Source organism: Pistacia vera, unplaced genomic scaffold (genome assembly GCF_008641045.1).
Source record: "Pistacia vera cultivar Batoury unplaced genomic scaffold, PisVer_v2 Contig189, whole genome shotgun sequence".
NCBI classification, from domain to species: domain Eukaryota; kingdom Viridiplantae; phylum Streptophyta; class Magnoliopsida; order Sapindales; family Anacardiaceae; genus Pistacia; species Pistacia vera.
Genome location: NW_022195989.1, coordinates 1023738 through 1095826, shown reverse-complemented (window position 1 = coordinate 1095826; position 72089 = coordinate 1023738). Strand labels below are relative to the sequence as shown.

At 36.5% G+C, this 72089-nt stretch overlaps 5 protein-coding genes and 1 long non-coding RNA gene across 6 annotated transcripts; 2 read left to right on the top strand and 4 right to left on the bottom strand.

Moving 5' to 3' along the window:
- The first annotated feature begins 954 nt into the window (after positions 1–954).
- Positions 955–7612, top strand: LOC116127139 (BAHD acyltransferase At3g29680-like). Its single transcript, XM_031412802.1, has 5 exons — positions 955–974; positions 2817–3145; positions 6335–6514; positions 6626–7021; positions 7140–7612. Exons 1-5 carry the CDS (start codon positions 955–957, stop codon positions 7610–7612), a joined length of 1398 nt encoding a protein of 465 aa, XP_031268662.1.
- Positions 7613–13777: 6165 nt separating this feature from the next.
- On the bottom strand, positions 13778–15033 carry LOC116127138 (UDP-glycosyltransferase 83A1-like). Its single transcript, XM_031412801.1, has 4 exons — positions 14953–15033; positions 14588–14718; positions 14134–14377; positions 13778–14041 (listed from the first exon to the last, which is right to left on the bottom strand). Exons 1-4 carry the CDS (start codon positions 15031–15033, stop codon positions 13778–13780), a joined length of 720 nt encoding a protein of 239 aa, XP_031268661.1.
- Positions 15034–37389: 22356 nt separating this feature from the next.
- Positions 37390–38163, bottom strand: LOC116127137 (UDP-glycosyltransferase 83A1-like). Its single transcript, XM_031412800.1, has one exon. The coding sequence runs from the start codon at positions 38161–38163 to the stop codon at positions 37390–37392; it is 774 nt and encodes a 257-aa protein (XP_031268660.1).
- A 977-nt stretch (positions 38164–39140) lies between these two features.
- On the bottom strand, positions 39141–40687 carry LOC116127060 (UDP-glycosyltransferase 83A1-like). Its single transcript, XM_031412727.1, has 2 exons — positions 40167–40687; positions 39141–40024 (listed from the first exon to the last, which is right to left on the bottom strand). Exons 1-2 carry the CDS (start codon positions 40645–40647, stop codon positions 39141–39143), a joined length of 1365 nt encoding a protein of 454 aa, XP_031268587.1. The 5' UTR covers positions 40648–40687.
- A 13613-nt stretch (positions 40688–54300) lies between these two features.
- LOC116127062 lies at positions 54301–56020 on the bottom strand. The gene is made up of 3 exons (XR_004127568.1): positions 55893–56020; positions 55754–55817; positions 54301–54413 (listed from the first exon to the last, which is right to left on the bottom strand). It is a non-coding gene; the product is annotated as an uncharacterized LOC116127062 (long non-coding RNA).
- An 8935-nt stretch (positions 56021–64955) lies between these two features.
- On the top strand, positions 64956–66353 carry LOC116127136 (phenolic glucoside malonyltransferase 1-like). The gene has a single exon (XM_031412799.1). The coding sequence runs from the start codon at positions 64956–64958 to the stop codon at positions 66351–66353; it is 1398 nt and encodes a 465-aa protein (XP_031268659.1).
- The last annotated feature ends 5736 nt before the right edge of the window (positions 66354–72089 follow it).

The following is a 72089-nucleotide window of genomic DNA, read 5'->3' as shown; positions in this document are numbered from 1 at the left end:
TTTCTGTTCAAGTAAAGACATTTCCCTTTCTACCCTTTTTTGGTTTATTTTTGAACAAATTTGTCATAAACTTGCTTAGGCCTTCAACAGAATCCCCCACCTTCTTTGATATTTAGTTGTTTGCATTGTTGTGGTGGAATTTGTTGAAATTGCTGCCAAAACACACAATAATGAAAGTAGAAAATAACAAAAAACAGTGATTTATCTTAATTCGTTCTCATAAAAAGTAATTACGTCTAACAATCAATATAGTAGTTTTAGTGAGCAAGAGCAAAATTAACTAAATAACCAGATTGAATAATATATAGTTAGTAACTTGAATTTTGTCTTAAATTGATAAAATCTATAACAATTAATACATGCTAACGTTACACTTGAATCTAATGGTTAATTATCAATTTATGTTGGAGGGCAACTAATCCTTGAAATAGGAAGAAGTGTTACATATTACGATTAGAAAATAAATTCTCAATATATATAGAGGAGAAGGATGTTACGTAAACGAATTTTCCTCCTTATCCTTCTTTTGGTATTTTATTCAAAATTGCTTAAATTTTCCAAGTTTTATGGAGTTGATTTCGGGTGGGGAAGACATAGAAAGTAGAATATTGTGGATTGATAAAACGAGCAACTCCTATGAGGGAGAGTGGATACTGAAATGGCGTTGAATTGGAGATTCTAAAAGCAAGTGTTTTCATGGAGAACATGGAGTTGCAAATTTGCAGAGAAAATCGTAACACGATAAGAGAATTGATGAGAAGGGACTTTTTGAAGGTGCAGAAGAGAGTTTAGAAAAGTTGATGGGTTTGGGGAAAAGGAGAAGAAAGGATTAGTATTGCTGGGTCACCGATTCAAGCTTTATGGATTGATTACGGGTGGGGAAGACCAAAGAAGAAAGAGATAATATCTATTGATAGAACTGGAGCAATTGCTATGTTGAGAGTGGAGATTGAAATGGCCTTGAAATTGGAATGGTATTGAGCAGCCATGAATGGAGATTTTCAAGTCTGTTTGTTTCTGGTTTACAGGATCTTTGAAGTATGCGATATCCATATAACATTGTACTATTTTTATTTGTCTTTTATGTAAATAATTTCTATAGGGTTATTATCCCTCACCTCCCTTGAGTTTTGGGATTACAAATAACACCCTACAGGTTTAATATAGCATACTCACCTGTCTTTACATTACAATAATTATCTATTCCTCCCCTCTTCACCGTTTATTAACATAATTCTTTATTATCTATATTAAGTACTAATTTATAGATAAATGCTGCGGCAATAAAAGAATTGTGCTATATCAATTAGCATACAAGATTTTGTATTAATAGTTTGCACATATACACCACTCATTTTATACGGTATATTCTTTACTAATTAGCTGAATTTTATAACATATTTGAGCATTATTATTCTATAGTAGTTTTTGTTCATACATTTTATACATTACTCTCTACCATTAGCGCACCGTTTAGCTATATTATTCAAAGATTTTTTTTTTTTGTTATTTAATCAAACAAGGTGATATTTCGTTAATCCAAAGTTAAATCGGAAAACATCACCTACAAAATTAAATTGTATGTGTAATCAATGCTCACTTCAAAAATCAATCATTAAATCACACTTTCTCTGTCGATTAAATATCAATCTCATGCCAAATTCAAAAAGAAATATGTTGAAGTCAGATCAACACCGATTGATACGCTCAGTCTACTGGTTTATAAGAGTGGTAATTCTCTCATTCACAAGAACTTATGGGTGAGGATTTAGGCTCACCTCAATTCTATCATAGTTCAGAGCCCAGATTCATTTGAGCTGAGTACTTGACTAGCTTGAGGAGTTAAAACTAATAACTACTCCATCAACCGACATGACCCAACATATGGGCTTGACCGTAAGAGGAGTGTTGGAGTCCCACCCCGCTGGTTTATAAATGGGATAATCCTCCCATTTAACAAGGACTTATTAGGTAGAGAGTCAGACTCACCTCAATTCTATCAAAATCATTGCTACCACTTACTTCTTCACTTTTAGTACATAAATTAGACAACACAAATCTTATCTAAAATATGCTGATTATTTTTTCGCAAGTGAACCCTCATCATCTTCAACTCCACCATCACCACCATCACTATTAATTCACCCCGCCATTAATTCATACTACGATTCCATAAACAAACTCATCATACCTTGCTTTTTCTTCTATCTTCTGAAGATGTCAAGTGGATAACTTGCAGAAGTCAATGAGACGAAGAGTTTAATTTTCTTTAAGGTTGTTCCCCTGTATTAAATGCGGATTATCTTCTAATTAAATAAATAATTAAGAATTGTTTTTAATTATAGTCTTTATTTATAGACTTTCAACTCAAAACAGAGATGATCAGGACATAATACATTGAGTTGGAAACTAGTTTTCTTTGACTCTCTTTCACCATGGCTTCACATTGTTGGAGTCCCACACCGACTAGGCACGTTCAAACTTACTAGTTTATAAGAGGTAATCCTCTCAGTCAACAAAACCTTATTAGGTGAGGAGTCAGGCCCACCTCAAATTCTATCATGGTATCAGAGCCCAAGTTTAGTTGAGCTGAGTGCTTGACCAACGGGTGAGGAGTTAGAGCCAACAACTACCTCCATCAACAAGCACGACCCAACATTTACACCGACTAGGCACGCTCAAGCCTATTGGTTTATAAGAGGTAATCCTCCCAATCCTCTCATTCAACAAGGCCTTATTGAGTAAGGAGTCAAACCCACCTCAAATTCTATCACACATAATTCAATTGTGAAGATACTTGAAACTTCTTGAGCTAGCCCGTTTATCAACTCACCCAACTCTCCCACCCACATCTCTCTTCCTCTCACTTTCTTTGATGCAGTCTGGCTCAAATTTCCTTCAATGGAGCCTCTGTTCTTTTATCAGCTCACTGACTCAACTCTTCTTCACTTCAACTCGGACATCCTTCCTAAACTCAAACATTCACTCTCTCTCACTCTTCTTCACTATCTCCCTCTCACTGGCAAAATCACATGGCCTCCACATGCCTGTATACCTACCATCTCCTACGCACCAGTCGACACCGTTTCTCTCCTCATCGTCAAATCTAGCCTAGACTCTAACCGTCTCTCCAGCGAAGAAATTTGTAAGTCTCCCGAGTCACGTCATTTAATACCATAGTTATTGTTATCTGACGAGAGCGCATCAAGCATGGCTGTACATAGAGGTGGGCATTTGGGACTGGGTCTAAAAACCCAGCCCAAAAACCCGATCTTAGGACTGGTCCTAGAAGGCTTGGTCCCAAAAGGGACCAAGCCTAAGGAGGAGGGCCCGGTCCCTCCACTGGGCCCTCCTCTGGTCCCAAGGTCGGGCTCAAATTTTTTTACATTTTTTCCTTTTAGTCTTTTGTACAATTATATAAAACCCTTTATAAATTTTGAAAAAAACATAAATTATAGGGGTTAAAATGATATTTTACAAAAGTTATTAAAAAAAAAAAATTTACTTTTTTTTTATAACCGTTGGCACTGGCAGCAGCCAACAGTTACAAGAATAAAAAAAATCCCCAATTACACTATAAATAATCCTAAAATCTTTCATTTTTTCCACACCACTCAATCTCTCAATCTCTCTACTCCAAATCTCCAATTAAATTCTCATTCAAATTATATTTATAATTTATTCATATTATTTATTTATATTATTCAATTTTTTCTATTTTTTTAATATCATCTCTTATTCATATTTTTATTTAATTTCTTTTCATTTTAATTATTTATTATTTTATCATAAATTCATAATGGATTCCCGAAATGATGCATTCGGAGGATCATCCCCAAATGAGTTTTACGTTCCATCCACCGAAGAAATGGAAGGGGTCAATCCATTTTCACCCTTTCCTCCAGAGGCAGCAGCTGCAATTCCACAACCACATTCGGTCGGGACGAGGTGTAGCCAAACACATGCGAGCTGCGAGTCAACGGGCATAGGCATAACCCAACCCCCCCGACCGTCAAAGAGGGTCGTGTCCAATGTATGGCGACAATTCACCAAATCAAAATGGCCAAAGACAAATGAGGAGGGGGAAGAATCGTGTGGGATATGTAATTTCTGTAGAACCATTATTGGCGTTGAGAAGGGGACTTCGATGATGCAATGACATGTAGAGAAGAAGCACCCCTAAATAATGCAGTTGCCCGATACATCTTCAAGCAGATCAGGTAGACAAATTCAAACTCAACTTAATTTTAATCCACAATCCTCAACTCTCTCAACATGGCAATACAATGTACATGTTGCATGAGAGGAAATAGCAAGATTCATAGTTGCTACGGACTCTCCCATTTGTTTATCTGAAAATCCTTATTTTATTCACATGATTAAAACTGCATTTTGTCCAGCATATACCCCTGTTAGTAGAAGTACAAGTAAAAGAGATATACTAAAACTTTATAAAAAATAAATAATAAACTTAAAAACGAATTTCAAAATTTTAGGAATATATCTGTTGCACTTACATCAGACATATGGGCTTGTAGATCAAAAACCGATTTTTTAACTGTCACAATACATTTCTTAGATCATAATTGGGGTTTACAACAAAAATTGATGGGTTTTAAACCATTATATGAAAAACATAGTGCTGAAACTATTTATTTTACAATTCTTGAAGTTTTGCAAGAATATTTATTAACTGATAGAGTTGTAGCGCTAATGCTTGATAATGCAGCTGCTAACACCGCGACAATCTCTTTATTTGAAAATAGATTGGATCCACGTGGTGAAGACAAATTTTTTCACCAAAGATGTGCTTGCCACATCATCAATTTGATAGTTAAAGCATGTTTAGATGCTATACATTCGAAGATGGAAAGGGTGCATACGGCTATCGGATTTATCGTCGGCAGTAGCAATAAAAGATGGTAGGAGTACGTCAAATATTGTAAGCAAGAGGATCCATCGGTTCGACCTTTGAAGTTATGTACATACATGCCTATCCGTTGGAATTCCACCTACTTGATGTTGGAAAAAGCTTTGCCAACATCAAAACAAATTACAGATTTCGTCAACCAGAAGCACTATCCAGAGGAAGTTGTCAACTATGATGATTGGGCGGTTTGTGAACTTTTTTATTCATTTCTTCAAAATTTTTATGATGCTACTATTACATTAAGTGGTATTTATTATCCGACCACTAATTTAGCGTTAGATATTTTACTTCAAATTGCTAAAACTTTTGCTAAATATAGATATAATAACGTTTTAAGGGAAATTCTTTTAAAGATGAAAGAAAAATATGAGAAATATTGGTTAGATATTTCATTCTTATATGGATTAGGCCTTGTTCTAGATCCTAGGTTTAAATTACACGTAGTTAACTGTATAATTACTGAGTTAAGCCAGCATTTAGGACATGATTATACGTCTTATTTGACTGACTTTAAACAAAAATTGGATAGTCTTTTTTCTTTATATGAGAACAGGTACAATGGAAGTGGAAGTAGAACATTCAGGAGAGAGGATTAGGACCTTGATGTAGCCCTCCATCAAGGATTGAGCAAGTGGACGTATGTGGAACATGGTGGAAGTAACAGCTCCAGCTCGTACATACATGGACCAAATGAGCTGAATCGCTACCTACAAGTAGACCTGTCCTTTATGATGATGAAGGAGCAACATGACATGGATATTCTTCAATGGTGGAACCAACATGAAAGTCGATTCCCCATTGTAGCCCAAATGGCACATGACATTTTATATGTGCCGGTTTCTACAATTACATTCGAGTCAACATTTTCCACGAGTGGTCGGATTGTTGAAGACAGAAGATGGTCTTTAACCGATGAGATGATTGAAGTGATAATGTGTTTACGGGATTGGACTCATGCAAAAAGAAGACTACAACAGCACCCTGAAGATCCCGAACTACTCAAACTCTTTAGGAATACAGATTTGAATGATGTAAATATTGTTGACGATGAAGATGAATAATTTAATAAAAAAAATATTTAATTGTTTATTTGTGAAGCGTGAATGTGTGAAATGTGAATATTACATTTATGTTAAAAATTAAAATTAACTATTAATTAATTTATTATTTTTTAAAATTAATTAAATTTTTAGAAGCTTACTAATCTACCCCTAAAAAATACTAAAAACCCCTTATAAAATTTTATTTCACCCCTAAAATATAAAAAAAAAATCAAGGGGGAAAAGAAATTATCCAGGCCCATAAGACCGGTCTTAGGACCGGTCTGGGTCCTAATATTGCTCATGGGCCTGGGATTGGTCCTGGGCCCAAGCCTGGGCCTGCTTGGGACTGGTCCTTGACCAGCTCTAACTGTACAAATAACCTTGTTTCCCAATCAAGGGTTTTGTATTGGCATGGCTACACACCATGCAGTTATGGATGGCGAGGCTGCAATCGCTTTTATGAAATCCAGGGCTTATCTGTGCGCACAACTGGACAAACCCTTCTTTGTCGCCAGAACTTACCCCATTCATTTATCAAACGGTTGTCAAAGATCCAACTAGACTTTACATGATGTACTTGAAGAATTGGTTTCATTTCAAGGGGGGTCCGATATTCTGGAACTCAACCAATGAAGTGTGAAGCTGTTGGAAGATTTTGGATTGAATCGTAACTCAGTTCGAGCCACGTTTAAGCTTAATCGTGACGAAATAAAGAAACTCAAAGAAAAGATATTGTCCAAAGTTGAAGAAATAAAATCGACAAAACAGCTTCATTTATTGACTTTTGTGGTTACGTATGCGTATATTTTGGTTTGTGTCGTGAAAGCAAGTGCGATAGAAGGTAATAGAAACGTTCACTTTTTGTTTCCAGTGGATTGTAGAAACTGTTTGGATCCTTCACTCCCTGAAAATTATTTAGGCAACTGTGTTTATTCTCGTGACGTGACTGTTAAAGCAAGTGTTTTCATGGAAGAAAAGGGGGTGGCAAATATCGTGAAGACAATCAGTAACATGATAAGAGAAATTGATGAGAATGGACTTCTTGAAGGTGCATGTAGAATATTTTTGTCAAATTTATGTTGCATGTGTGCACAACAATTGTGTGTGTGCATAGGTATGCCAAACTTACGTTTTTGGCTTGTTCATGTTGAGTGTGTGTATAACAGTTATGTACTCATACACTCACATCAGACATTCTCAACTTGGCACAAGTTGCATGTCACGACTGGGGGTTATCCTCTATCTTGCCATCTTTGGCTCAAGGGCTTTCCCCGCATGCTGGACACATCCAAGGTATTGTCCGCTATGGGTCCTTCTAGCCACGTCTCCTTCAGACCCTCACAGCTTTGCTTCGCTTCATGGTCTTTTTCCATCTTGCGAACACCTTCCCCATGACTTGAACCCTGGACTTATACGTTGGCCAAGTAACATGAGTACCATTGGGCTAATGCCTTTTTATTGTCATGATCGGGGGCTATCCTCTATCTTGCCACCTTCGGGCTCAAGAGCTTTCCTCACACGCCAGACACGTCCAAGGTATTGTCCGCTATGGGTTCTTCTAGTCATGCCTCCTTCAGACCCTCACGGCTTTGCTTCGCTTCGTGGTCTTTTTTCCACCTTGCGAACGCCTCCCCCATGACTTGAACCCAATGGTACTCATGTTAATTGGCCAAGGTATAAGTCAAACCATGGGGGAGGCATTCGCAAGGTGGGAAAAAGACCATGAAGCGTAGCAAAAAAGTAAGGGCCCGAAGGAGACGTGGCCAGAATGACCCATAGCAGACAATACCTTAGATGTGTCCAGCGCGTGGGGAAAGCCCTTGAGCCTGAAGGTGGCAAGATAGAGGATAGCCACCGATCGTGACAATAACTTAAAAACAGTGGACAGTAGTGCCATTTCTCTTCGCTTCTCGAGGTCCATCCGACATTTTCTCACCTATTTCCTACAAAAATATTTAGAAATAACGGGGTGAGCACTAGTTGCTCAGTAAGTAAACCCACTAATCTACTCCTCTCTTTCCGTTGTTCAGCTTCTGAATTTCTTTCCTTACATTACTCTTTTTCTTCTTCTCGATTCTTTCTTTTTCTTTCTCTATTCTTTCACAATTTCTAGTTCTCACTGTTCTTTCGTTCTAACTTTCTTTGTTCTTTCTTTATTCTAATTCTCTCTATTCTTTCTTTATCCTAATTTCTCACTACCCATGATAGAAATCATGGTATCATGCATAGGTATGATGCAAATGCACAAATGCATAGAGATGCATTTTCTTTCTACTCTTCTGTTTCTTATTCTGTTTTCTTTCTCTTTTCTATGTTTCTTTCTTTCTATTTCTCTTCTTTCTTTCTGTTCTATTCTTTCTATTCTTTCTTTCTTTTCTTTTATTTTATTTTCTTGCTTATTCTTTCTTATTCTTTGCCGATCAGACTCGGTTGATGCATAGATTCGGAACCTTGGCCGTGTGAGTGAGTACATTCCTCATCTACATGCACTCTTACGGACTATACAATTTCTTTTTCTTCTTAGGCCACTCATTAAAGGCGGCGTGCATGTAGGTATATTCTTCTGGGTATAGCCCTTATCCACATACACTCTTATGGGCCGTACAAATTCTTCTTCTTATTCTTAGGCAGCTCACTGAAGGCGACATGCATGTAGAAATATTCTTCTTCTTGTCACCCATGGGTTTCCCATCGCAACCTTTCTTTTCTTTTCTTTAGCACTTTTCTTTCTTTCTCTTTGTTCTTTAGTATGCTTGTATGCATGTATGCATGTAGATGGATTCTTATGATTATTCTTTTTCAATTCTTAATGAAATGCAAAGATGCAATATGGCATGTAAACATGTCATTTTCTACTTTCTCTACCATCTACACACTCATTACAAATTATTATACTATCATAACCATACATGCACTTCACTTTGGAATTTCATCAAACAAGTGGTATGCACAAATAAGCACTAGATTAGCTACACTTCTATCTCTTTTTCTAGCTACCAAAATTTGGAGCACAAGTATCTACAATTAACCTTAAACCTGTCCAGGAAATTCACACTTCAAAATTCTACTTCAACTTTTTCATAATTTCTTCAAACTTCCACCCATTCATCTCATACTAAACACTACTTCTCATGGTGGAGTTATAACCAACACTCAACTTCAAATTCATCATTAGTTCTCAATATTCAAGCATATACAAACAAGGAAATACTCTAATTAAGTATTGCTCAAATGAGGGGCTAAGGTTGGATTTACTTACCTTGAACTTGGGTAGTTTCACACTAGAATCTCTCTCTTTGGTAGACTTCCTCTTTCTCTAAAACCCTAAGCATATAAACTATAAGAATTCAACACTTTAACAATTAATCTCACATCTATTTACAAGAATTCTTACCTTAGGATGCTTAGGATTGAATCTCTACAAAAAATCCAACTAAAAGTCCTCTAAAATACCTTGAAAATTTGATGAAGGAATTGAGAGAATTGAAAATAAGAGTGGCGTGTGAGGGAGTAGAGAATGATAGGGTTTGTATTCTTGAATTCTTAATATCTCATATTAATATGCATACTTTCCCATTTTTCCCTTACACTTTCTTGGAAATTTTATCTTTGCCCTTTAGTCATTTACAAGAATGCCCTCACCTTCATTGCATTCTCCATGAAATTTTCTTACTTTTCACTCCCCACATTTACAACTAATTAGGGGTAGAATGGTCATTTTTCTCTTAAGGAAATTTTGTCTAGAATTTTCTCAAGATTTCCAATCAGTTCTTTGCCCCAACGAAACCTTTTCTTCACCTTGGCGAAGCATTCCAAAGCATACATCGCCGCGGCAAAATTCTTCTTCGCCATGGCGAAGCCTGCAAATTCTAGAACACGTTTTGGGCAAAGAGTTTGTTGCCGCGACTAAAAACTTCCTAGGCCGCGGCGAAGTCTGTACTTCCCAAATTTTCAATCTTCCATCTTAAAACAAAAAAAACTCAAGGAATTAAAGGCATAAAAACATAACTAACTTACCTCAATGTGGGTGTTACATTCTTGTAGCTAAACCTCTATTAAATTATAACCTCCTCATAATAATAAATTTAGTTAGTCCCAACATTATGATTATAGAGAGGTTCTATTGTATCTTCCTCTCACCTTCAAGTCCACCATCACCACACCATAGCTATTCACTCCACCACCATTCGTAGTTGATAGTAGGAACCCAAAAACAACAACCCTCCCAGGAAACTCATCTCAAACAATCCACATGAAGATTGCCCGCTGTGGAAAACTCATATTTGTCAAACTTATGAATTGTATATGTGCACATATGATCTGCATGCACACTGATTATTAGATTTGAGTCTTAACTTGTTTCGTTTAGAGTTTGTGTGCACAACAAATACTCTTGCTTAAGATATTTGCAACCCAGCACGAGTTGCATATCTGATAAAGTGAAAAAGATATTGTCTAACTTTGTCTCTCACTTTTTAGGACCTTTTTACATGTGTCATAACATCCTCAAATGGTCCTAGGGAATAAACCTCTTTTCTCGATTTGTTTTGTGGTCCAAACCAAAAGATGGAAAACTTTTCTTATTTAGACAAACATTGGTCAGTCCCTTGTTGGCTGACTTAGCACTATATTGTTGAGCAAGAAATCCTTCATTATATAATATCCTTTCTTGCGTGTATGAATCTAACCTTTTGACATTTTATTTCATTGTACTCTGATTCTCTTAGAGTATTTTTCTTTCTTAAGGTTCAAGGTTCATTTCCATGTTTTATGCCAAAACTTCACCATATCAAACACGTTATTGATGGCTCTTGGAACATGGTTCCTTTGCTGATGTTAGTGCGTTGTGTCGGTGCTTGAAGCTTACTGGTTTACAAGCTATTCACGTGTGTGTTCCCAATATGAAGAAGACCAAAAAGAGTTGCTACACGTTAAAGATTCAGAGTGTGGTGCTAAGTGTAAAGTTGAATAATGAGTTTTTTTTACTGTAACTTAGATCAACTTTAAATTATATCTTGTAATATGTTTTTAACTTAGTGGATTGGTTCGATATGGACAAAGTCTCATAGATGTAGGGTAAAAGTGGATTTAGCCGAATCATGTATATGGTTGTGTTCTTTATTTTCCGCACTTTTGTTTGATGTGTTTAACTTGAAAATGTTTAATCTACTTGGTAATTGTTCCGTTGCACTTAAAATGGGTAACCACACTCTAACGTGAGTTAAAACTTCAACTATCTCCCTAACACCCGCCAACACCTCATCATTATTTTTCTTCTTCTTCTTCTTCTTCTTTTTCTTCTTCTTCTTTTTTTTTTTTACTCCTATCTGCAGAAGATATATATCCTAACCTGGATGTTAATTTACAGCAAAATAGCAATGGTGGCTAGGGTTTGTCTTGCATGTTGCAGAAGATTAATGAAAAGACAAGCGGCAAATCTAAAACTAATTTAGAAACTAGGACCATTTATGGATATTAGAAGTTTCAAGTATATAATTATTACATAAAATAGCAGAAGCCAATGAGATCATGAAGAGGGTTCCCACATAATTAATGCTAATTATCTTCTAATTAAATTAATAATAAATTAAGAAATTTAGAGTATAGTCATTATTTATAGGCTTTCATCTTTAAAGAGACATCAAAACATAATACCATTCAAGTTTGAGGCTCGTTTTCTCTGATTCCTTCTCATCGGCCATGGCTTCACATAACCCAGTAGTGAAGATATTTGAGACTTCCCGAGTCAGCCCATTAATCGACTCACCCCAATCTCCCACCCACTTCTCTATTCCTCTCACTTTCTTTGACGCAATGTGGTTAAAATTTCCTCCAGTTGAGTCTCTATTCTTTTATCAACTCACTGATTCAACCCTGCTTCACTTCAACTCCGACATTCTTCCTAAACTCAAACATCCACTCTCTCTTTCTCTTCTTCACTATCTCCATCTTGCAGACAAACTCACATGGCCTCCACATGCTGACATACCCACCATCTTCCACCCGACGATGCCGTTTCTGTCCTCGTCACCGAGTCTAAACTAGACTTTAACTGTCTCTCCAGCGATGATATTCGTGAGTCTCCCGAGTCACGTCATTTAACACCGGAGTTGTTGTCATCCGACAAAAGTGCATCAAGCATGGCTCAACAAATAACCTTGTTTCCCAATCAAGGGTTTTGTATTGGCATAGCTACAAACGATGAAGTTATTGACGGCAATACTGCAATCGCTTTCATGAAATCCTAGGCTTATCTATGAACACAGCAAGCCAAACAACACCCTTCTTTGTTGCCAGAACTTACCCCATTCTTTGATCGGACGGTTGTCAAAGACCCAACTGGACTTTGCATTAAGTACTTGAAGAACTGGTTTGATTTCAAGGGGTCCGATATTTCGGAACTCAATCAACAAAGCTTGACGCTGTTGGAAGAATTCAGAGCAAATCGTAACTCAGTTCGAGCCACGTTTAAACTGGAAGAAGGAAAAGTAGCAAAAGAGTTTCATTTATCAAGTTCTGTCGTTACTTATGCGTATGTTTTAGCTTGTCTCGTGAAAGTAGAAGCTAACAAAGACGTTAACTTTTTGTTCCTAGTGGATTATAGAAACCTTTCGAATCCTCCACTCCCTGCAAATTATTTTGGCAACTGTGTTTTTACTCGTGATGCGATTGTAAAAGCAAGTGTTTTCATATATGAAAACGGGGTTGAAAATATTGTGGAGAAAATCAGTAACATAATAAGAATGAGCATCTTAAATAATTTGGAAAAGTAAAAGTCACAATGAATGAATCTTGAAATATTGAAAATTAAATGTTCAGAATTTTTAAAACATTTATGTTATTAGGGATTCATGAATTACATTATATTATCTATTAAATGATTGGTTATTGGTATTAAGGGAATATTTATTATTCGTTAGTTATTGTATCGATAACATAATCAAACCATGCTATTCCTTTTAGGTGAAAAATGTAACAAAGTTCTAATGCTAAATGCAGCTGAAGCAGTGCAAAAACATTTTTTTTTTGGGAGAATGACAATTCCCACCCAAAGTAAGGCGTAAATAAGTTTTCCCAGAACGTCTCAGAATTTTTTTTCCAGCCACCGTTAAAATTCAAACATGCAAAAAGGCATTTTAGGGTTATTCGTTTATACCCTAAAACAAACAATACAATTATCTTCATCACTAGAAATAGCATTTAACCCAGCGGGTACTGCTTGTCTCGTACTGATGAGGTCGTTTTGTCATTTTCTTCTCTTATGATCTGTTGATCTGAGCTATTCCAGCGAGTTTCGCTTGGGATTTTGCTACTCTTATATGAGTTATGGATAGAATCATGTATCATACATGTATGAAGTTAGAGACGATAATGGCCAGCGACTGAGTTGATTGTTAAAATTATCTTCGGTTTTATTGGTTTCTTAAACTTTATTTTGTCTATTGCTATAATTTACTTGTTTTAACCATAATATCTGTTGAACCTTTCTCTCAGATTCAGCTGTTATAAAATATATACGGAAAAGTTCGTCATCATCGGGAGGAGCACCAAACCAGTAACCAATGCATGCATCTGAGTAAAGAATGAATTATTCTGAAACGCGAGTCGCGACATGTGTGTGATGAAGTTGTTCGTGACCTGGTTGGCGTGTAGTTTGGGCTGTATTTTTGTCTTTATAACTGTGAGTTTAAACTTTCATTCCTGGGAAAAAAGGTCAGCTTAACGGAGGTGATATCAAAGATGAGCCCTGAGATCAGCATTAATACATAGACATAATACATTTATTTTAGAAACTGTCTATCATTCAGTTCATGCAACACAACAATGACAAGTTTATTTGTTCGAGGAGAAATGATCCATTAATACTAGTTATCTTATTCCAGTTCCTATGCTCTATCCATTCAATGAACTTCTTGAAAGTCTGGTTAGACAGACCACCTTCTTTGACACTTTTCAATGCAGATTCCTGGAGTTCCAAAGCTTTTGCTTTGAAATTTTCATCACCAGCACTTGATCCACCTTGTCTTAATTTCTTCTCGGTGATGATCCCACTTTCGTCATTGTTAAACTTCAATCCACCTTCCAAATATCAGCAATGTAGCCCTCATTAATAACTGGCAGCAAGTATGGCCAGCACAAGAAAGGAAGCCCATTGCTTACTCCTTCCATGGTGGAATTCCAACCACAATGGCTTATGAAACAGGCAATGGAAGGGTGACTCAGAACCTTCTGCTGAGGTGCCCAACCCACCATTTTCCCACGATTGGCTACCCTTTCGTAAAGCCTTGGGTAGGCTTCATTTGCATCATCAGTAATATCTGCCTCACAACCATAAGAATGGTCTGTTGGTAGTTCAAGTCCCAGCGCCAGCTCTTGGAATTGGATCTTGTCTAAAACTGTGAAGCTGCCAAATGCACAAAATGACTGAGTTAGGTTGCTGTTGATCCAGCCATTCAAGCAAGTTGAGTCTTCTGGCCAGAAGTATCCCTCTGAATTTCCTTGTCTGTTGCTTGCAAAAGAGGTCCAATGGAAGAACTTCGGAACCAAGTTGAATGCTTCAGGCTCAAGGTCATCGTCGTGTTGCAAATCAGGTAGTCAGCTTCCATTTGTATACCTTCTGGCCTTCTCAATAAGTAGGAAAATCTTCTCTGGGTGATTAAGTCGCCAACGTTCCAGATAAGATTTGCATTGCTGATTGTAGGAATGTTTCGCCCCAGCTGAATCATATGTCTCCCGTCGTAGTTCCTAAAATAAGTTAAAGGGAAATCATCATTCATCAAATGTTACAAATCTAGTCTTATCATGAAGGGAGAACACAAGAAAAAAGAAATGTTTATAAGTGTCTACCGTCTTTGTTAATGATTCCATCATCAATCAGCTTTGGAATATTGTAGTACAAGGCCAGAGACGCCACTGCCATCGGCATAAACGCAGCCCCTTTAATTTTCAGTTTCTTTGCCGTTTTCAGGGTCATTCAACATGCATATCAGCAATGACAAGTGATCTTTTTATCTTCCTCTTTGTTGTTGATCTTGTATGAGTCTTCAGCTTCCCAGGCATCACCCTTACAAGTGATTCACATAACTTGCCTAATCATTTCTATCTCCCAGGGTTCCAATCCATCTGGAATCGATACCAGGCGGATTTCTTCATCATCTCCTACATAGTTCTTTTCCTGCAAGGCGTTGATGACCCGCTTGTGAGTATGATCTGTGTTTGCAAACGTGACCTGAGGCCATGCTTCACTAAGCAATGTGAAAGCTCAAGTAAAGAAATTACATGACCTTGTGCTGGAAAGGTATTACAGAATGTGGACGAGTCATTTCAGTTTTCTCTCTCTTTCCCTTGATTTTGAAAGCATTGGCTTCTATATATCATGTTGATTACAAGTTTATAAATATGTGGAGGGTCCCCATGTAATCTCATTCTCAGCTATCTTTTCGCTGCTGTCTGATGCACCGGATGATGCTCATTATCAACCTCCGTGGGTTACTGTTGTCTCTTATTGAGGCATATGTGTAGCTTGGTCCTCCTTCTGTCTTTATCTTTTGACCTTTTTTCCTGAAAAAACAGAGATGATTAAGGGGGATGGATCTGTAGTTTGAATTCTTGATTTCTTTAAACCTATTTTGTAATAATGTAATTAGTTTGATGTTGCATAAGATTGAGATAATTGTCACAATTAAATATTTTGACGTGAAGTTTGTTGATGAAGCGGTTCAACAACTTTTTATTATTATTATTATTCAATGCCTTTTAGGTATATCTAAGTCAATGAGATCAGGTTGAAGCCTAATTTGTTGATCTTACTGATGATTAATTTGAACCCAGTTGGGACATGGATGAGCTTAATAATATCCTTTTTAATGAATTTCTCTGTTCTAATCTGTTTATAACCTTGGCCATGTGGGTATGGGCTGTAATTTTGTCTCTGTTCTTCTACAGAATTTTTTATTAGTTCACAGCCTGGAAACAGGTTTAATTGATGCGCATTTGAGTGAAATGTCAGGAAATTGGGTTAGAAAAGAGATATATGAACTAATTTATTTCATTCTCGTTTATCGAAATCATTGTTTTTTGATATTCCGAGATACGCGGAGCAATAGCTGATTTGATTTGAGATATCAAAAATGCCATTGCAGAGTGACATGTCAAGTAAAAACCGTAAAGGAATCCAGATTGATAATGAAATTTTATTTCGGCACAAAAAAGAGAAAAAAAAACAAAAAAAAAACAAATTGAATTGTTTCTCCTCTGAAATTGGCACAGATTAACCCCACGGGAATAGCAATAACTAATATAATGATCTATGATTTCAACCATAGAATGAAATTCAAAATTGTTGTGGAGCTCCCACCTTCTTTGATGCTACTCATGACCAATTCCTTGAGACCTAAAGCACTTGCCTATATTTTCCATTTCCCACCAGTTCCTCCACTTAGTTTTAATTTCTTCTGGTGTAATGACCCCTTTCATCTCTATTTAACCTTAATCCTACCTCCACGTATCGCAAATGTAGCTTTCGTTGTGGAACTGATCAACAATGTAAGGCCAGCACAAGAGAGGTACTGTTGGAGTTGTCGACTACTTCAGCATTAATGGGTAACGGAGACGCATCGGGGTCCGCTACCCCCGAGCCCGTAGGCGGTTTTGGGCTTTTCCATGTATAATCTGTAGGATTCCTTTAAGTTATTAATTCCTTTTTGGGTTGGGCTTAGGAATGGAATTCTTGTAAAACTAGGTTTAATCTCTTAAACCTAGTATATAAACATACTTTTCTCTTGTTATGTGTGTGAGAAACATCATTCATTGTAAACGAGAGAAGTGAGGCATATTGCAATAATAGACTCAGCTGGACGTAGCCTACATTGGGTGAACCAGGGTAAATCGCGCGTATTACATTCTTGTTTACTGTTTGTTTTGTTTAATTATTATTATTTTGTTCCTGTTGCTTCTCTATTTCGTTCAATTGGTATCAGAGCAAGGTTCTGTTAGATCGTGATATAGAGATGAGGGATCAAAGGTTGAGATTGAGAAGTTCGACGGCAAACGCTTCGAGCTCTGGAAACTGGTGGAGGATCTACTCGTTGATAGGGACCTGTGGGGTGCAATTGTGAATGATAGGCCAACAGTCGGGACTGCCGTTGTTACAACGAGTGAAACGTCTGGAATTGGGTGTCAAGTACACTGGGTCTAAACCTGCTGAAGGAGAATTATCAGCGACTGATCGTGCCGCACTTGCTGAATGGGACAAGATGGATCGGAAAGCAGGGGTTTGATTCGTATCTGTCTTGAGGACTCTGTTCTAACGAATGTGATGGATCAGGATACGGCTAAGGGTTTATGGCAGAAGCTGGAAAATATGTATCTGAGAAGTCTTTGGTGAACGTGCTGTTCCGTCGCAAGAAACTGTACAATCTTCGTATGCATGATGGGGATTCTCTGCTGCACATCTGGATGAGTTTAATACTCTGGTGAATCAACTGCTGGCTATGGATGTACAACTCACCGAATCTGAGAAAGTGGTAACACTGTTATGCTCGCTGCCTGATACGTGGATAATCTGATTGTTGCGATTGGTGGTGGAGGATTGACACAGATGTCGTGGGAATCTGTATGTTCTACATTGTTGGCAGAGGATATGCGGCGAAGAGGTTCAGAGGGTTCGTCCAGGGATGCTTAACTGCTAGGGGACGAACACTTGATAGGAATTCTAATAAGTCTGGCGACAGGGAAAGTGCGAGGTGATCTAAGAGCAAGGATAAAAGTAAGATTAAATGCTGGAGATGTCAGGAATTTGGGCATTTTAGAAAGACTGCAGAAACAAAACCAGTGAAGGGGAAGGAAGCTGAAACTTCGTACAAACGGGAATCAAATGGTGATATGTATGTGGCTGCTGCATGTATGGCTGGATCAGACCAATCGGTTTGGTATGTTGATACTGGTGCGTGTTCATATGACACCTCCCAAGGAATGGTTTGTGAGGATGAGACATACAATGGAGGAAACGTTCTGTTAGGAGATGATACTGCTGTGAAGATTATTGGCGCGGGAAAATCAGGCTAAGGTTGCATGATGGTTCAGTGAGGACGCTCCCTGAAGTGATGCACATCCCTGGTATGAGTAGAAATCTGCTCTCTGTTGGAACAATGGCTGACGCAGGTATAGTATTTAATTTTGACAGAACATCCTGTAAGATGACTCGGGGATCTATGGTTATTGCACGAGGAGTTCGACATGGTACACTATACAGGCTGCAAGATCAGTTGTAAGAAATTCCTCTTGGGTGGTTTGTTTCGGAAAAGGAGGCTGAAAAAGAAATTGATTCTGCAACTTGTGGCATCAGCGAATGGGACACATTGGAGAGTCGGCTTTGTCTACTTTGGTGACTCAGAATATGGTGAAGGTATTCAACTGTTCCATGAGTTTTGGGTTTTGCGAGGAATGTTTACAAGGCAAGCAGAATCGGGTTAGTTTTCAATCGACAGGCACGAGAGCAAAATATACTGGAGTTAATTCATAGTGACGTTTTTAGGCCCACTCCAGTGGAATCTGTTGGTAAATCCAGGTATTATGTATCTTTCATTGATGATTTTTCTAGATACTGTTGGGTTTATTTATGCGCAGCAAGTCTGAGGCCTTTGAGAAATTTCGGGAATTTAAAGCCTTAGTTGAGAATCAGTTTGACAGGAAGATAAAGCTTTGCGAACTGATAATGGCGGTGAGTTTGCTCTGGTAAGTTTGAGCAATTTTGTGCGACACATGGAATTGCAAGGCAGAAAACTACACCTTACACGCCTCAACAAAATGGAGTGGCTGAACGTCTCAATCGGTCACTGTTAGAGAAGGCTAGATGCATGCTGAATACGACAGATTGGGGTCTGAATTTTGGGCAGAAGCTACAGCGATGGCTTGTTATTTGAAGAATCGGTTCTCCCACTTCTTCTATTAAAGACATGACGCCATATGAAGCTTTGTATGGTAAGAAACCTAATATGTCTTTTATTCGAGTTTTGGTTGTGATGCGTATGTGCATGTACCAAGGAGAAGAGAAGCAAGCTTGACAGTAAATCTGAGAAGTGCAAGTTTGTGGGGTTCAAGGATGGCATCAAGGGATACAAGTTGTGGAATCCTGTGAGTAGAAGCATTATATACAGCAGAGATGTAATCTTTAGAGAGGTAAAACAACGTGTGGGAACTCTTGAGATCTTGAGCAGTCAAAGAAAATTCAGTTTGATGTGACACAGTAGAGCAAGAGGAGGAGATGACTCCAAATGTTTCTGCAGAGACTGAAATTTAGAGTCTGTAGAATCTGACCATGAGATAAACTTGATAGTGTGGCTAATGAGGGTTTTGTGGATGATTTTGAGGATGATTCTGATGATGAAGTTGTGGTGCCATCAACTTTGAGGAGATCTACAAGAGTTAGAAAGGCACCAGTTCGTTTCTCTCTAAGTGCATTGAGTGGATTACATGCTTTGAATGTGATTGGTGATGAACCTAGGAATGTAAATGAAGCAAGAGCCATGGAAGATGCAAACTGTGGGAGGTTGCGATGAATGATGAGATGCAGTCATGGACAAGAATAATACATGGATCCTATGTAAATTGCCTAAGGATAGAAAGGCAATTGGTTGCAAGTGGGTGTTCAAAAAAGTTGCAGGTAGATGGGACAATTGCAAAGTACAAGGCGAGACCGTTGCAAAGGGATTCTCGCAGATGAGGGTGTTGATTATGGTGAGATTTTCTCTCCTGTGGCCAAGTTAACATCAATCAGGTATGTTCTATCTATTGCTGCTGCGCTTGATCTTGAAATTGAACAATGATGTAAAGACGGCATTTCTACATGGAGATTTAGAGGAGGAAATTTACATGAGGCACCTGAGGGTTTGTATGTAAAGGGAAGGAAGACTTGGTGTGTAGGTTGAAGAAGTCTCTGTATGGGCTTAAACAATCACCAAGGATGTGGTACCAAAAGTTCGACTCCTATGTTCTTCAGCATGGTTTTAGCCGCAGCAACGTGGATCACTTGTGTATATAAAAAGGTTAGAAAATGTCTTTGTTATTTTAACCTTATAGTAGAGTGATTGTTGCTGATAGGGAATAGCAAGGAGTTGATAATTCTGTGAAGGGTTTGTTGGCTGCACAATTTGACATGAAGGATCTGGGGCTGCAAATTTTATTTGGGTATGCAAATTAAGAGATCGTCAGAGTTGTAATTGTGGTTAGGGCAGAGAAAGTACATCGAGGAGGTGTTGAAGAAATTTAACATGGTAGAATGCAAACCGTGAAGACTCCTATGACTTTGGAGTGAAATTGTCTACGATCAGTGTCCTAAGTCTGAGGAAGATGCGAAGAAATGACACATGTGCCATATGCGAGTGCTGTAGGTAGTTTGATGTATGCCATGGTATGCACACGTCCCGATATTGCACAGCAGTGGGAGTTTTGAGTCGCTTTATGTCAAATCCTGGTAAGGAGCATTGGAGTGCTGTAAGAGGGTTCTTAGATATCTTCGTGGGACCTCGGATTTATCATATGTTAGGAGCATGGCGACTGAGGATGAGTTAGATGTGATAGGTTTTGTGGATGCTGATTGGGAGGTGATCTCGATAGTAGGCGTTCACAAGTGGGTATGTATTCTCTTATTTGGTGCTGCTGTTTGTTGGATGAGTAAAAGCAAAGTACTGTGGCTTTGTCTCGACTGAGGCAGAATACAGGCATTGACACAGCTGGCAAGGAAGCTATGTGGTTCGAAGATGAGTTTAGAGCTTGGTTTCAAGCTTGATGCTGTGAGATTGGATGTGATAATCAAGGGGCTATTTACTTAGCCAAGAATCCTGCCTTCATTCGCGATCAAAACACATTGACATACAATACCATTTCATCAGGCAAAAGGTGGAGGAAAAATTGGTGTTGTAGAGAAGGTTGATACACTTGTTAATGCTGCAGATTTTCTTACCAAGGCTGTGAGCTTAGCAAAGTTTACATGGTGTGTTGACGAGGTAGGCCTTCATTGGTGAAGTATCGCCAAGTGGGAGAATGGGAGTTGTCGACTACTTCAGCATTAATGGGTAAGGAGACACACTCGGGGGTCCCGCTGCCCCCGAGCCCGTAGGCGGTTTTGGGTTTTCCATGTATAACGCGTGTAGGATTCCTTTTAAGTTATTAATTCCTTTTTGGGTTGGGCTTAGGAATAGGAATTCTTGTAAAACTAGGTTTAATCTCTTAAACCTAGTATAAACATACTTTTCTCTGTTAGTGTGGTGAGAAACTTATTCATTGTAAACGAGAGAAGTGAGGCATATTGCAATAATATTGACTCAGCGGACGTAGCACATGGGGTGAACCAGGGTAAATCGCGCGTATACATTCTTTGTTTACTGTTTGTTTTGTAATTATTTATTTTGTTCCTGTTGCTCTCTATTTGTTCAGGTACCCCACTGTTAAAGCTTCCATTGTTGAGTTCCAACCGCAATGAATTATAAAGCAAGCAACTGAAGGATGATCCAGGATCTTCCGCTGAGGTGCCAATCAACTATCTGCCACGACCACCGACTCTGTGTCGAAATCCTTTTGGTAGCATCATCTACTGCATAGTAATACCGGGGCGCACAACCCACAGGAAAGGTCTGTTGAGGAGTTCAAGCCCATGCTAATTCATGGAATTGGGTTTGTTCTAAAAAGGTGGAACTGCCAAATGCAACATATATGACTGATTGAGGTGGCTGCTGGTCGAGCCATTTCAAACAAGTAAAGTCCTCTGCCCAGAAATTTCCTGCTGAGTCTCCTGGTGGGTTGCCGGCAAAAATAGGGCTATCGGTAGTATCTCTGAGCCATGGTAAAGCTGCAGGTTCAAGATCATAAGCTGAGTTGCAAAGCAGCCAGTTTGTCAGTTTCATCGCTCTAGGTGTTTGTTATAGTATTTTTGAAAATAGTTTTCTGCAAGTTCATGTTTCCAGTACAAGTCCACATGAAGTCTGCTGTGTTCATGGCAGGCATGTTTGGTGATAACTAATATCTGCTTTTAGTCGGTGTTCCTGCAAAGCAAATGCAAAAGACTTAAAACTTCTTGTTTCAGTTTTTTTCAATATTTGCAGAGTTCTAAGTAAGCTTCATCTGATAAAAAAATTATGAAAAACTTATTGTGAACAAGCAAGAATTAGTGATTGAGGATATCACCATCTTTATCTATTATTCCGTCACCAATCAGCTTCGAATGCTCAACACCAAGACCATCAGTGTCGCTGCATTAGGCCGGAATGCAGCGCCTGATGCCCTCTTGTCAGCAATTCCAGGGCCCATCCAACATTGTAATCTGCTAGGACACAAGCGATCTCTTCGTCGTCAGATTCATTAACTTGATCAATGAGCTCCTCCACTTTCTGTGGCATAACCTGCATGATTGCTTTCATTACTTCTCTGGCTGTTTTCTCTCTTGAGGATTCGGCCATCTGAAACCAAACAAGACGAATTCATTCCCTGTACCATCCTTCATAGCCGATGCATTCATGAGCTGCTTGTGATTATACTGTATTTACAAAAGTAATCCTGCACCCTTGTTTCACTAAACATTGTGAAAGTTTCATCATAGGAATTACATGTCCTTGTGATGGATAAGGTATAACCAGAACAGTGGATTCCCATTTTAGTTCTTCCTTCTCTTGTGTGAAATTTGTTGTTTTGCACTGTTTCTTTAAATTCATGTCCACTTGGTTGCTAATTTAGTAGGAACAAGGCAATACTCAAAGAATCTCAAGAATTGTCTATGATGTTGACATTTATTGACTTTTGTCTAACTTTTTTGATTCACCGATTCTCTCCACTATTTTCTACAAGCATTTTTTATTATATAAATACTGACATTAGAGTTCAGATGCCAATGCCTCCTTTTTCCCTACGAAATATGCATACAAGAAAGAGTGATGATATTGGAAAATAATAGCCTAAATTGACAAGTTCTGCTGTTAATTTTAATTCTGTTCAAGTAAAGACATTTCCCTTTCTACCCTTTTTTGGTTTATTTTTGAACAAATTTGTCATAAACTTGCTTAGGCCTTCAACAATGGATCCCCACCTTCTTTGATATTTAGTTGTTGCATTGTTGTGGTGGAATTTGTTGAAATTGCTGCCAAAACACACAAAATGAAAGTAGAAAAGTAACAAAAAACAGTGATTTATCTTAATTCGTTCTCAATAAAGTAATTACGTCTAACAATCAAATATAGTAGTTTTAGTGGCAAGAGCAAAATATGAACTAAATCCAACAGAATTGAATAAAGTATATAGTTAGTAACTTGAATTTTGTCTAAATTGATAAAATCTATAACAATTATACAGTGCTAACGTTACTACTTGAATCTATGGTTAATTAATCAATTTATGTGGAGGGCAACTAATCCTGAGAATAAGGAAGAAGTGTTACATATTACGATTAAGAAAATAAAATTCTCAATATATAATAGAGGGAAGAATGATGTTACGTAAACGAATTTTCCTCCTATTCTTCTTTTGGTATTTATACAAAGAAATTGCTTAAGATTTCAAGTTTATGGAGTTGATTTCGGGTGGGGAAGACAATAGAAAGTAGGATATTGTGGATTGATAAAACATGAGCAACTCCTATGAGGGAGAGTGGATACTGAAATGGCGTTGAATTGGAGATCTAAAAGCAAGTGTTTTCATGGAGGAACATGGAGGTGCAAATATTGCAGAGAAAATCAGAACACGATAAGAGAATTGATGAGAAGGGACTTTTGAAGGTGCAGAAGAGAGTTAGAAAAGTTGATGGGTTTGGGGAAAAGGAGAAGAAAGGATTAGTATGTGGGTCGAACCGATTCAAGCTTTATGGAGTTGATTACGGGTGGGGAGACCAAAGAAAGAAGAGATAATATCTATTGATAGAACTGGAGCAATTGCTATGTGGAGAGTGGAGATTGAAATGGCCTTGAAATTGGAATGGTATTGAGCAGCCATGAAATGGAGATTTTCAAGTCTGTTTGTTTCTGGTTTACAGGATCTTTGAAGTATGCGATATCCAATATAACATTGTACTATTTTATGTTTATGTAAAAATAATTTCTTATGGGTTATTATCCCTCACCTCCCTTGAGTTTTGGGTTACAAATAACACCCTACAGGTTTAATATAGCATACTCACCTCTTTACATTACAATATTATCTATTCCTCCCCTCTTCACCGTATTAACATAATTCTTTATTATATAAGTACTAATTAATATAGATAAATGCTGCGGCAATAAAAGAATTGTGCTATATCAATTAGCATACAAGAATTTGTATTAATAGTTTGCACATATAACACCACTCTAATTTTATACGGTATTCTTTACTAATTAGCTGAATTTTAAACATATTGAGCATATTATTCTATAGTAGTTTTTGTTCATACATTATTATACATTACTCTCTACCATTAGCGCACCGTTTAAGCTTATATTATCAAAGATTTTTTTTTTTGTTATAATCAAACTAAGGTGATTATTTCGTTAATCCAAAGTTAAATCGGAAAAACATCACCTACAAAATTAAAATGTTATGTGATAATCAATGCTACTTCAAAAATCAATCATTAAATCACACTTTCCTGTCAGTTAAATATCAAATCTCATGCCAAATTCAAAAAGAAATAGTTGAAGTTCAGACACCGATTAGATACGCTCAGTCTACTGGTTTATAAGAGTGGTAATTCTTCATTCAACAAGAACTTATTGGGTGAGGATTTAGGCTACCTCAAATTCTATCATGTATCAGAGCCCAGATTCAGTTGAGCTGAGTACTTGACTAGCTGGTGAGGAGTTAAAACTAATAACTACCCCATCAACCGACATGACCAACATATGGGCTGACCGTAGAGGGAGTGTTGGAGTCCCACCCTGCTGGTTTATAAAATGGGATAATCCTCCCATTTAACAAGGACTTATTAGGTAGAGAGTCAGACTCACCTCAAATTCTATCAAAATCATTGCTACCTTACTTATCTTACACTTTATAGTACATAAATTAGACAACACAAATCTTATCTAAAATATGCTGATTATTTTTCTCAATTGAACCTCATCATTCTCAACTCCACCCAATTGAACTCATCATCTTCAACTCACCATCACCACCATCACTATTAATTCACCCCGCCATTAATTCATACTACGATTCCATAACAAACTCATCATACCTTGCTTTTTCTTCTATTTCTGAAGATGTCAAGTGGATAACTTGCAGAAGTCAATGAGACGAAGAGTTTAATTTTCTTTAGGTTGTTCCCCTGTATTAAATGCGGGTTATCTTCTAATAAATAAATAATTAAGAATGTTTTTAATTATAGTCTTTATTATAGACTTTCAACTCAAAACAGAGATGATCAGGACATAATACATTGAGTTGGAAACTAGTTTTCTTTGACTCTCTTCACCATGGCTTCACATTGTTGGAGTCCCACACCGACTAGGCACGTTCAAACTTACTAGTTATAAGAGGTAATCCTCTCAGTCAACACAATATTAGGTGAGGAGTCAGGCCCACCTCAAATTCTATCATGGTACAGAGCCCAAGTTTAGTTGAGCTGAGTGTTGACCAACGGGTGAGGAGTTAGAGCCAACAAACCTCCATCAACAAGCACGACCCAACATTTACACCGACTAGGCACGCTCAAGCCTATTGGTTTATAAGAGGTAATCCTCCCATCCTCTCATTCAACAAGGCCTTATTGAGTAGGAGTCAAACCCACCTCAAATTCTATCACACATAATTCAATTGTGAGATACTTGAAACTTCTGAGCTAGCCCGTTTATCAACTCACCCAACTTCCCACCACACATCTCTCTCCTCTCACTTTCTTTGATGCAGTCTGGCTCAAATTTCCTTCAATGGAGCCTCTGTTCTTTTATCAGCTCACTGACTCAACTCTTCTTCACTTAACTCGGACATCTCCTAAACTCAAACATTCACTCTCTCTCACTCTTCTTCACTATCTCCCTCTCACTGGCAAAATCACATGGCCTCCACATGCCTGTATACCTACCCTCTCCTACGCACCAGTCGACACCGTTTCTCCTCCTCACGTCAAATCTAGCCTAGACTCTAACCGTCCTCCAGCGAAGAAATTTGTAAGTCTCCGAGTCACGTCATTTAATACCATAGTTATTGTTACTGACGAGAGCGCATCAAGCATGGCTGTACATAGAGGTGGGCATTTGGGACTGGGTCTAAAACCCAGCCCAAAAACCCGATCTTAGGACTGGTCCTAGAAGGCTTGGTCCCAAAAGGGACCAAGCCTAAGGAGGAGGCCCGGTCCCTCCACTGGGCCCCTCTCTGGTCCAAGGTCGGGCTCAAATTTTTTTACATTTTTCCTTTTAGTCTTTTGTACAATTATATAAAACCCTTTATAAATTTTGAAAAAAACATAAATTATAGGGGTAAAATGATATTTTACAAAAGTTATTAAAAAAAAAAATTTACTTTTTTTTTATAAACCGTTGGCACTGGCAGCAGCCAACAGTTACAAGAATAAAAAAAATCCCCAATTCACTATAAATAATCCTAAAATCTTTCATTTTTTCCACACCACTCAATCTCTCAATCTCTCTACTCCAAATCTCCAATTAAATTATCAAATTATATTTATAATTTATTCATTTATTATTATTATTATCAATTTTTTCTATTTTTAATATCATCTTTATTCATATTTTTATTAATTTCTTTTCATTTTAATATTTATATTTTATCATAAATTCATAATGGATTCCCGAAATGATGCATCTGGAGGATCATCCCCAAATGAGTTTTACGTTCCATCCACCGAAGAAATGGAAGGGGTCAATCCATTTTCACCCTTTCCTCCAGAGGCAGCAGCTGCAATTCCACAACCACATTCGGTCGGGACGAGGTGTAGCAAACACATGCGAGCTGCGAGTCAAGGGCATAGGCATAACCCAACCCCCCCGACCGTCAAGAGGTGTTGTCCAAGTTGTGGCGACAATTCACCAAATCAAATGGCCAAAGACAAATGAGGAGGGGAAGAATCGTGTGGGATATGTAATTTCTGTAGAACCATTATTGGCGTTGAGAAGGGGACTTCGATGATGCAATGACATGTAGAGAAGAAGCACCCCTAAATAATGCAGTTGCCCGATACATCTTCAAGCAGATCAGGTAGACAAATTCAAACTCAACTTAATTTTAATCCACAATCCTCAACTCTCAACATGGCAATACAATGTACATGTTGCATGAGAGGAAATAGCAGAGTTCATAGTTGCTACGGACTCTCCCATTTGTTTATCTGAAAATCCTTATTTTATTCACATGATAAAACTGCTTTTGTCCAGCATATACCCTGTTAGTAGAAGTACAAGTAAAAGAGATATACTAAAACTTTATAAAAATAATAATAAACTTAAAAACGAATTTCAAAATTTTAGGAATATATCTGTTGCACTTACATCAGACATATGGGCTTGTAGATCAAAAACCGATTTTTAACTGTCACAATACATTTCTTAGATCATAATTGGGGTTTACAACAAAAATTGATGGGTTTAAACCATTATATGAAAAACATAGTGCTGAAACTATTTATTTTACAATTCTGAAGTTTTGCAAGAATATTTATTAACTGATAGATTGTAGCGACTAATGCTTGATAATGCAGCTGCTAACACCGCGACAATCTCTTTATTGAAAATAGATTGGATCCACGTGGGAAGACAAATTTTTTCACCAAGATGTGCTTGCCACATCATCAATTTGATAGTTAAAGCATGTTTAGATGCTATACATTCGAAGATGGAAGGGTGCATCAGGCTATCGGATTTATCGTCGGCGGCAGTAGCAAAAAGATGGTAGGGTACGTCAAATATTGTAAGCAAGAGGATCCATGGTTCGACCTTTGAAGTTATGTACATACATGCCTATCCGTGGAATTCCCCTACTTGATGTTGGAAAAAGCTTTGCCAACATCAAAACAAATTACAGATTTCGTCAACCAGAAGCACTATCCAGAGGAGTTGTCAACTATGATGATTGGGCGGTTTGTGAATTTTTTATTCATTCTTCAAAATTTTTATGATGCTACTATTACATAAGTGGTATTTATTATCCGACACTAATTTAGCGTTAGAATTTACTTCAAATTGCTAAAACTTTGCAAATATAGATATAATAACGTTTTAAGGGAAATTCTTTTAAAGATGAAAGAAAAATATGAGAAATATTGGTTAGATATTTCATTCTTATTGGATTAGGCCTTGTTCTAGATCCTAGGTTTAAATTACACGTAGTTAACTGTTAATTACTGAGTTAAGCCAGCATTTAGGACTGATTATACGTCTTATTTGACTGACTTTAAACAAAAATTGGATAGTCTTTTTTTTATATGAGAACAGGTACAATGGAAGTGGAAGTAGAACATTCAGGAGAGAGGATTAGGACCTTGATGTAGCCCTCCATCAAGGATTGAGCAAGTGGACGTATATGGAACATGGTGGAAGTAACAGCTCCAGCTCGTACATACATGGACCAAATGAGCTGAATCGCTACCTACAAGAGACCTGTCCTTTATGATGATGAAGGAGCAACATGACATGGATATTCTTCAATGGTGGAACACACATGAAAGTCGATTCCCCATGTGTAGCCCAAATGGCAATGACATTTTATATGCCGGTTTCTACAATTACATTCGAGTCAACATTTTCCACGAGTGTCGGATTGTTGAAGACAGAAGATGGTCTTTAACCGATGAGATGATTGAAGTGATAATGTGTTTACGGGATTGGACTCATGCAAAAGAAGACTACAACAGCACCCTGAAGATCCGAACTACTCAAACTCTTTAGGAATACAGATTTGAATGATGTAAATATGTTGACGATGAAGATGAATATTTAATAAAAAAATATTTAATTGTTTATTTGTGAAGCGTGAATGTGTGAAATGTGATATTATACTTTATGTTAAAAATTAAAATTAACTATAATTAATTTATTATTTTTTAAAATTAATTAAATTTTTAGAAGCTTACAATTACCCCTAAAAAATACTAAAAACCCTATTAAAATTTTATTTCACCCCTAAAAATAAAAAAAAAATAAGGGGAAAAGAAATTATCCAGGCCCATAAGACCGTCTTAGGACGGTCTGGGTCCTAATATTGCTCATGGGCCTGGGATTCGGCCCGAGCCTGGGCCTGCTTGGGACGGTCCTTGACCAGCTCTAATGTACAAAAACCTTGTTTTCAATCAAGGGTTTGTATTGGCATGGCTACACACCATGCAGTTATGGATGGCGAGGCTGCAATCGCTTTTATGAATCCAGGGCTTATGTGCGCACAACTGGACAAACCCTTCTTTGTCGCCAGAACTTACCCCATTCATTTATCAAACGGTTGTCAAAGATCCAACTAGACTTACATGATGTACTTGAAGAATTGGTTTCATTTCAAGGGGGGTCCGATATTCTGGAACTCAACCAATGAAGTGTGAAGCTGTTGGAAGATTTTGGATTGATCGTAACTCAGTTCGAGCCACGTTTAAGCTTAATGTGACGAAATAAAGAAACTCAAAGAAAGATATTGTCCAAAGTGAAGAAATAAAATCGACAAAACAGCATTTAGACTTTTGTGGTTACGTATGCGTATATTTTGGTTTGTGTCGTGAAAGCAAGTGCGATAGAAGTAATAGAAACGTTCACTTTTTGTTTCCAGTGGATGTAGAAACTGTTTGGATCCTTCACTCCCTGAAAATTATTTAGGCAACTGTGTTATTCTCGTGACGTGACTGTTAAAGCAAGTGTTTCATGGAAGAAAAGGGGGTGGCAATATCGTGAAGACAATCAGTAACATGATAAGAGAATTGATGAGAATGGACTTGAAGGTGCATGTAGAATTTTTTGTCAAATTTATGTTGCATGTGGCACAACAATGTGTGTGTGCATAGGTATGCCAAACTTACGTTTTTGGCTTGTTCATGTTGAGTGTGTGTATAACAGTTATGTACTCATACAACATCAGACATTCTACTTGGCACAAGTTGCATGTCAGACTGGGGGTTATCCTCTATCTTGCCATCTTTGGCTCAAGGGCTTTCCCCGCATGCTGGACACATCCAAGGTATTGTCCGCTATGGGTCCTTCTAGCCACGTCTCTTCAGACCCTCACAGCTTTGCTTCGCTTCATGGTTTTTTCCATCTTGCGAACACCTTCCCCATGACTTGAACCCGGATTATACGTTGGCCAAGTAACAGATACCATTGGGCTAATGCCTTTTTATTGTCATGATCGGGGGCTATCCTCTATCTTGCCACTTCGGGCTCAAGAGCTTTCTCACACGCCAGACACGTCCAAGGTATTGTCGCTATGGGTTCTTCTAGTCATGCCTCCTTCAGACCCTCACGGCTTTGCTTCGCTTCGTGGTCTTTTTTCCACCTTGCGAACGCCTCCCCCATGACTTGAACCCAATGGTACTCATGTAATTGGCCAAGGTATAAGTCAAACCATTGGGGAGGCATTCGCAAGGTGGGAAAAAGACCATGAAGCGTAGCAAAAAAGTAAGGGCCCGAAGGAGACGTGGCCAGAATGACCCATAGCAGACAATACCTTAGATGTGTCCAGCGCGTGGGGAAAGCCCTTGAGCCTGAAGGTGGCAAGATAGAGGATAGCCACCGATCGTGACAATAACTTAAAAACAGTGGACAGTAGTGCCATTTCTCTTCGCTTCTCGAGGTCCATCCGACATTTTCTCACCTATTTCCTACAAAAATATTTAGAAAATAACGGGGTGAGCACTAGTTGCTCAGTAAGTAAACCCACAATCTACTCTCTCTTTCCGTTGTTCAGCTTGAATTTTTCTACATTACTCTTTTTCTTCTCTCGATTCTTTTTTTTCTTTCTCTATTCTTTCACAATTTAGTTCTCACTTTCTTTCGTTCTAACTTTCTTGTTCTTTCTTTATTCTAATTCTCTCTTTCTTTCTTTATCCTAATTTTCACTACCATGATGAAATCATGGTATCATGCATAGGTATGATGCAAATGCACAAATGCATAGAGATGCATTTTCTTTCTACTCTTGTTTCTATTCTGTTTCTTTCTCTTTTCATGTTTCTTTCTTTCATTTCTCTTTCTTCTTTCTGTTCTATTCTTTCTATTCTTTCTTTTTTTCTTTTATTTTATTTTCTTGCTTATTCTTCTTATTCTTTGCCGATCAGACTCGGTTGATGCATAGATTCGGAACCTTGGCGTGTGAGTGAGTACATTCCTATCTACATGCACTCTTACGGACATACAAATTCTTTTCTTCTTAGGCCACTCATAAAGGCGGCGTGCATGTAGGATATTCTTCTGGGTATAGCCTTATCCACATACACTCTTATGGGCCGTAAAATTCTTCTTCTTATTCTTAGGCAGCTCACTGAAGGCGACATGCATGTAGAAATATTCTTCTCTTGTCACCATGGGTTTCCATCGCAACCTTTCTTTTCTTTTCTTTAGCACTTTTCTTTCTTTCTCTTTGTTCTTTAGTATGCTGTTATTCATGTATGCATGTAGAGGATTCTTATGTATTCTTTTTCAATTCTTAATGAAATGCAAAGATGCAATATGGCATGTAAACATGTCATTTTTACTTTCTCTACCATCTACACACTCATTACAAATTATTATACTATCATAACCATACATGCACTTCACTTTGGAATTTCATCAAACAAGTGGTATGCACAAATAAGCACTAGATTAGCTACACTTCTATCTCTTTTTTAGCTACCAAAATTTGGAGCACATATCTACCATTAACCTAAACCTGTCCAGGAAATCACACTTCAAAATCTACTTCAACTTTTTCATAATTCTTCAAACTTCCACCCATCATCTCATACTAAACACTACTTCTCATGGTGGAGTTATAACCAACACTCAATTCAAATTCATCATAGTTCTCAATATTCAAGCCTATAAAACAAGGAATACTCTAATTAAGTATTGCCAAATGAGGGGCTAAGGTTGGGTTACTTACTGAACTTGGGTATGTTCACAATAGAATCTCTCTCTTTGGGAGACTTCCTCTTTCTCTAAAACCCTAAGCATAAAACTATAAGAATCAACACTTTAACAATTAATCCACATCTATTTACAAGAATTCTTACCTTAGGATGCTTAGGATTGAATCTCTACAAAAAATCCAACTAAAAGTCCTCTAAAATACCTTGAAATTTGATGAAGGAATTGAGAGAATTGAAAATAAGAGTGGCGTGTGAGGGAGTAGAGAATGATAGGGTTTGTATTCTTGAATTCTTAATATCTCATATTAATAGCATACTTTCCCATTTTCCCTTACACTTCTTGGAAATTTTATCTTTGCCCTTTAGTCATTTACAAGAATGCCCTCACCTTCATTGCATTCTCCATGAAATTTTCTTACTTTTCACTCCCACATTTACAACTAATTAGGGGTAGAAGGTCATTTTTCTCTAAGGAAATTTGTCTAGAATTTTCAAGATTCAAAAAGTTCTTTGCCCAACGAAACCTTTCTTCACCTTGGCGAAGCATTCCAAAGCATACATCGCCGCGGCAAAATTCTTCTTCGCCATGGCGAAGCCTGCAAATTCTAGAACACGTTTGGGGAAAGAGTTTGTTGCCGCGACTAAAACTTCCTAGGCCGCGGCGAAGTCTGTACTTCCCAAATTTTCAATCTCCATCTAAAACAAAAAAACTAAGGAATTAAAGGCATAAAAACATAACTAACTTACCTAATGTGGGTGTACATTCTTGTAGCAAACTCTATTAATTATAACTCCTCATAATAATATAATTTTAGTTACCAACATTATGATTATAGAGAGGTTCATTGTATCTTCCTCTCACCTTCAAGTCCACCCTCACCACACCATAGCTATTCACCCACCACCATTCGTAGTTGATAGTAGGAACCCAAAAACAACAACCCTCCCAGGAAACTCATCTCAAACAATCCAGACGCTGCCAATACCAGATGGATTCCATCCCCAATGGAATTATTTTCTTGTAATGCATTGATGACCCGCTTGTGATTATAGTCTCTGTTAACAAACGTAATTCTGAAACCATGTTTAACGAAGCATACGAAAGCTCCAGTAAAGGAATTACATGGCCTTGTGCTGGAAAAGGAACTACCAGAATATGTGCAGCACTCATTTTACTTTTGTGTTTTGTATGTTCCTATGAGCAAACTTTGCTTTGTTTTATAAGGATAAATGCTTGTGCTTATTTTATTTTGTTTTTCCTAATATTATGATTTAATTGAACTTTCATAAAACAAAACGTTTATTTCAATTTAGAATAGAATATTCTTGATTAGTTATAGTGTGATAGATACATATGTAGCTCTCAGATTAAGCGGTTCATCCAAGTAGGAGGGGCAAACAATAGGTACAAATGTGCCTGCATTAAATTATTTCTTTGTCAACGAATTTGTCATTGTCAGGTTCGTCTACTATATTCATTGCTATGTGAACTAGTATTTATAACGCTCCATCTTCTTCATTATTTCTTTCATCCATGATTTTCACAGCTTTCAATTGCCACCTGGAAACAGATTAGCTTGGTGTAACTATCATTTGTGTGCACTCTGCACAAGAATATCATAAGCCTTTATTAATCATGATTACCTTTAATGAATCTTATGTTTAGTGTTAATCGATCACGATTAACTCGAAACATACGATTTAATTGTGGCCAAACATGCCTACACTTACAAGTGAACAGCTTTTGAGGACCATTCGCGACTTAACAAACTCAGAGTGAGACTAAGCTTTTGTGGACCTTCGCGACTTAACAACTCAGAGTGAGCTATTTGATAAATTATATGATTTGTCCGGATATTGTGACTGTCTTCTTATTTGTTCCCATATAAAATTTTATGACTTTAGGAAAAATATTTAATAAAGAATACAATTATAATAAAAATATAATTATAGGAGTCATATTAGAAATTAAAATATAAATTTTATTAAAAATAGAATATTCCATAATACAGGTTATGATATAATGTCTCATAATATAAGGATGAGAACCAAGTATGAGAACAATAATGATTTGCTTATAAATAAGTCATACAAATAGACAAAAATTACATAAAATCTATGTAAAATGACTACCCTGATCTTTGTTGTTTGTCTGTTTGTATGACTTAGTTATACAACTCAGTTGTAAGCATAGTATTGCTCTTATGAGAATATGAGAATATAAGGTATTTGATGTAAAAGTTATTAAACACCGTGATTGTTTTTGTTCAATTAATTGTGTATTGGGTTTATGGTATTGTGTATATTGTGTTCATGAAACTATAGTGAATTTCTCTCATCTGTGGATGTAGACGGGTTATGGCAAACAATGTAAATATCTTGTCTTTTTGTGTAGTGTGATTTTATTTTTATGTTATTAATCTCGAATGTATGTTTTCCATTGCTCAATCTCCTAACTTGGTTATACTAGGTTATTATGTGTTCCTTTGTGTTAGTATCATTGATTTTTTACTGTCACCTTCCGCACTAATTGATATTCCTTATGACCCTCCATTTAGGTAATTGTGGTTGTCTCTTATTGAACTTGAATAAAGTTTCAAAAGAAGAAGAAAAAAAAGATTTTAATTAAATAGTAGGGATGACCCCCACCATCGATTAGAAATTCCCCATGCCTTGATCTTGTTAGAAGTTGAATTTATCCCACATCGCCCCAATAGTGGGTTGTTATGGTGTATATAAGTGGTTGAGACCCCTCCTTCCTTGAGCTAGTTTTTAGGGAATGAGTTCTACCCAAACCTATTTTATCATGGTATCAGAGTCAAGTCTCTCCCCCTTTTTGGTTGGGGAGATAATAGGTTTGGAACCCGACCTTAAACACCGAGTGTAAAAGAAGGTGTTAGAAGTTAAATTTGTCAAAGATTGACCCAATAGTAAACTGTTATGGTGTATATAAGTTGTTGGACTCCATTCTCTCTTAAGCTAGTTTTTGAGCTTGAGTTCTATCCAAACCCACTTTATCATAACTAATATACTCTGCTTTTCCGTACATAGTTGTAAGTCGACCTCAGCTTAAATTTGTCTTGGTAATTGCAATGATACATTTCCTATTAATGACTCGCTTGCGTTAGCACCTCTTCACAAATGTGACTTTGAGGCCATATATCCTTAGCAAAGCATTGTGAAATCTCCATTACAGGATTTACATGAGCGTGTGCAGCATAAGGAATTACCAGGACCAGGACATATGGATTGCTCATTCCCGTTAGTTCAACTTATTCCTCTACTATTCAGCCGTTGCAAAAATTTTATTCAAGAAATTCATCTATGTGGCTGAGGCTAATGAACGAGGAGCTAATGCTCAAATTTTCTCTTCTGGTGCATCTTACTAATGAATTAGTTATTCTAAACCTAAGTTGGGACATATGCTTTGTTATCTTTGTTATATTTCAAATGCGTGGAAACATTTAGATTAATGAGTCATCTTAAATAATTTTGGAAAAGTAAAAGTCACAATGAATGAATCTTGAAATATTGAAAATTAAATGTTCAGAATTTTTTAAAACATTTCTAGTTATTAGGGATTCATGAATTACATTTATATTATCTATTAAATGATTGGTTATTTGGTATTAAGGGAATATTTATTTATTCGTTAGTTATTGTAATCGATAACATAATCAAACCATGCTATTCCTTTTAGGTGAAAAATGTAACAAAGTTCTAATGCTAAATGCAGCTGAAGCATGTGCAAAAACATTTTTTTTTTTGGGGAGAATGACAATTTCCCACCCAAAGACCAAAGCAAGGCGTAAATAAGTTTTCCCACCCAGAACGTCTCAGAAATTTTTTTTTCCAGCCACCGTTAAAATTCAAACATGCAAAAAGGCATTTTAGGGTTAATATCGTTTATACCCTAAATTACAAACACATAACAATTATCTTCATCAACTTAGAAATTAGCCATTTAAACCCCAGCTGGGTAACTGCTTGTCTCGTACTGAATGCAGGTCTTGTTTTGTCATTTTTCTTCTCTTATGATCTGTTGATCTGAGCTATTCCAGCGAGTTTCGCTTGGGATTTTGCTACTCTTATATGAGTTATGGATAGAATCATGTATCATGTATCATGTATGAAGTTAGAGACGATAATGGCCAGCGACTGAGTTGAATTGTTAAAATTATCTTCGGTTTTATTGGTTTCTTAAACTTTATATTTTGTCTATTGCTATAATTTACTTGTTTTAACCATAATATCTGTTGAACCTTTCTCTCAGATTCAGCTGTTATAAAATATTATATCGTAAAAGTTCGTCATCTCATCGGGAGGAGCACCAAACCAGTAACCAATGCATGCATCTGAGTAAAGAATGAATTATTCTGAAACGCGAGTCGCGACATGTGTGTGATGAAGTTGTTCGTGACCTGGTTGGCGTGTAGTTTGGGCTGTATTTTTGTCTTTATAACTGTGAGTTTAAACTTTCAGTTGCCTGGGAAACAGGTCAGCTTAACGGAGGTGAATATCAAAGATGAGCCCTGAGATCAGCATTAATGAACATAGACATAATACATTTATTTTAGAAACTGTCTATCATTCAGTTCATGCAACACAACAATGACAAGTTTATTTGTTCGAGGAGAAATGATCCATTAATACTTAGTTATCTTATTCCAGTTCCTATGCTCTTATCCATTCAATGAACTTCTTGAAATTCTGGTTAGACAGACCACCTTCTTTGACACTTTTCAATGCAGATTCCTGGAGTTCCAAAGCTTTTGCTTTGAAATTTTCATCACCAAGCACTTGATCCACCTTGCTCTTAATTTCTTCTCGTGTGATGATCCCACTTTCGTCANAAGCAGGAGAAGAATTGATTGGTATTGCTGGGTCGAACCGAACCAATTTTTATGGAGTTGATTTCGGGTGGGGAAAACCAAAGAAAGTAGAGATAATATCTATTGATCGAACAGAAGCAATTGCTATGTTGAAGAGTGGAGATGGAAATGGTGTTGAAATTGGAATGGTTTTGAGCAGGCATGAAATGGAGATTTTCAAGTATCTGTTTGTTTCTGGTTTACAGGATGTTTGAAGTCTGCAATATTCCGTATAATCAATATATAATAATATTAGGGGTGTTCGGTTCCGGTTACCTTACATTTTTTGAAGGAATCGGAATCGGAACTAGAACTGATGGTTCCTTGAAATTTGGAACTAGAACCGGAACCGATGGTTCCGATTCCTAGATACCCAGAACCTGTAACAACGGTTCCGGTTCTAGGTATCCTGTAAAATTACAATGACCCTCCAAAAGTTTTTAAAATGGCAAAAAAACCCTTAAAAACTTACAAATACCCCCCCACCTGACACTTGTTAACAAAAATAAAAAATTATAANAGCCCTTCTCAATAAGTAGGAAAATCTTCCTCTGGGTGATTAAGTCGCCAACGTTCCAGATAAGATTTGCATTGCTGATTGTAGGAATGTTTCGCCCCAGCTGAATCATATGTCTCCCAGTCGTAGTTCCTAAAATAAGTTAAAGGGAAATCAATTTCATCAAATGTTACAAATCTAGTCTTATCATGAAGGGAGAACACAAGAAAAAAGAAATGTTTATTAAGTGTCTTACCGTCTTTGTTAATGATTCCATCATCAATCAGCTTTGGAATATGGTAGTACAAGGCCAGAGACGCCACTGCCATCGGCATAAACGCAGCCCCTTTAATTTTCAGTTTCTTTGCCGTTTTCAGGGTCATTCCAACATGCATATCAGCAATGACACAAGTGATCTTTTCATCTTCCTCTTTGTTGTTGATCTCTTGTATGAGCTCTTCCAGCTTCCCAGGCATCACCATTACAAGTGATTCACATAACTTGCCTAAATCATTTCTATCCTCCCAGGGTTCCAATCCATCTGGAATCGATACCAGGCGGATTTCTTCATCATCTCCTACATAGTTTTTTTCCTGCAAGGCGTTGATGACCCGCTTGTGAGTATGATCTGTGTTTACAAACGTGACCCTGAGGCCATGCTTCACTAAGTAATGTGAAAGCTCAAGTAAAGAAATTACATGGCCTTGTGCTGGTAAAGGTATTACCAGAATATGTGGACGAGTCATTTCAGTTTTCTCTCTCTTTCCTGCTTGATTTTGAACAAGCATTGGCTTCTTATATATCATGTTGATTACAAGTTTTATAAATATTGTGGAGGGTCCCCATGTAATCTCATTCTCAGCTATCTTTTCGCTGTCGTCTGATGCACCGGATGATGCTCATTATCAACCTCCAGGTGGGTTACTGCTTGTCTCTTATTGAGGCATATGTGTAGCTTGGTCCTCCTTTTGTCTTTATCTTTTGACCTTTTTTTCTGAAAAAACAGAGATGATTGAGGGTGGATTGGATCTGTAGTTTGAATTCTTGATTTCTTTAAACCCTATTTTGTAATAATGTAATTAGTTTGATGTTGCATAAATGATTGAGATAATTGTCAACAATTAAAATATTTTGAGCTGCATAAGTTTGTTGATGAAGCAGGTTCAACAACTTTTTATTATTATTATTATTATTTAATATGCCTTTTAGGTAATATCTAAGTCAATGAGATCAGAGTCTGAAAGCCTAATTTGTTGATCTTACTGATGATTAATTTGAATCCCAAGTTGGGACATGGATGAGCTTAATTAAGTATCCTTTTTAATGAATTTCTCTGTTCTAATCTGTTTTATAACCTGTTGGCCATGTGGGTATGGGCTGTAATTTTGTCTCTGTTCTTCTACAGAATTTTTTATTAGTTCCACAGCCTGGAAACAGGTCTTAATTGATGCGCATTTGAGTGAAATGTCAGGAAATTGGGTTAGAAAAGAGATATATGAACTAATTTATTTCATTCTCGTTTATCGAACATCATTTGTTTTTTGATATTCCGAGATACGCGGAGCAATAGCTGATTTGATTTGAGATATCAAAAATGCCATTGCAGAGTGACATGTCAAGTAAAAACCGTAAAGGAATCCCAGATTGATAATGAAATTTTATTTCGGCTCACCAAAAAAGCAGAAAAAAAACAAAAAAACAAAACAAAAATTTGAATTGTTTCTCCTCTGAAATTGGCACAGATTAATCCTCCTCAGGGAATAGCAATAACTAATATAATGATCTATGATTTCAACCATAGAATGAAATTCATTAAATTGTTGTAGGAGCTCCCACCTTCTTTGATGCTACTCATGACCAATTCCTTGAGACCTAAAGCACTTGCACTATATTTTCCATTTCCCACCAGTTCCTCCACTTTAGTTTTAATTTCTTCTGGTGTAATGATCCCTCTTTCATCTCTATTTAACCTTAATCCTACCTTCCACGTATCGCAAATGTAGCTTTCGTTGTGGAACTGATCAACAATGTAATTCCAGCACAAGAGAGGACCCCCCTTGCTTAATGCTGCCATTGTTGAGTTCCAACCGCAATGAATTATAAAGCAAGCAACTGAAGGATGATCCAGGATCTTCAGCTGAGGTGCCCAATCAACTATCTTGCCACGACCACCGACTCTGTGTCGAAATCCTTTTGGGTAGGCATCATCTACTGCATATGTAATACCGGGGCGCACAACCCACAGGAAAGGTCTGTTGGAGAGTTCAAGCCCCAATGCTAATTCATGGAATTGGGTTTGTTCTAAAAAGGTGGAACTGCCAAATGCAACATATATGACTGATTGAGGTGGCTGCTGGTCGAGCCATTTCAAACAAGTAAAGTCCTCTGCCCAGAAATTTCCTGCTGAGTCTCCTGGTGGGTTGCCGGCAAAAATAGGGCCTATCGGTAGTATCTCTGGAGCCATGGTAAATGCTGCAGGTTCAAGATCATAAGCTGAGTTGCAAAGCAGCCAGTTTGTCAGTTTCATCGCTCTAGTGTTTGTTATAGTATTTTTGAAAATAGTTTTCTGCAAGTTCATGTTTCCAGTACAAGTCCACATGAAGTCTGCTGTGTTCATGGCAGGCATGTTTGGTGATAACTTAATCATCTGCTTTTTAGTCGGTGTTCCTGCAAAGCAAATGCAAAAGACTTAAAACTTCTTGTTTCAGTTTTTTTCAATATTTGCAGAGTTCTAAGTAAGCTTCATCTGATAAAAAAATTATGAAAAACTTATTGTGAACAAGCAAGAATTAGTGATTGAGGATATCACCATCTTTATCTATTATTCCGTCACCAATCAGCTTCTGAATGCTCAACACCAAGACCATCAGTGTCGCTGCATTAGGCCGGAATGCAGCTCGCCTGATGCCCTTCTTGTCAGCAATTTCCAGTGCCCATCCAACATTGTAATCTGCTAGGACACAAGCGATCTCTTCGTCGTCAGATTCATTAACTTGATCAATGAGCTCCTCCACTTTCTGTGGCATAACCTGCATGATTGCTTTCATTACTTTCTCTGGCTGTTTTCTCTCCTCTGAGGATTCTAGCACATCTGAAACCGAAACAAGACGAATTCCATTCCCTGTACCATCCTTCATAGCCGATGCATTCATGAGCTGCTTGTGATTATACTCTGTATTTACAAAAGTAATCCTGCACCCTTGTTTCACTAAACATTGTGAAAGTTTCATCATAGGAATTACATGTCCTTGTGATGGATAAGGTATAACCAGAACATGTGGATTTCCCATTTTAGTTCTTCCTTCTCTTGTGCAGAAATTTGTTGTTTTTGCATCTGTCTTCTTTAAATTCATGTCACCTTGGTTGCTAATTTAGTAGGAACAAGGCAATACTCAAAAGAATCTCAAGACATTGTCTTATGCTGTTGACATTTATTGACTTTTGTCTTAACTTTTTTGATTCACCGACTTCTCTCCACTATTTTCTACCTAAGCATTTTTTATATATATAAATACTGACATTAGAGTTCAGATGCCAATGCCTCCTTTTTCCCTTCCGAAATATGAATAGTCCCTACTTAGTAAATACGGGTACGGTAAAAAAATAGTACGAGAATTTTATAGGTATAATACGATAAACGGTAAAAAATATGTTTATAAAAATTCGGCCATAAAATTCGGATACAGAAAAAATATGGTACGGGTATATACGGGTTTAATACGGTACATTGTCAATAATACGTTTTGAAAAATACGGCAATATCAATCTTAGTTTTAATACTTTTATGGACTACCTGGTTTTGAAAATTCATATTTTAAACATACCTATTGTTAAAGAAAATTAAAAAAAAAGTTAAATTCTTATTCCAAATATTACCATTATTTCAATACAAAATCAATAAATTAATACTAAATCAAAACAGAAAATTTTGTTCAAATTGGATAAGAAATATATTTAAAATAAAAAAAAAAAAAATCCTAATACAAGTGTATATTTCCTCTATTACCAAGGATCCTGTCCTTTTAAGGCTTTAATCACTCACATTGGCCATAATAATCACCCGAGGACCACACAAAATGTCGATTAAAATCCCTCATGAAAAGTCAAGTATATCCTTATAGCCTTCCCTAAACTTCCCAAAACCAAAAAGACAGAAAGAATAAAAAAAGAAAAGCAAAAGGTGGGTGTTACCGTAAATTCTCAATCCCATAAACCAAAAAAGACATCCTCCACTTTCCTTAAATTGTTTGGTTTGGAGTCCAGCCGAGCAGACCAGACCAGTCAGCCTCTAACATAAATGATAAAACATTTCTTTGTAAACTGTCAAAAAAAAAAAAAAAAAACCAACACGCTTCTCTACATCTTACTTTACCCTTTTTTGTGTTTTTTTTTTTTTTTTAACAAACAGATCTCACTTAACTACTCTGAACCAACTGCATTTTTGTTGTTCTAAAGCACTTCTTCTTCTTCTTCTTCTTCATCTATGGCTGGCTACAGAGCTGAAGATGACTATGATTACCTCTTCAAGGTGGTGTTGATTGGTGACACTAGTGTTGGCAAGTCTAATCTGCTTTCCAGGTTCACTAGGAACGAGTTTAGTCTCGAGTCTAAGTCCACTAGACAACCTTCCTCTTCCCCTTCTTATTCTTCGATTGCTTCTTCAAATACTAGTAATAAAGCTCTGTTACCTTCCTCCAGAAGCTGGAACTGAAGAAGAACTGAAGAAGAGAGATCTGAGATCTGTTTTGTTTTTTTTTTTCAATAATTCGCGAATAGTTCGCGAATTATTCGCGAATTATACGGGAAGTCTTATTATACGCGTATAATTCGGCAGATTTCACAAAATACGTATACGTATGTTTTATACGCGAATTATACGGTTGTCCATACAATTCGCGTATAATACGCATTTTTACTAACTAGATTGAATACAAGAAAGAGTGATGATATTGGAAAATTAATAGCATAAATTGACAAGTTCTGCCGTTAATTTTAATTTCTGTTCAAGTAAAGACATTTTCCTTTCTATCCTTTTTTGGTTTATTTTTGAACAAATTTGTCATAAACCTTGCTTAGGCCTTCAACAATGGAATCCCCCACCTTCTTTGATATTTAGTTTTTTGCATTGTTTGTGGTGGAATTTGTTGAAATCGCTACCAAAACACACAACAATGAAAGTAGAAAAGTAACAAAAAATAATGGATTTATCTTGATTCATTCCCAATGAAATAACTACGTCCAACAATCAAATAGAGTAGTTTTAGTGAGCAAGAACAAAGTATGAACCATGTCTAACAGAATTGAATAAAGTATATGGTTAGTAACTTGAATTTTTGTCTTAAATTGATAAAATCTACAACAAGTAATACAGTGCTGACATTACTACTTGAATCTAATGGTTAATTAATCAATTTATGTTCGAGGGCAACTAATCTTTGAGAATAAGGTAGAAGTGTCACATATTACGATTAAGAAAATAAAATTCTCAATAATAGAGGGAAGAATGATGTTACGTAAACGAATTTTCTTCCTTAATTCCTTCTTTTGGTATTTTATTTCAAAGAAATTGCTTAAGATTTTCCAAGTTTTATGGAGTTGATTTCGGGTGGGGAAGACAATAGAAAGTAGAGATATTGTGGATTGATAAAACATGAGCAACTCCTGTGACGGAGAGTGGATATTGAAATGGCGTTGAAATTGGAGATTCTAAAAGCAAGTGTTTTCATGGAGGAACATGGAGTTGCAAATATTGCAGAGAAAATCAGTAACACGATAAGAGAAATTGATGAGAAGGGACTTTTTGAAGGTGCAGAAGAGAGTTTAGAAAAGTTGATGGGTTTGGGGAAAGGAGAAGAAAGGATTAGTATTGTCGGGTCGAACCGATTCAAGCTTTATGGAGTTTATTACCGGTGGGGAAGACCAAAGAAAGAAGAGATAATATCTATTGATAGAACTGGAGTAATTGCTATGTTGGAGAGTGGAGATTGAAATGGCGTTGAAATTGGAATGGTTTTGAGCAGCCATGAAATGGAGATTTTCAAGTCCGTTTGCTTCTGATTTACAGGATCTTTGAGTATGCGATATCCAATATAACCTTGTACTATTTTTATTTGTCTTTTATGTAAAAAAAATTTCTATAGGGTTATTATCCCTCACCTCCCTTGAGTATTGGGATTACAAATAACACCCTACAGGTTTAATATAGCATGCTCACCCCTCTTTACATTACAATAATTATCTATACCTCCCCTCTTCACCGTTTATTAACATAATTCTTTGACTGATGAAAGGTACTTGAGTAAATGAACTACATACCTCCCTGCCCTCTTTTAAGTAAAGGTACTACAGGTTTATCTATACTAAGCACTAATTAATATAGATAAATGATGCGGCAATAAAAGAATTGTGCTATATCAATTAGCATACAAGAATTTGTATTAATAGTTTGCACATATAACACCACTCTAATTTTATACGGTATATTCTCTACTAATTAGCTAAATTTTATAACATATTTGAGCATTATTATTCTATAGTAGTTTTTGTTCATACATTATTATACATTACTCTCTACCATTAGCGCACCGTTTAAGCTTATATTATTCAAAGATTTTTTTTTTTTGTTATTTAATCAAACTAAGGTGATTATTTCGTTAATCCAAAGTTAAATCGGAAAAACATCACCTACAAAATTAAAATTGTATGTGATAATCAATGCTCACTTTCAAAAATCAATCATTAAATCACACTTTCTCTGTCAGTTAAATATCAAATCTCATGCCAAATTCAAAGAGAAATATGTTGAAGTCCCACACTGATTAGGCACACTCAAGTCTACTGGTTTATAAGAGGGGTAATCTTCCCATTCAACAAGAACTTATTGGGTGAGGATTCAGGCCCACCTCAAATTCTATCATGATATTAGAGCCTAGATTCAGTTGAGCTAAGTACTTGACTAGCTGGTGAGGAGTTAGAACCAACAACTACCTCCATCAACCGGCGTGACCCAACATATAGGCTTGACCGTGAGAGGGAGTGTTGGAGCCCCACCCCCTGCTGATTTATAAAATGAGATAATCCTCCCATTCAACAAGGACTTATTAGGTGGGGAGTCAGACCCACTTCAAATTTTATCAAAATCATCGCTACCTTACTTATCTTACACTTTATAGTACGTAAATTAGAGAACACAAATCTTATCTAAAATACGCTGATTATTTTTTCTTCAATTGAACCTTATCATCTTCAACTCCACCCAATTGAACCTCATCATCTTCAACTCCACCCAATTGAACCTCATCATCTTCAACTCCACCATCACCACCATCACTATTAATTCACCCCGCCATTAATTCATACTACGATTCCATAAACAAACTCATCATACCTTGCTTTTTCTTCTATCTTCTGAAGATGTCAAGTGGATAACTTGCAGAAGTCAATGAGACGAAGAGTTTAATTTTCTTTAAGGTTGTTCCCCTGTATTAAATGCGGATTATCTTCTAATTAAATAAATAATTAAGAATTGTTTTTAATTATAGTCTTTATTTATAGACTTTCAACTCAAAACAGAGATGATCAGAACATAATACATTGAGTTGGAAACTAGTTTTCTTTGACTCTCTTTCACCATGGCTTCACATTGTTGGAATCCCACACTGACTAGGCACGTTCAAGCTTACTAGTTTATAAGAGGTAATCCTCTCATTCAACAAAACCTTATTAGGTGAGGAGTCAAGCACACCTCAAATTCTATCATGGTATCAAAGCCCAGGTTTAGTTGAGCTGAGTGCTTGACCAACAGGTGGGGAGTTAGAGCCATCAACTACCTCCATCAATAGGCATGACCCAACATATGGACTTACCCATGAGGGGGAGTGTTGGAGTCTTACACCGACTAGGCACGCTCAAGCCTATACCTGGGCAAGGGACCGGTCCCTTGCGGGCCTAGGCTTGGGCCCGTTTGGGACTGGTCCCTTGGGACTGGTCCCAAATGGGACCAATCTCTCATAGGCCTGGGACCGGTCCCAGGCCCATGAGAAAAATTAGGACCCGGACCAGGCCTTAGGCCTGGCCGGGACTGGTCCCATGGGCCCAGGACCGGTCCCATGGGGTTTGGAAAATTTTATTTTCCCCCCTCAATTTTTTTATATTTTGGGGGCAAAATGAAATTTTATAGGGGGTTTTTAGTATTTTTTAGGGGTTGATTAGTAAGTTTCTAAAAATTTAATTAATTTAAAAAAATAATAAATTAATAGTTAATTTTAAAAAATAATAAATTAATAGTTAATTTTAATTTTTAACATAAATATAATATTCACATTTCACACATTCATGCTTCACAAATAAACAATTAAATAATTTTTTTTATTAAATTATTCATCTTCAATTTCATCGTCAACACTAGTTACATTATTCAAATCTGTATTCCTAAAGAGTTCGAGTAGTTCGGGATCTTCAGGGTGCTGTTGTAGTCTTCTTTCTCCATGAGTCCAATCCCGTAAACACGTTATCACTTCAATCATCTCATCGGTTAAAGAACATCTTCTGTCTTCAACAATCCGACCACTCGTTGAAAATGTTGACTCGGATGCAATTGTAGAAACCGGCACAGATAAAATGTCACGTGCCATTTGGGATATAATGGGGAATTGACTTTCTTGTTGGTTCCACCATTGAAGAATATCCATGTCAAGTTGCTCCTTCATCGTCATAAAGGTCAAGTCCACCTGTAGGTAGCGAGTCATCTCATTTGGTCTATGTATGTACGAGCTGGAGCTAGAGCTGGAGCTTCCGCCACGTCCCACATACGCCCACTTGCTCGATCCTTGAGGGGGGGCTACATCAAGGTCCTGATCGCCTCTCCTAGACGTTCCACTTCCACTTCCACTTCCACTTCCATTGTACCTGTTCTCATATAAAGAAAAAAGCCTATCCAATTTGTGTTTAAAGTCAGTCAAATAAGACGTATAATCATGTCCTAAATAATGGCCTAACTCAGTAATTACACCGTTAACTACGGATAATTTAAACCTAGGATCTAGAAAAAGGCCTAATCCATATAAGAATGGAATATCTAACCAATATCTCTTATATTTTTCTTCCATACTTGAAACAATTTCACTAAAAATGTTATCATGTCTATATTGATCAAAAGTTTTAACAATTTGAACTAAAATATCTAACACTAAATTAGTAGTTGGATAATAAATACCACTTAATGTATTAGTAGCATCATAAAAAATTTTAAGAAATGAATAAAAAAGTTCACAAACCGCCCAATCATCATAGTTGACAACTTCCTCTGGATAGTTCTTCCGGTTGACGAAATCTGTAATTTGTCTCGCGGTTGGCAAAGCTTTTTCCAACATCAAGTAGGTAGAGTTCCAACGGATAGGCATGTCTGTACATAACTTCAAAGGTCGAACCGGTGGGTCCTCTTGCTTACAATATTTGACGTACTCCTGCCATCTTTTATTGCTACCGCCGACGATAAATCCGATAGCTCTACGCACCCTCTCAATCTTTGAATGTATAGCATCTAAACCTGCTTTAACTATCAAATTGATGATGTGACAAGCACATCTCTGGTGATAAAATTTGCCTTCACCAAGCGGATCCAATTTCTTTTCAAATAAAGATATTGCCGCGGTGTTAGCAGCTGCATTATCAAGCGTTAGCGCTACAACTCTATCAGTTAATAAATATTCTTGCAAAACTTCAAGAATTGTAAAATAAATAGTTTCAGCACTATGTTTTTCATATAATGGTTTAAAACCTATCAATTTTTGTTGTAAACCCCAATTATGATCTAAGAAATGTACTGTAACAGTTAAAAAATCGGTTTTTGATCTACAAGCCCATATGTCTGATGTAAGTGCAATAGATATATTTCTAAAATTTTGAAATTCGTTTTTAAGTTTATTATTTATTTTGTTATAAAGTTTTAGTATATCTCTTCTACTTGTAGTTCTACTAACAGGGGTATATGCTGGACAAAATGCAGTTTTAACCATATTAACAAAAAAAGGATTTTCAGATAAACAAATGGGAGAGTCCGTAGCAACTATATATCTTGCTATTTCCTCTCGTGCAACATGTGTATTGTATTGCCATGTTGAGAGAGTTGAGGATTGTGGATTAAAATTAAGTTGAGTTTGAATTTGTCTACCTGATCCGCTTGAAGATGCATTTATTTGGGGATGCTTCTTCTCTACGTGTCGTCGCATCGTCGAAGTCCCCTTCTCAGCCCCAATAATGGTTCCACATAAATTACATATCCCACACGATTCTTCCCCCTCCCCATTTGTCTTTGGCCGTTTTGATTTGGTGAAGTATCGCCAGACATCGGACACGACCCTCTTTGACGGTCGGGGGGGTTGGGCTATGTCCGTGCCCGTTGACTCGCAGCTCACATGTGTTTGGCTACACCTCGTCCCGGCCGAATGTGGTTGTGGAATTACAGCTGCATCCTCTGGAGGAAATGGTGAAAATGGATTGAAGGCTTCAATTTCTTCGGTGGATGGAACGTAAAACTCATTTGGGGAAGACATTATAAATTTATGATAAAATAATAAATAATTAAAATGAAAAGAAATTAAATAATAATATGAAATTATGATGATATTGAAAAATAGAAAAAAAATTGAATAATATAAATAAATTATAAATATAAATTGAATGAGAAATTGATTGGAGATTTGGAGTAGAGAGATTGAGAGAATGAAAGAATAAGAGATTGATTGGTGTGAAAAAAATTAAAGGTTTTAGGGTTATTTATAGTGTAGTTGTGGGGGGGAAAATGAAAAGAAAAAAGGTTATATTATATAAAGTAACCGTTGGTGTCAGTTACCGTTGGCTGCCAACGGTTAATTTTTTTTTTTTTAATAAATTTTGTAAAATTTCATTTTAGTCCTTGAATTTATACTTATTTTAGGGGGTTTAAATAATTTTACAAATGATTAAATTGATAAAAGACAAAAAAAGGTTTGGGCCCAAGCCCAGGCCTTGGAGCAGGGCCCGGGCCCTCCTCCTTAGGCCTGGTCCAGTTTTGGGACCAGGCCTCCTAGGACTGGTTTTTGGAGCTGGGCTTTTGGGCCCGGTCCCAAATGCCCAGCTCTACTCAAGCCTACTGGTTTATAAGAAGTAATCCTCCCAATCCTCTCATTCAACAAGGCCTTATTGGGTAAGGAGTCAGACTCGCCTCAAATTCTATCACACATAATTCAATTGTGAAGATACTTGAAACTTCCTGAGCTAGCCCTTTTATCAACTCACCCAACTCTCCCACCCACATCTCTCTTCCTCTCACTTTCTTTGACGCAGTCTGGCTCAAATTTCCTTTAATGGAGCCTCTGTTCTTTTATCAACTCACTGACTCAACTCTTCTTCACTTCAACTCGGACATCCTTTCTAAACTCAAACATTCACTCTCTCTCACTCTTCTTCACTATCTCCCTCTCACTGGCAAAATCACATGGCCTCCACATGCCCCTATACCTACCATCTCCTACGCACCAGTCGACACCATTTCTCTCCTCGTCGTTGAGTCTAACCTAGACTTTAATCGTCTCTCCAGCGAAGATATTTGTAAGTCTCACGAGTCACGTCATTTAATACTGTAGTTATTGTTATATGACGAGAGCGTATCAAGCATGGCTGTACATAAAGGTGGGCATTTGGGACTAGGTCCAGAAACCCAGCCCAAAAACTCGATCTTAGGACTGGTCCTAGAAGGTGGGACCAAGCCTAAGGAGGAGGGCTTGGTCCCTCCACTGGGCCCTCCTCTGGTCCCAAGGCCAGGCCCAAATTTTTTTACATTTTTTACATTTTTTCCTTTTAGTCCTTTGTACAATTACGTAAAACCTCTTATAAATTTTGAAATAAACATAAATTATAGGGGTTAAAATGATATTTTACAAAAGTTATAAAAAAAAAAATTACTTTTTTTATAACCACTAGCACTGGCAACAGCCAACGGTTACAATTTACAGGACTGTTGGCTACAGCCAACAGTCATTTTGTGTGTGTGTGTGTGTGTGTGTTGGGGGGGGGGGGGGGGGGGGGGGGGGGGGGGGGGGGTTGTTTGAGTTAAAACAGAAACAATTTAAGGAAAAGCAATTCAACCTAAATTATTGAAATCAATCAAAATAACGAAACTTGGTCTAAGTCAACATCCACCATTGGAATCTTACAACTGATCATTGATGCAAAAATAATTATTTTCCTATCTCTCCTTAGTTGTAACTATTTTCCTATCTCTCCTTAGTTGTAATTAATTAGGAAACAGTCGATCTAATTAATCTTACTACTAAACAACCCTAGACCAGCGCTAAAGATTTAATCTAGTGGCAGCCTTAAGACCTAGAGAGATCGATGAAGCTGAACAACACAAGCACAAACGGTTGTATTTAATTCAGTCAAATGTTCTTCTTAAGACTTAATAATTCCTAACGTAGGAAATTCTTAAACCCTAATTACTCACAAGTTAGAGGGATCAAACAATTACGGATTTGATATCTAACTTAGCAGTAGATTGCAACAATTAATAAACTAGTAGGCCTCCTAGTAATTAAACGCAACAATCATGAAAATAGGTATAGAAGAACATCCAATACTCAANTATTCCAAATCTTCAATTAAATTCTCATTCAAATTATATTTATAATTTATTCATATTATTTATTTATATTATTCAATTTTTTATATTTTTTATTATTTAATTTCTTTTCATTTTAATTATTTATTATTTTATCATAAATTCATAATGGATTCCCGAAATGATGCATTCAGAGGATCATCCCCAAATGAGTTTTACGTTCCATCTACCGAATAAATAGAAGGGTTCAATCCATTTTCACCCTTTCCCTAGAGGCAGCAGCTGCAATTCTACAACCACATTCGGTTGGGACGAGGTGTAGCCAAACACATGTGAGTTGCGAGTCAACGGGCACGGGCATAGCCTAACCCCCACGACCATCAAAGAGGGTCGTGTCCAATGTATGGCGACACTTCACCAAATCAAAATGGCCAAAGACAAATGGGGAGGGGGAAGAATTGTGTGGGATATGTAATTTCTATAAAACCATTATTGGCGCTAAGAAGGGGACTTCGACGATGCGACGACATGTAGAGAAGAAACACCCCCAAATAATGCAGTTGCCTGATACATCTTCAAGCAAATCAGGTAGACAAATTCAAACTCAACTTAATTTTAATGCACAATCCTCAACTCTCTCAACATGGCAATACAATGCACATATTGCATGAGAGGAAATCCTTGTTTTATTCACATGATTAAAATTGCATTTTGTCCAGCATATACCCTTATTAGTAGAAGTACAAGTAGAAGAGATATACTAAAACCTTATAACAAAATAAATAATAAACTTAAAAACGAATTTCTAAATTTTAGGAATATATCTATTGCACTTACATCAGACATATGGGCTTGTAGATCAAAAACCGATTTTTTAACATTTCATAGATCATAATTGGGGTTTACAACAAAAATTGATGGGTTTTAAACCATTATATGAAAAACATAGTGCTGAAACTATTTATTTTACAATTCTTGAAGTTTTGCAAGAATATTTATTAACTGATAGAGTTGTAGCGCTAACGCTTGATAATGCAGCTACTAACACCACAACAATCTCTTCATTTGAAAATAGATTGGATCCGCGTGGTGAAGGCAAATTTTTTCACCAGAGATGTGCTTGCCACATCATCAATTTGATAGTTAAAGCAGGTTTAGATGCTTTACATTCGAAGATGGAAAGGGTGTGCACGACTATCGAATTTATCGTTGGCAGTAGCAATAAAAGATGGCAAGAGTACCTCAACTATTGTAAGCAAGAGGATCCATCGGTTTGACCTTTGAAGTTATGTACATACATGCCTATCTGTTGGAACTCCACCTACTTGATGTTGGAAAAAGCTTTGCCAACCGCGAATTTGTCAACCGGAAGCACTATCCAAAGGAAGTTGTCAACTATGATGATTGGGCCAATTAACATGAGTACCATTGGGTTCAAGTCATGGGGGAGGTGTTCGCAAGGTGGGAAAAAGACCATGAAGCGTAGCAAAACAGTAAGGGCCCGAAGGAGACGTGGCCAGAATGACCCATAACGGACAATACCTTGGATGTGTCCGGTGCGCGGGGAAAGCCCTTGAGCCCGAAGGTGGCGAGATAGAGGATAGCCCCCGGTCGTGACAATAACTTAAAAACAGTGGACAGTAGTGCCATTTCTCTCCGCTTCTCGATGTCCATCCGACCGTTTCTCACCTATTTCCTGCAAAAACATTTAGAAACAGCAGGGTGAGCACTAGTTACTCAGTAAGTAAACCCACTAATCTACTCCTCTCTTTCCATTGTTCAGTATCTGAATTTCTTTCCTTATATTACTCTTTTTCTTCTTATCGATTCTTTCTTTGTTCTTTCTCTATTCTTTCACAATTTCTAGTTCTCACTGTTCTTTCGTTCTAATTTTCTTTGTTCTTTCTTTATTCTAATTCTCTCTATTCTTTCTTTATCCTAATTTCTCACTACCCATGATAGAAATCATGGTATCATGCATAGGTATGATGCAAATGCACAAATGCATAGAGATGCATTTTCTTTCTACTCTTCTGTTTGTTATTCTGTTTTCTATATTTCTTTCTTTCTATTTCTCTTCTTTCTTTCTGTTCTATTCTTTCTTCTTTTCTTTTATTTTATTTTCTTGCTTATTCTTTCTTATTCTTTGCCGATCGGACTTGGTTGATGCATGGATTCGGAACCCTGCCCGTGTGATTGAGTACAGTCCTCATCTACATGCACTCTTACGGACTATACGATTTCTTTTTCTTCTTAGGTCACTCATTAAAGGCGGCGTGCATGTAGGTATATTCTTTTGGGTATAGCCCTTATCCACATGCACTCTTACGGGCCGTACAAATTCTTCTTCTTATTCTTAGGCTGCTCACTGAAGGTGACGTGCATGTGGGAATATTCTTCTTCTTGTCACCCATGGGTTCCCCATCGCAGCCTTTCTTTTCTTTTCTTTAGCACTTTTCTTTCTTTCTATTTGTTCTTTAGTGCTTTTCTTTCTTTCTCTTTGTTCTTTAGTATGCTTGTATGCATGTAGATGGATTCTTATGATTATTCTTTTTCAATTCTTAATGAAATGCAAAGATGCAATAAGGCATGTAAACATGTCATTTTCTACTTTCTCTACCATCTACAAACTCATTACAAATTATTATACTATCATAACCATACATGCACTTCACTTTGGAATTTCATCAAACAAGTGGTATGCTGAATAAGCACTAGATTAGCTACACTTCTATCTCTTTTTCTAGCTACCAAAATTTGGAGCTCAAGTATCTACAATTAACCTTAAACCTGTCCAGGAAATTCACACTTCAAAATTCTACTTCAGCTTCTTCATAATTTCTTCAAACTTCCACCCATTCATCTCATACTAAACACTACTTCTTATGGTGGAGTTATAGCCAACACTCAACATCAAATTCATCATCAATTCTCAATAATCAAGCATATACAAACAAGGAAGTACTCTACTTAAGTATTGCTCAAATCAGGGGCTAGGGTTAGATTTACTTACCTTGAACTTGAGTACTTCCACTAGAATCTCTTTCTCTTTGGTAGACTTCCTCTTTCTCTAAAACCCTAAGCATATAAACTATAAGAATTCAACACTTTAACAATTAATCTCACATCTATTTACAAGAATTCTTACCTTGGGTGCTTAGGATTGAATCTCTACAAAAAATCCAACTAAAAGTCCTCTAAAATACCTTGAAAATTTGATGAAGGAATTGAGAGAATTGAAAATGAGAGTGGTGTGTGAGGGAGTAGAGAATGATAGGATTTGTATTCTTGAACTACACTTTCTTGGAAATTTCATCTTTGCCCTTTAGTCATTTACAAGAATGTCCTCACCTTCATTGCATTCTCCATGAAATTTCCTTACTTTTCACTCCCCACATTTACAACTAATTAGGGGTAGAATGGTCATTTTTCTCTTAAGGAAATTTTCTCTAGAATTTTCTCAAGATTTCCAATCAGTTCTTTGCCCCAGCGAAACCTTTTCTTTGCCTTGGCGAAGCATTCCAGAGCATACGTCGCCACGGCGAAATTTCTTCTTCGCCATGGCCAAGCCTGCAAATTCTAGAACACGTTTTAGGCAAAGAGTTTGTTGCCGCGGCGACAAACTTCCTTTGCCGCGGCGACAAACTTCCTTTGCCGCGGCGAAGTCTGCACTTCTCAAATTTTCAATCTTCCATCTTAAAACAAGAAAAACTCAAGGAATTAAAGGCATAAAAACATAACTAATGTACCTCAATGTGGGTGTTACATTCTTGTAGCTAAACCTCTATTAAATTATAACCTCTTCATAATAATAAATTTAGTTAGTCCCAACATTATGATTATAGAGATGTTCTATTGTATCTTCCTCTCACCTTCAAGTCCACCATCACCACACTTTCACTATTCACTCCACCACCATTCGTAGTTGACAATAGGAACCCAAAAACAACAACCCTCCCAGGAAACTCATCTCAAACAATCCACATGAAGATTGCCCACTGTGGAAAACTGTAACACCCCCCCTCCAGCCGGGTACCCTCTAAGTATTCCATTAGGATGAAAAAATTAGAGAATTCACGCCTGGAGGTTGTGTATTTTAAAACGTAAATCCTGGTTATTAACATGTACTATATGAAAATAAATAAATAAAAACTTCTCCTCTCATTTATATCACTTTCTTAATCAACCTATCAAGACATGACTATATATGAAAAATATGGTTTAAAGAAAATAACAACATCAATTGTTTTAATAGCGGAAGCAAATATAAAATATCTCCCACCATTTATAAGCAAAACATATTTACTATTTCATAAAACTTAGATTATAAACATTAAACTATATACATTAAATTCAAAAGCAACATCCTTTATATAACATTATAAGTCTAGCTAGAACAAAACATGCATGCCCCACGCCTCCTTGACCGCCACTCGCCGTTACCGCTTTAACCATTACCTGCAAAACATGGAAACTAGGGGGATGAGTGCTAATCACTCAGTAAGGGTATCGATCATTTAACCCTATGTAACATTCTTAAACTTAGGAAGCATCTTATTTACTTGTACATGAACCAAACATTTATAACATAAAAGTAATATAACATAGCATATTCAATCCATATCATAATGCATAATATAATTCACGCAATGCTTTCCTTTAATGTTCATGAATAATGCACATCAATGTCATGCATGTATAAATAAATTTTTCTTTGAAAACCTTTTACTGTTTACCGATCGGACTAAGCTGAGGCATGGATTACGGAACCTTTGGCCAATGAGCTAAGCTTAACTTATAACACAGTCCCCATGGTCATGCACGCTATGGACTGTTCATTTCTTTCGGTCTAGACATGTGCATGAGTGAGCTCAGGTTCCCCATAACATGCCAACATTTTCCATAACATTTACAAATCATTTTCCTTCACAAAAATGCATGTCTATGTACCTTGGAAGTATTTTGCTCAAACTTGGGATCAAGTCCCACTTTTTCATCATTAATATGCTTGACATGCTTTATTCTAAAAAAAACATACACTTTCCATATATGAACATATCATTTCATCATGGCCATATTGTGGATGCATAAGATATTCATCAAACATATCATACTTAGGCTTGTATATACACACACAAGCTCATAATTAGGTAATACATAACATATTACACATAACCTCCATGGTCATTCATTACATCAATTATATATGCTCATACAATCACTAAAAAAATCATAAGGATCACTCATTCAAATACACTTCAAAACTCTTTAAGCATCATTTCCATACTTGGAATCAATCATTCTGCACAGGTCAGATTCAAAAAGGCATAACTTGAGTTACACACATCGGATTGATATGATCCTGGTCTCGTTTTAAAGCTTAGAGACAGGGCTACAACTTTTATGTTTAGGTCTCAACCCAGTTCAATCGTTAAGATGCCCAAAAATCACTTAGAAGGTCACGGCTGTGACAGGGCAACCAGGGTAACATGCCTATTTTAGGGCTTTTCCTTACCTATCTACTTCCACTTACTTCCTAACCTTTCCTAACCATTCTCCCCTGTGAAAACATGTTAAATGATCAATAATAACCTCCCTTGTAATATGTTAAAAAATCATGTCACAACTAATTCCATTGATTGTCATCAAAGTTCATTGTTTTTACAATTCACATATAAATCCATCAATTATAGCATCAAACTAAGCTCAATTGCTATTGTGTGACAAGAATTAAGGTTCCCTAATACTAACCCTAGAAACCTAATTCTTATTTCCTATTAAAGGGAGGTTTCCCTTACCTTATGTCAAGAAACCACACTCCTTTGCAAATTTCCTCCTCCTTATCTCCAATTGACCCTTATCCTAACATAAATTATAAGGAAACTTCAATAACTTGCAATACACAATATTTATATAAGATAAGGAGTTGAACTTTACCTCCTAATATCCTTAATAAAGGGAGAAATATAAGACACTTGAGAGATTTGCAACTAAAAGACTTGAAACTTTAATGGAGAAGTGAAGAAAATATGGAAGCTTGTAGAAAACTTGAAGAAAAGAAATGAAAAGTGGTAGAAGACATGTTGGCCGACTCTTATCACCTAATATCTTTTTTTTTTTTTTTTCATTTTGCTAAAAATTATTCATTTGACATTTGTCTTTTGCATTTAATGTCCTATAACATTATTTCCCTTTTTGCCCTAAAAAATTGTCTATTAATTACTCCTTAATCCTTCATCATTTTATCTTGTCAAGCCAACAAGATATCATTATTCTTTTACCACTTTACCCCTAAGGCATGTGCATGGTAGTTAACTTAACACATAAAAAGGAAAAGACTATTTTACCCTTGGATGCATCGGTGGGGTTTACAAAAACTCATATTTGTCAAACTTATGAATTGTATATATGCACATATGATCTGCATGCACACTGATTATTAGATTTGAGTCTTCACTTGTTTCGTTTAGAGTGTGTGTGCACAATAATTTGTGCTCTCACTCTCGTTTAAGATATTTGCAACCCAGTATGAGTTGCATATCTGATAAAGTGAAAAAGATATTGTCTAACTTTGTCTCTCACTTTTTAGGACCTTTTTACATGTCATAACATCCTTAAATGGTCCTAGGGAATAAACTTCTTGATTTGTTTTGTGGTCCAAACCAAAAGATGGAAAACTTTTCTTATTTGGATAAACATTGGTCAGTCCCTTGTTGTCTAACTTAGCACTATATTGTTGAGCAAGAAATCCTTCATTATATAATACCCTTGCTTGCGTGTATGAATCTAACCTTTTGACACTTTATTTCATTGTACTCTGATTCTCTTAGAGTATTTTCCTTTCTTACGGTTCAAGGTTCATTTTCATATTTTGTGCCAAAACTTCATCATATCAAACACGTTATTGATGGCTCTTGGAACGTGGTTCCTTTGCTGATGCTGGTGCGTTGTGTCGGTGCTTGAAGCTTGGTGGTTTACAAGCTGTTCACGTGTGTGTTCCCAATGTGAAGAAGACCAAAAGGAGTTACTACACGTTAAAGATTTAGAGTGTGGTGCTAAGTGTAAAGTTGAATAGGGAGTTTTTTTTACTGTAACTTAGATCAGCTTTAAATTATATCTTGTAATATGTTTTTAACTTAGTGGATTGCTTCGATCTGGACAAAGTCTCATAGATGTAGGGTAAAAGTGGATTTAACCAAATCATGTATATGGTTGTGTTCTTTATTTTCCGCACTTTTGTTTGATGTGTTTAACTTGAAAATGTTTAATCTACTTGGTAATTGTTCCGCTGCACTTAAAATGGGTAACCACACTCTAACGTGAGTTAAAACTTCAACTATCTCCCTAACACCCGCCAACACCTCATCATTATTTTTCTTCTTCTTCTTCTTCTTCTTTTTCTTCTTCTTCTTTTTTTTTTTTACTCCTATCTGCAGAAGATATATATCCTAACCTGGATGTTAATTTACAGCAAAATAGCAATGGTGGCTAGGGTTTGTCTTGCATGTTGCAGAAGATTAATGAAAAGACAAGCGGCAAATCTAAAACTAATTTAGAAACTAGGACCATTTATGGATATTAGAAGTTTCAAGTATATAATTATTACATAAAATAGCAGAAGCCAATGAGATCATGAAGAGGGTTCCCACATAATTAATGCTAATTATCTTCTAATTAAATTAATAATAAATTAAGAAATTTAGAGTATAGTCATTATTTATAGGCTTTCATCTTTAAAGAGACATCAAAACATAATACCATTCAAGTTTGAGGCTCGTTTTCTCTGATTCCTTCTCATCGGCCATGGCTTCACATAACCCAGTAGTGAAGATATTTGAGACTTCCCGAGTCAGCCCATTAATCGACTCACCCCAATCTCCCACCCACTTCTCTATTCCTCTCACTTTCTTTGACGCAATGTGGTTAAAATTTCCTCCAGTTGAGTCTCTATTCTTTTATCAACTCACTGATTCAACCCTGCTTCACTTCAACTCCGACATTCTTCCTAAACTCAAACATCCACTCTCTCTTTCTCTTCTTCACTATCTCCATCTTGCAGACAAACTCACATGGCCTCCACATGCTGACATACCCACCATCTTCCACCCGACGATGCCGTTTCTGTCCTCGTCACCGAGTCTAAACTAGACTTTAACTGTCTCTCCAGCGATGATATTCGTGAGTCTCCCGAGTCACGTCATTTATCACCGGAGTTGTTGTCATCCGACAAAAGTGCATCAAGCATGGCTCTACAAATAACCTTGTTTCCCAATCAAGGGTTTTGTATTGGCATAGCTACAAAAGATGAAGTTATTGACGGCAATACTGCAATCGCTTTCATGAAATCCTAGGCTTATCTATGTACACAGCAAGCCAAACAACACCCTTCTTTGTTGCCAGAACTTACCCCATTCTTTGATCGGACGGTTGTCAAAGACCCAACTGGACTTTGCATTAAGTACTTGAAGAACTGGTTTGATTTCAAGGGGTCCGATATTTCGGAACTCAAGCAACGAAGCTTGACGCTGTTGGAAGAATTCGGAGCAAATCGTAACTCAGTTCGAGCCATGTTTAAGCTGAGTCGTGAAGACATAAGGAAACTCAAAGAAAAGATATCGTTTAAACTGGAAGAAGTAAAAGCAGCAAAAGAGTTTCATTTATCAAGTTCTGTCATTACTTATGCGTATGTTTTAGCTTGTCTCGTGAAAGCGAGAGCGGTAGAAGGTAACAAAGATGTTAAGTTTTTGTTCCTAGTGGATTATAGAAACCTTTCGGTTCCTCCACTCCCTGCAAATTATTTTGGCAACTGTGTTTTTACTTATGATGCGACTGTAAAAGCAAGTGTTTTTATCAAATTTTTGTTAATTAGTGTATTTTATTAATCAACCAAAATTGGTTTATATAATACAGCAGTCTCTAACTATAAGGGAAATTACATGGAATAATCCCATTGACTTCGGGATTACAGAACAAGAAATTAAATCAACAAAATAATAAGAAACTAAATCAAGATATACTAGGAAAGCAAATACAAAAAGATATGGAAAGTCAATACGCCCCCTCAAGTTGGAGCATGGAGGTTTCGAATGCCCAACTTGCCAACCAAGAACTGAAATTGTTGCTTGCCAAGAGCTTTAGTAAATAAATCAGCAACTTGATGGCGCGAAGAAATGAAACGAGTAGTTAACAATCCTCGTTGAATGTAGTCTCTAACAAAGTGACAGTCAATTTCAATGTGCTTTGTTCTTTCGTGATAAACTGGATTGTTAGCAATATGCATGGCAGCTTGATTATCACAGTACAAGTGAGTAGAAGAAGAAAGTGAGACAGTTAAGTCTGAAAGCAATTGCTGCAACCAAATTAACTCAAATGCAGTAATGGCCATAGATCAATACTTTGCTTCTGCTAAGGATCTTGAAATAGTCGTTTGTTTCTTGCTTTTCCAAGAGATGGGAGAATGGCCAAGGAAGATGAAATACCACACTGAGAGATAGCCGAGTTAAAAGGCAACTTGCCCAATCCGAATCACAATAGGTTGAAAGTGATAAGGAACTTCTAGAAGAAAAGAAAATACCTTAACCTGTTGTTGATTTGAGATATCTCAAAACCCGCAAAGCAGCTTGCCAATGACCTTGGTGAGGTTGATTCATAAACTAAGAAAGAACATGAACTGAATAACAAATGTCAGGCCGAGTGATGGTCAAGTAAATCAAGCGTCCTACTAGACGACGATAGGAGCTAGGATCATAAAGAGGTGGACTGTCATCAAGTGCTAACTTGTGATTTTGTTCAATGGGAAAATGGCAAGGTTTTGCACCAAGTAAACCTGCTTCCTGTAAAATGTCCAATGTGTACTTTCGTTGAGAAAGAACAATGCCTTCGGGAGAGTGAGCAACTTCAACACCAAGGAAGTATTTAAGAGTACCAAGATCTTTGATGGGAAACCAAGATTCTAAATACCGCTTGAATTGATTGAGATGCACATTGTCATTGGCTGCCATGACCACATCATCAACATAAACAAGAACCATAAGGAAAATTTTTCCTTGGCGGTATGTGAATAATGAGCTATTAGCTTTGGATTGAGTGAATCCATATCGAAGAATAGTAGTGAAAAATTTTGCAAACCATTGCCGAGAGGCTTGTTTTAGCCCATACCCGTGAATCATTATTGGATAAATAACCCGGTGGAGGTTGCATGTAGACTTCCTCCACAAGATCCCCATGGATAAAGGCATTATGAACATCTATCTGATGTAAAGTCCAATGTTTGATTGTTGCAATTGCTAGCAAGGTACGAATAACTGCTAGCAAGGTACGAATAGTGGTGAGTTTAGCAACAGGTGCAAACGTTTCAGTATAATCCAATCCCTCCACTTGAGTGTACCCTTTGGCTACAAGGCGTGCCTTGTATTGTTCTATGGTCCCATCAAACTTGTATTTAATTCGGTACACCCACTTGCATCCAATTGCTCTCTTGCCAGGAGGTAATTCCTCAAGGGTCCAAGTGTTGTTTTGTTCAAGTGCCTCTAACTCATTCTTCATTGCTTCTTGCCACCGAGTATCTTTAATTGCCTGTGTATAAGATGTTGGCTCATCATTGTTTGAGATGGCCGCAAGAAAACAACGATGTTGTGAAGAAAAATGTGAGTAGGAAAGATAATGAGATAAAGGGTAAGAAGTACCTGAGGAAACCGTATTGGCATGAGATTGGGATGTGTCTTTATTATTTCNAAATTATAAATTCAAAATTACAAACTCCATTACTTTGTAAAGGTAGATTCTCAAAAGTCAAACCAACTTACTTTAAATGTTATGAAATATAAATATAAATATATTCACATTACTTTTTCTACAAAAGTTTTTATTAACCCCCCTAATATTTAATTTTATTTTATATTAGTCTCGGTTCCTGGTTCCTGGTTCTGATTCCAGTTTCAGTTCCGGTTTCAGTTCCTAACTATAGGAATCGGAACTGCACAGTAACGGTTCCAAAAATTTGGAATCGGAACCTTTCCATTGATGATTAGTTTTGGGTAGGAACCAGAACCAAACCCAGGGTACCCGTCGGTTCTGGTTCCAACCGGTTCTTTTGAACACCCTTATATAATATTGATTGTATTTTTATCGAAATATTATCCTTTAATTCATGCCAATTTATTAAGTCTTATATTTTATTTTTCTCTTACTCAAAAATCGCTTAAAATTAATAGCATGATAGATGAACTTATTCCTTAGAAAACAACCATTGGGTGGTTGACTTTTGGGTGTATTACTCAAGAGGTCTTGAGTTCGATTCATCTCGACTGTTAATAGAAGTAGTTATTGGAGCTCTTACTCGGTCAGTAGTTTTAGGATCCTGAGAGATTAGTTGAAATACACACAAACTGACCCAGACACCCTTGATCATAAAAATATATAAATAAAAACTTGTTCCCTAGAAAATGTTTTCCAAAATATAATTCAAGGCCTTCCTCATAATTAATTTGAAGAACTAGGTTAATTAACATAAAATTATCAAAACAGACAGATCCGATAAGTAGGAATTCGTCACAAACGTGAGAAGTGGAAACAGTTGAAAGCCCTCAAGCATTCAACAATAACTCAATCTTCAATCAATAATAGATCGAAAGCAAAGGCATACCAATAAAAGATAACAACACTCTATCCGCGCTTCAACAAATTGAGGAGGAAATTATGAGTTTCAAGAATAAAAGAAAAGTGGGTTTAGTCAATCCATGCAATCTAACAATTAATTACTTTACTCAAAAGAGATTTTCCGAATTATTAACTATCTCTGGGTAGTCGAATGGTTCGATAGGGACTTTTGAGTGTACTACTCAAGAGATCCTAAGTTCGAGTCCCTTCTCGGTTGCTAATAGAGATAGCCACTGAAGCTCTTATCTAATCGATAGTTTCAGGGCCCCGATGAATTAATTGAAGTCCACATAAGTTGTAAGCTGGCCCCCACTAATCAAAAGAGATCTCAAGAAACAAAATTGAGAAAGACAAAATTTTTGAAAAATTATATCACATGTAATGTTAATAGGTCTTCTTTAATTAATAGCAAATATTGACAATTAAATTTACTTTAAAATTTTCCAATAAATTTCATAATATGTGAAGAAAGAAAGAAAGAACTCCAAGTTGGTGGAAAATGTCAGGAAACGATCTGGTTGCGCAGCAGAAAACAAAAATTTTTACAACCATGGATCGTTCCTTAAAACCCAAAATCAGGGCACAGAAATTATAGTTTATGTTTTACATCAAGAATCTACAGAAAAATAAATCTAAAGTTTAGATTCATACCCACATTGGAGGCTCCACCAATATTGTCTCTGAACGTGTTTGCTACGATCCAAGTGTAGGATCGAACCAAGAAGCCCACACGAAGACAATCACCAGGAACCAAGGAAGTATTTGCTAGATCCTTCTTGGTCTTAAGAAATCAAGAAGAAAAAGAAATATTTGATTTTTCAATCAAACAGTGAAAGTGGCGTGGGAGAGAGTGTTTCGTGTTGTATGTTTTTCTTTTAATCAAATGAACTAATAAAATCACACATTTAATTTCACACACATTCTCTTTTATAGGCAAACTAAGTTGCCCTATTCTCACATGGAATGTGCTTGGGCTCCAACCCAAACACCCCATGTTGCCAAACACTTCCAATTAGATATTTTATTTATTTCATCATTATCTCAATTAAAATCAATTAATATTTAATTAACATTTAATAATAATGATGATTTAATTAAATATGTGCGAACACATATTCAAACGTAATTTCACTTATTTAATTTTTCTAACAAATTAAATAAAGTCTACGACCTCAGTAAATTTAATTGCATTGTGAAATTACCAAAATACCCTTTCATCCAAAAAGACGAAAACGCCCTTCTTTCTTCTTGGCTCTTAAATTATCTTCTATGTGTGTGACTCATAGGCTCCTCATCATATCGACAGTGTATAGTATTGCGATTAACACTAATTAATCGTCTCACTAATACGTAGATCAAGATTGACCCCTAGCAAGGCATCATGGCCACTCGATAGATTTGGATTCAGCAAAGTAGCTACTTGTCAACGATATGGTTACCGTACAATTCGATCCTTTTATCATGCGTTATCTTGACGAGACGAAAGCATAGAAATAGTGTCAACCTCTGGTTACTCTCGATATTATGTATTCAGTTTCTAGATCAATGACCTGTATTATAATCTGGATAGAGTAACAACTCAATCCCACTGTGACCATAGTTTTAGTGTCATTGCCATATACTGAATTGCGCCATGAGATAACTTCTCCCATACCCGGGAGTGATGAATCATCTGTCAATCTACCATAGTCTTGATATACTCCTTAATGTAGCCAATCACCACCATATTGACAGCTCTGAATATAACTGCGTTAGGCTAGTGTCAAACTGCACCAATCGGTGCACAAGACGCTCCGGTGATCTCAAGTCTAAGGATCACATGCACCACCATTCGTTAGAGGATTTGTTCCATAGACACTGCGGTTACCATCCATATGGAATCCTCTGGTGGGTCAGTCCAGTGAAGACTTGTTCGGTATATCCACCTACAGCAAGCAACCCATGTGTTGCAAACCAAATTATCACCAAACACCTTGACAAGTGAGATCAGTCACTCGCCTTTCGACAAAGTCGTTCAAACTATGATAGCCTTACCGTATTATCTTGTGCCCTTACTTCAGATAAATACTGGGGCTACGGACTTTCTAGAATGACCACCATAGTGCTCATAGGGTTCTCACTATCAAGATTTGAAACACTTGATACCCTCGTCATAGTTCTACCATTCTAAGGATATATATCAATACATATTGCAATAATAATGATTTACCGATATAGAATAAAATGTCTTTTATTTGATAATGAACATTATTACAAAGAGTCAATTCTACAATAATTGATTGGCTCTAGGGCATCTACTTTAACAGAAATATATAATTTTCTAATTATTGAATATGTATGCCCTTGTGCATACACTTATTTGATTTTTTTTTTTTACCTTCAATCGCTTATTTTTCCGAAATATATTATAAATCATAAATGTGTGGCCTTAAGAAGAATACTGACATTTACAGTCATAAAATAAATTAAGAATTTAATTAAACTAATTTAAATCACTCTTACAGTTTAATGGTTTATTTTCACTTCAACAATTTTGATTTAAGCATCATTCTTCTTTATATATATATATCGATGATCTAAAGAATAATCTCTTAATTCTGTCTAACCATGGCTTCAGATAACTCAGTCAAGATCCTTGAGATTTACCGAGTTGCCCCATTTCCCAACTCACCCCTCTCAGCTACCGAGTTATCTCTTCCTCTCACTTTCTATGACACATTCTGATTCAATTTTCCTACAGTGGACATGTCTATTTTTATCAACTCACTAACTCAACCCTTCTTCACTTCAACTCAAATTAACATTCACCTCCTGAAAAATACAGTTTGTTTAAACGTCAATAATTATTTGTGATAGTAATCTATTTGAAAAATATTGAGAATTTATAAATATTTGCTGTCAAAGTAAAAAGAAAAAGAAAAAAGAAAAAAAAAAGGAGAGAGAGAGAGAGAAAGAAATCTTAACGTATTGTATTTCAAGTATGAAAGTTTTAAAAATAATAACATAATAAAATTTTGACATAAATAATAACATAAATATTTACTTAGGATATTTAAGGACGAATACTGATAAAAAAAAAATAAAATTTACCACTAAGCCTAATGTTGTCGTGAAGCACATGGTCATAAAAAAGATTGTATAATTGAGTCTGGAGCGACATTTCAAACCAACCAATCCACTGCACAACTACTACTATATGTTATAAATAAACATAAATTGACAATTGCTTTTCACAATTTTCTCTGCTAGTTTGTAATTGGTTAACTCGCATTAAAGTGAACCATCTATAATTTCATCTTTATATTATGTTTAAGTCTCTCTTCATTCTCTCTCACCCTCGCCATGGCTTCACATAACCCACTTAAGATCTTTGAGACTACCCGAGTTGCTCCATTTCCCAACTCACCCCACTCCGCTACCCACTTATCTCTTCCTCTCACTTTCTTTGACACATCCTGGTTAAAATTTCCTCCTGTGGAACGTCTCTTCTTTTACAAACTCACTCATTTAACCTTTCTTCACTTCAACTCAGTCATCCTTCCCAAACTCAAACATTCACTCTCTCTCGCACTTCTTCACTATCTTCCTCTTGCAGGCAAACTCACATGGCCTCCACATGCCTCAAAGCCTATCATTTCCTACTCAGCTGACGATGACGTTTCTCTCATCGTCGCGGAGACCGACGCAGACTTTAACCGTCTCTCCAACGGTGATGTTCTTGAGTCTTCCGAGTTACGTCATTTAATACCTGAGTTGTTTTCATCTGATGAGAGAGCATCAAGCATGACTCTGCAGATAACCTTGTTTCCGAATCAGGGCTTTTGCATTGGCATCACTACGCACCATGCGGTTATGGACGGCAGAGTTGCGACCACGTTTATGAAATCCTGGGCTTATCTATGCACACAACTAGACAAACAAGACCCTTCTTTGTTGTCAGAACTTACTCCGTCCTTTGATCGGACGGATATCGAAGATCCGGCTGGACTCTACATGGTGTACTTGAAGAACTGGGCAGATTACACGGGGTCCGATATCTCGGAAGTCAACCAGCTAAGCTTGAAGGTGTTGGGAGATTTAGGAGTAAATCGGAATTCACTTCGGGCAACGTTCAAGCTGACTCATGAAGACATAAAGAAACTCAAAGAAAAGATTTTGTCCAAATTAGAAGAAGTAAAACCTACAAAAGAGCTTCAATTATCAACTTTTGTGGTTTCATATGCGTATGTTCTAGTTTGTCTCGTGAAAGCAAAAGCTAGAGAAGGCATTAGAAACGTTAAATTTTTGTTCCCAGTGGATTATAGAAACCGTTTGAATCCTCCACTCCCTTCAAATTATTTCGGCAACTGTGTTTTCCCTCGTCAAGCGATTGTCAAAGCAAGCGCTTTCCTGGAGGAAAATGGGGTTGCGATTATCGCTGAGAAAGTCAGTAACATGATCAGAGAAATTGATGAGAAGGGGCTCTTTGAAGGTGCTGAAAAGAGTTTAGAAAAATTGATGACCGGGGAACCAGGAGAACAAACGATTGGTTTGGCTGGGTCGATCCGGTTCAATGTTCACGGAGTTGATTTCGGATGGGGAAGGCCGAAGAAAGTAGAGATAGTGTCTATTGATAGAACCGGAGCAATTGCTATGGGAGAGAGTGGCGATGGAAATGGCATTGAAATTGGTGTGGTTTTGAGCAGCCATGAAATGGAGATTTTCAGTTCTTTCTTTGTTTCTGGTTTGCAGAATCTTTGAACTCGAAATTATCCCATATTTTCTGATTAGATGTGTTAGCTGATCAGAATGTTTTCTCTTCTATGCATCTTCTTCCTCAAATCTTATTTTTATTTTGTAGATTGAGTATAGTAAATCGGGTGGTTGATAGGTAGGTAGCATAATTGAATTATCATGGTCACTTCATAAACGCTTACAGAAATTTGCTGACCATTATTTCTGTCGGTGGCTACAAATTTTGTATTTGTACTTGATGATTTTAAGCTAATTATTTTTAATTTTGTACTTGATGATTCATATTACAACCAATAACATCATAGACTTTAGATAGATTATAACACAGACCCATTCCAAACCCTCTCTATCCCATAGACTCTGGATGCACTCATAGGGCTCGGGTGACTGAGGCGTGAAAAAATTGTAAAATATGTTTTCTGAATATACTTCTCTTATTACAATTCATAACATCAAAAATTATAGATAAATTTTTTATAATTTTATATTTTAAAAGATAATAAGAAAAAAGAAAAAAGAAAACTAATTTCACTAGAAAATCATGTATTAAATCAGAATAGCAACGCTTTCTGTAAGGGGGAAAAATAATATATAGCATTTATAATTGTCGTAATATATATATAGCCAGGAAACAATCAGTTTGTCTTGTCGTTTCCATAGATCAAAGTTTGAATTACGTTTCAGTTGAGGATTTTACCTAAAGCTTTTGAACTCGGAACATATTCAGGAGGGCAAAGGGCCGATCCGTAGGTGAATCCTTCAATACCCATAACTTCTAAAGCAGAAAAGATATATTGCTCACATAAGAAAATTATCGTCGTCAAGTTTAACCGCTATCGGTTGAGTAGTTGGATTAACAATGGTGATGGCAGTTTTAGGTGATGTTTGTTGACTATGGGGAAATCTGACATTGTTGGATCAAAAGGATTCGAAACTTCCAAGTGCTCTGTAATACCCTGTATTTTTGCTTTGGGTATTTTATTACATTTTTATTTTGTGATTTTTGAGGGTAAAGTGCAAGAATTCAAAAGTTTGAAGAGAGTAAAGGTAATATCAAAAAAGAGAGGACAAAGTGATACTTTGGGTGAGCAATGTTCGCCCAAAATAAGTGGCGGAAAAGGAGAATAAGAAAGGAGAAAATAAAAAGTTCTGGCTAGTGTGTGTATGGTATATTTTGGGTAAACAGTGTTCGCCCTAGTTATATATTGTATATATATTTTATGAATAAAGATAGCCTCATAAACACTTTTCACAAATGCGCAATTTGTATTTGATCAGGTGAGATCTATTATTAGGCAAGTGAGACCTATACGAGCATACCAATTGTGAACTGACACGTGTTTATAAGAGAAAGTTAGTGAGAAGTATTTATTAACATAATATTACTCATATTTTATATATATATGGATATTGATGGATATAAGACTTGGGTTTTGGATTTAATTAAATTGGTGTTTGGGGTTCCATGGAAGTAATTGAGTCCAAGTGGGCTGGCCTATTGTTAATGAGGCCCAAATTGTGTTAATAAAATTTGTGGGTTTAATGGAGTTGATGGGCTTAATTGAATTAGTGGGTTAATTGTATTGGAGGGTTTACTAAGTTGGTGGACTTATTTGAAATAAAAATGCCAGATTATATTGTTTGAGTTTTAAGTGAATAATTAAAAAGGGACTTAACTATCAGTTTTGAAACATGTTTGGAAATTTGCAATTCCGCCCTTGGATGTGAGTTTCGAATTTTATGTCATATATGTATGATCTATAAGCAATTGGTAAGGAAAGGAAATACATTGAGAAATGTTGTGAGACTATTTGAATTAATGTGACTACTTATTAAATGTTGCCTTAAAAATGTTGATGAATTCACATTAGAAAAAGTTTTATTGTTATTTGTTGATGCGGGATTTTGACACCAACTAAACCCACGTAAGAAATGTTGAGCTGACTCAGAAGACACACGTGTACGAGGGTATTGAACTGAATAGAAAATGAAGAACGGTGCTTAAAGTGGTTCGGATGCTTAAGTAAGCGAATCCTACATCCACTGGTATCATATTAATATGAGGTCAGGTCACGTTCAACGAGCTGACTTACAAGAGATTACAAGAGAGAGAGAGAGAGAGAGAGTATGTATATGCTATTCTAGAGAGAATTTAGTCAATCCCACAAACGGGAGAGGAACCCTCTATTTATAGTGGGATGAATTAAGGTAATGATTACTAAATCAGGGAGTGGGTCAGATTGCTGTGCAAATCCTTCCTTGCATCCTGTTGTTTACCTGCTTGAGTGATTTACTCGACGTTTGCAAGGATTGGACACATGGATCGTCTCCAGCCTTTCACCAGCCTTTCACCAGCCTAGCGCACACCTACTGCACTGGCAGGAGCATGCCGCTTGCGTCAACGTGCGACGTGGCTGCGTCTGAATGGTTGTAGGACTTACCTAAGCTCTGACCGCTTACGCTGATAGGGCTCTGCGTCAGCCCTACTTTGCTAGGCATAACATTACTAAATGCGGGAAGTGTTGTTTGCATTGGGTGGAGATGAATTTTGATGTGGATGAAAAGTAGGTGAAATGAGAAATGAAACATGTGTCGAAATTGTTGGTTTTTGAGAAACATTATGAAATTATATGTTTACCCATTTTCATTATATAAAGTATTATGATTTTTAAGTATGCCTTTTATAAAGAAAAGCTTTAAGTTCTATGAAGTTGCATGCTTGTCCATTTACGTTGGATTAAGTACTATGATTTTTAAGCATGCCTTATATAAAGAAGAAAAGCATAAGTTTTATGAGAAAAGTGAGGATGGAGAAAGTAGAGATAAAGGTGATTTTCAAACCACCCTACGTAGTACCCATCCCCCCATATTATGTGATGACTCTGCATATGCGTATGAGTGGTTATTTGTTGGTCGAGCGAGTCGAAGGCCTGAACAATGTAGGATCTTGCCAGGCATGATTTGATTGTGCCAGCCTGAGGGGGTTGAAGGCCCAAGCGATGTATGATTCTGCCTGGCAAGATTTGAGTGTGCCAGCCCGAGCGATGCATGATCTTGCTGGGTCAAAGGCTTGAGTGGTGTTTGATTCTGCCTAGCAGGATAGATTTAGTGGTTCAACCTGCGCGATGTTAGATCTTGCCGAGTTGGACAGATTTACCCTTGGGTACTAGTTGGGGTGAGAGTTTTCAGTGATTAGTATCGAAATCTATTTTTCAATTAAGAATCATAAAATAGTTTTCAGTATTTAATGGTAAAGCAGTATTCAACTTAGAGTTTTTCCACTTTAGTAAAATCTACAGTATTCAGTTTAAAGTTCAGTTATTAGCATAAAGTTTTCAATATTCAGAAATCATATATCAGTGCATAGTTTTTACAAATCAATTTTCAGTTTCATATCATCAAAATAGTTATCATTTATTAATACTAATTTTATGAGATTAATTCAGACATTTGAAATATGATTTTAGTAATGTTGTTTTAAAGACATGAGAAATTTGAGATTCATGAGTATTAATTTGCAAGCATAAACATTGGTTGTATCTTTTAAAAATGTTGTTCTAGGAATAGTAAATAAGCATTCATTGAGTGATGATGTGGATGTTTGCAGTATGATTTCTTTTTGTGGATTATCATAATCAGATTTAGTTTTTAGTATCAGAAAAACTATGGATTAATTGCATTAATCACAATTGTACGAAGTCTCTGTTATGTACATGACATTCATAGAGCATTATATCTTTTAAGAGATATGTGATTGTTTGTGATGTTTCGGATGTTTGCAGCACGACCTTTTAGAGTTATTATTCATAAGTGTTCTTTGAGATATGACAAAGATGGTTGCAGCAAGATTTTTAAAAAACACTGTTTTTAGAAACATGAGCATTTATAATTATATTTTAAGTTTTTAGAGAAGAGTTTTGACCATGTTGTATCCAGTTCACATGTAAGGGTTTGAGAAAATTGCAAACATGTTTATTTGAAAGTGTTTTTAGTAAGCATGAAGAATCATTGTATGTATAAAAGCTTTTCAGAAAAATGTTTTACCCCATCCCTACTCACTGAGTATTTCATCTCACCCCCTTTTAGAATACTTTTCCCCAGGTTCATAGGAAGATCGTGTAGAGGAGTCATTCATCTCGAGGTTGGGCCCACATGTCATTGTCTCATCATGTGTGTAAAATGTCATATTTGTTCCATAGCAGATTATGTTTTATTTCATATGTTTATTTCGTGTGATTGATTGTAATAGATATGAAAATATGATACCTCGCTCTTTAGGTTTTATAAAATGAATGTGCTATGTTTTCAGATTTTCAAATATGTATATATTATATGTTATGTTTTTCACAATAAATCAATAGAATGTTTTGATGAAAAGCATATTTAGAAGAAAAAAAAAATTTCCTTTTTATGGGTTTTACAATTTTTCAGATGGCATGTCTCGGTCACTCGTGTCTCATGGGTGTACCCGGAGCCTATGGGATAGAGGAGGATTGGGACAGGTTGTGTCAACCTAATAGAACAATCAGTTTGTCTTGTCGTTTTATATATCAAAGTTTGAATTACATTTCAGTACTTGAAGATCTTTATCTAAAGCTTTTGAACTCGTAACATATTCACGAGGGCAAAGTGACGACTCACGATCCATATATAGGTGAATCCTTTAATACCCATTATTTCTAGAGCAGAAAAGATATATATGTTGCTCACATAAGAAAATTATTTTCATCAAGTTTAACTGCTATCGGTTGAGTAGCCGGATTAACAATGATGATGACAGTTCCTTTCTTGGCTTTGCTATTGTTTGATAATCAACTAGTGAAAACTTTTAAAAACCACCAAACCTTGAGCAAAGGAAATAATACAACATTAAGAAGGTGAAAAGAAAGAATGAAATAACACTATACTTTCCTACTTGAATAAATCTATGAGAAGCAAAACCTTGAGCAAATATATTGAAAATGACACCCAATTCACAAGAAAACACAAGAAAATTTTTACGTGGAAAAACCTCTTCAATGTGAAATGAGCAAAAAACCCTAAACCTAAATCTTAAATCTTGACCTAATTTGCTTTCAATTCAAATTCTTCTCTTACTAATTGATGTTAGTGATGTCTTGTGAGAATTTGTGATGAAATTGAAAGGGAAGAAGCAAGGGCCGAATGGAAAAATGAGTTGAGTTATATGTACTTTTAAAATAATGTTTTATATGATTAAGTTCTTAAAAAAAAAATTAGATAGTAAACAATTTTGCTTGCTTTTAACACTAGATTGTCATGGTCAAAATTCAATAAATGATTCAAATTGAATTATAATTTGATTATTTTTTCAATTATGTCATATCATTTTCATCAATTAGAGGATAGATTTGTGAAAAGAGTATAACATAATCATTCGAAATTTATTAAAATCATAGAAAGATAGTGATGATTATTAAGTCGATTGTTAGTTTATAATTATATAAATTATTAATTTTTATTTCTATTAAAAAATGGTGTAAGTTACAGCATGAAGTCTTATATTAGTAGAGAGAATTAGTGTCTGTTAAGTAATTAATTAGGTAGAGCGATGAAAGATAGAAAGGTAAGTACAGATGAAATGACAGTGAGGCTAGGTCATACAATTAAAAATCACAATTAATAGTGATTTGTATGGTTTATTATATGGACTAAATTAGGGGAAAGAGGGAGGACATAAAGGTTAAATTAATAAAGACAGGTAGAATTTCAAGGATGAAGTAA

Coding starts and splice junctions, on each gene's coding strand:
- LOC116127139 (XM_031412802.1), top strand. CDS start 955: ATGGCCTTGAAATTGGAATG. Junction 6,515..6,625: donor CCCCATTCATTTATCAAACG/GTTGTCAAAGAT, acceptor AGCTGTTGGAAG/ATTTTGGATTGAATCGTAAC. Junction 7,022..7,139: donor TGAGAATGGACTTCTTGAAG/GTGCATGTAGAA, acceptor TGTGTATAACAG/TTATGTACTCATACACTCAC.
- LOC116127138 (XM_031412801.1), bottom strand. CDS start 15,033: ATGCCTGGGAAGCTGAAGACTCATACAAGATCAACAACAAAGAGGAAG. Junction 14,378..14,587: donor CTTATTGAGAAGGCCAGAAG/GTATACAAATGG, acceptor TGCATTTGGCAG/CTTCACAGTTTTAGACAAGA. Junction 14,042..14,133: donor GGAATTCCACCATGGAAGGA/GTAAGCAATGGG, acceptor GGTGGATTGAAG/TTTAACAATGACGAAAGTGG.
- LOC116127137 (XM_031412800.1), bottom strand. CDS start 38,163: ATGATATATAAGAAGCCAATGCTTGTTCAAAATCAAGCAGGAAAGAGA.
- LOC116127060 (XM_031412727.1), bottom strand. CDS start 40,647: ATGGGAAATCCACATGTTCTGGTTATACCTTATCCATCACAAGGACAT. Junction 40,025..40,166: donor CGGAATAATAGATAAAGATG/GTGATATCCTCA, acceptor TTTGCTTTGCAG/GAACACCGACTAAAAAGCAG.
- LOC116127136 (XM_031412799.1), top strand. CDS start 64,956: ATGGCTTCACATAACCCACTTAAGATCTTTGAGACTACCCGAGTTGCT.